The 60,948-nt window shown below is 35.7% G+C and overlaps 4 protein-coding genes across 4 annotated transcripts; 1 reads left to right on the top strand and 3 right to left on the bottom strand.

Annotated features, from left to right (window-relative positions):
* Positions 1-19,978: 19,978 nt before the first annotated feature.
* On the top strand, positions 19,979-23,297 carry LOC101895477 (WD repeat-containing protein 6). The gene is made up of 3 exons (XM_005182289.4): positions 19,979-20,168; positions 20,224-20,964; positions 21,025-23,297. The coding sequence occupies exons 1-3, from the start codon at positions 20,093-20,095 to the stop codon at positions 23,229-23,231; spliced, it is 3,024 nt and encodes a 1,007-aa protein (XP_005182346.2). The 5' UTR covers positions 19,979-20,092; the 3' UTR covers positions 23,232-23,297.
* A 2,492-nt stretch (positions 23,298-25,789) lies between these two features.
* Positions 25,790-26,471, bottom strand: LOC101895659 (ADP-ribosylation factor-like protein 2-binding protein). Its single transcript, XM_005182290.3, has 2 exons — positions 26,093-26,471; positions 25,790-26,027 (listed from the first exon to the last, which is right to left on the bottom strand). The coding sequence occupies exons 1-2, from the start codon at positions 26,389-26,391 to the stop codon at positions 25,850-25,852; spliced, it is 477 nt and encodes a 158-aa protein (XP_005182347.2). The 5' UTR covers positions 26,392-26,471; the 3' UTR covers positions 25,790-25,849.
* Positions 26,472-28,434: 1,963 nt separating this feature from the next.
* Positions 28,435-32,543, bottom strand: LOC101893526 (uncharacterized protein C18orf19 homolog A). The gene is made up of 3 exons (XM_005182276.4): positions 31,884-32,543; positions 29,392-29,537; positions 28,435-29,316 (listed from the first exon to the last, which is right to left on the bottom strand). Exons 1-3 carry the CDS (start codon positions 32,405-32,407, stop codon positions 29,159-29,161), a joined length of 828 nt encoding a protein of 275 aa, XP_005182333.2. The 5' UTR covers positions 32,408-32,543; the 3' UTR covers positions 28,435-29,158.
* Positions 32,544-44,951: 12,408 nt separating this feature from the next.
* LOC101901554 (uncharacterized) lies at positions 44,952-59,987 on the bottom strand. Its single transcript, XM_059121491.1, has 3 exons — positions 59,730-59,987; positions 48,530-48,724; positions 44,952-45,833 (listed from the first exon to the last, which is right to left on the bottom strand). The coding sequence occupies exons 1-3, from the start codon at positions 59,913-59,915 to the stop codon at positions 45,243-45,245; spliced, it is 972 nt and encodes a 323-aa protein (XP_058977474.1). The 5' UTR covers positions 59,916-59,987; the 3' UTR covers positions 44,952-45,242.
* Positions 59,988-60,948: the final 961 nt, after the last annotated feature.

Here is a 60,948-nt window from a genome sequence, read left to right on the forward strand (position 1 = left end):
TGATGAATGACTTGTACAAATTTTGGCAAAGTTCAGGGACGGTCAAAATGCATATTTTATGGCGATGCTATTTGGGGAAATAATTTTATTTCTTTACGTGAAAAGATCTCCTGCAAATATAAGACTATTTGAGGATCTCCTTGAAGAGATCCCCTATGGTAATAGGGAAAGAAAGGAAGGCTTCTTTTTAGTTATTGGTTTTTAAAATGCTTGTTACAACAAGAAATTTTCGAAAATTCGCCCAAATTCATTTTATTTTAAAGCAACAGCAGATTTGGTAAACCAATTGAATTTTAACCGCCATATACAGGGTGAGATAAAATAACTGCAACAAAGTCAAACGCCAAATTTTTGGATTTTTTTTAATTTTATTGAATGAAAGCAAAAAATGTCGGAAATAGCATCAAATTTTAGAATAAATTTAGATTTGTTCGAATTGGTCACCTTTGGCACGAATTATGGCCTGCAAACGTCCAATGAAACCGTCACACGTTGCCCGAATGTTGCTCTGCGGTATTTTGGCTCATTTCCGGCGAAGCGCTTGCTTGAGGTGATCGACACTTTGGTATTTGTTAATGCCAACCTTGCCACTTAGAACTTGGTGTCACATGTTGGGCGCCAGTTTCTTATCAAAGGAAAAATCGGTTATGCAGGGTGAGATGAAAAAAAACTGCAACCAACTTAAGACTGCTGTCATTTCTAAGCCGACAGATCTTAAAATTATTCCAGTTCCAGAAAAAAGTTATTCGTGATGAAATTCAAGCGTGATAGTGTGATTTCTTTATATTTGGCTGGAAACCACAAATGGCTATCGTTAGAGCACTTCAGCATTTAAATGTCAATAAAAGTTTTGTGTCTCGTACCATCTGGTAGCGTATGAAGTGGACGGAAGAAAACAGCAACATCAGCAGAAATGGTTCGAAAGAAAAAGCGACCTGATCGAAACCCGACTTGATCGCAGGGGCCGAAAAAATGGTTCGTGAGCTGAACATATCGCAATATTTCATTCGGCAAATATTGAAAAATGAGCTCGGGGTAAAGCCATTGAAATTCCAAAAAAAAGTGAAAGAACTTACACCGCAACAGAAAGAAAATAGACTCAAAAGAGCTAATGAGCTGCTTCGCTTGGCCGAAAGTGGTGAACTGCCGAATTCTGTTTGATTTGGTTCTCCGATGAGAAAACATTCGTTGTCCAGCAGTTTGTAAACAAACAAAATGAGGTCAGCTGAAAATGTGCATCTTCGGTTGGCCACCAGAACTCAAGCGCAGGCCATGGTGATGGTGTGGGCCGCCATAACAGTCGATGGTCGCTCTTCGCTCGTATTAATCGACCGTGGCATCAGAATATATGCCGATTATTATTCTGAAGGGTGTATTAAAGCCTCGGGCACGCAAACATTTTGGCCGCAGATCTTGCACTCAGCACGCGCCACCCAAGAATGGTTACAAAATGAGGTTCCTCGCTTCATTTTCAGCGCACAATGGCAACCAAAATCTTCGGATACCAATCCGTTGGACTATAGTGTCTGGTGTAATTTGAAAAGCAAGGTTGGCACTAAAAAATTCTAAAGTATCGATCACCTCAAGCAAGCTCTTTGCCGCGAATGGGCCAAAATACCGTAGAGCAACATTCGGGCAGCGTTCGAACAAATCTAAACTAATTCTGAAATTTTTTGCTTTCATTCAATAAAACTAAAAAAAAGTAAAAATTATGGCGTTTGATTTTGTTGCAGTTTTTTTTTATCCCACCCTGTATTTATACCCTACACCACAAGGTGGTCAGGGTATTATGTCTTTGTGCATTTGTTTGTAACAGGCAAAAGGAAACGAGATAGAACCATAGTTCCTTTTGATGATCTGCATAGAATCACATTCTGAGTCGATTTATGCATGTCCGTCCGTCTGTCCATGTATTCTTGTGAACAAAATGCAGGTCGCATTTATTATCCGATTGAGATGAAATTTTGCAAACAACATTTGTTTGGCCCAAGGACGAACCCTATTGAAATTGGAGATAATCGGTCAAAATTTAGATATAGCTCCCATATATATCTTCGTCCGATTTGCCTTTTAGTGTGTACCAAACGTGTAAAATCAGTCCGAATAGTATGGAATTTTGCACGTACGATCAGATTGGACCTGAAAATAAGTATGCCAAATCGGTTCAGATATAGCTCCCATATATATTGTTCATCCGATTTGTTATTTTTGTCCTCCGCAGCCGTAATATGCACTCTGTAACAACAATATTTGGGAAAATATATCAAATACAGCTCAGAAATACATTTGCAAAATTTTATCGAGATCGGTTCAGATTTGGATATAGCTGCCATATATAACTTCGTCCGATTTACCTTTGATTGTGCACCAAACGTCTAATATTTGCCCAAATGGGATGAAATTTGGCACTTACGACCGAATTGAGTCTAGAAGTTAGTATGTTAAATTTGGTGAAGATCGGTTCAGATATAGCTATAGCTCCCATATAATATAGTGTTCATCCGATCCGATCCGAACCATAAATAAAGATATTTACTTTTTAATTAACAGCCATAAAAAAAAAATAAACGCCAATTTAAAAGTGAATAGAACAAACAACAACAACAAGAGACACGCCGCCGACAGAGTGAGAAATGAGCAGAGAACAACATTGTCTCTGTTATGTTTATTTAGAGCAGAACAACAAAAAAGTGTCTTACATTGTTGTTATTTATTTGGAATTCATTTTACGAGATAAATTGAATTTTGTTGTGCGTTTTTTTTTTTTCAATCCGGTTGATTTGAGATATCAAGATATTAGTTTTTTTTTGTGCCAGTTGAATGTTGAAAAGAGATAACTAACAAATGCCGTCTTTAAGTATAACTACGACGACGGTGAAACTAGTAAAAGAGCGAATTGTCAAAGTCGCTCTGAGATAAGTACTTAACATAAAAGGTATGAAGATGGGAAACGGGTAAAAATGTCAAAATTTTAATAAAGTCAAACTAGTGAATAAGCAATTGGCTACGTCCAAGGACAATAAGCTTCCACAGGAAGCGAATTCAGGCTTTAGTTTTCTGTTGCTACCATATATTTATTAATATTATCATAAATAAATCATATTTCCATATTAATCTCAGGTTTCTGGTTGAGAGAAATACTTAGATAGTATATCAAGTTGTAAAGAATAGCTGACTTGTTTCGTAATTTATGGCAAATAAGAGAATTGAAAATTGTGACCCATTGTGAGTAAGGTACCAGAAGGGGTTCGCAGATAAATATCTTCACAACAGATTTTTATTAGAAAAAATGTATGTGTTAAATTTGAAGAAAGGTGGTTGTTTATTTCGCTTTCTTTGTGCGTTTTGGTTTTCAAAATCTTGAACCTTATGTGGGGGGAGGTTCCAGAAGAAATGGTCCGATCTCTACCATCTTTATAACAGATTTTGTGTTGATGGAAATATTGGGATGTAGCAAGTCTGAATGGAATTGGATGTTAATTTCGCGTTTCATAGCTTCATGGATATTCAAAATTTTAACCCTTTGTGGGGAAGGTAGCAGAAGCGGTGGACCGATGTATCCCATCTTCACAAGATATCTTGTGTTAGTAGAAATAATGGGATGTGTGAAAATATAAAGAGAATCTAATGCTTGTTTCGCGTTTTATGACCTTCAGGGATATTCAAAATGTTGACAATTTTCAGGGGAGGTACCAGAAGGAATGGTCCGATCCCTACCGTTTTTTTTTTTTTGAACAGATCCGGTGTTGATGGAAACATTCAGATGTTCCAAGTCTAAATAGAATCGGATGTTAATTTCGAGTTTTATGAGGTTAATGGATATTCAAAATTTCGACATTTTATGGGGGAGGTACCAGAAGAAGTGGACCGACACATTCCACGTTCACACCACACCTTGGGTTAATAAAAATATTGTGATGTGTGTAATTTGAAGAAAATCGGTCTCTCACATCACATTTTGTAAGAGTTGTAATTTTTTTTAAATTTTTACCCAATTTTCACATCGGTTCACTGATGCAAATATGAGAATTTGCAAAGTTGGAGTCAAATCGGATTTTACTTTCTCTTTCTGTGCAGTAAAATATTTTCTTTTTTTTTTTTTTGAAAATTTTGACCTTTTGTCGGAGAGGTTCCAGAAGCAGTGGGCCGATATTGCCCACATCTGAACTCTATCTAATATTATTATCAAATATCAGGATGTACCAAGTTTGAACCAAATTGAGTACTCCCTTCGAGAATTATGCAGGCGCACCAGGCAACCAGACATACAGACAGACAGACAGACGGACATCGCTAGATCGACTCCAAAGGTCCGGAAACGGATTTGGTGCAAAGAAACCCCTTATTTCGTTGAGATGTGTTTTGACCCTCTGTAGTCATATGGCTGAGGATTTAAAAAATTGTAATCGTATGATTGTCTGAGATTACCTTGGTAATTGTATCATGAGCAGAACTCTTCCAAAAAATGTTTTATATCTTCGATTTGCAACCTTTTTAGTCTCTGAAGACTAAAAAAATTGTATAATCAACCCTTGACAGGAGACTAACAACACATACTATAACCTCCTAACAGATGAAGTGATGTGGTGCCACATGTTGGGCGCCAGTTTCTTCTGTTCATAGTCATAAGCATAAAATTTAATTAAAAATAGGAAATTAAAAATATTATGAAATTATTTCTGTTAAAGAAACTCCGTTTCCAACCTTTTCGAGTAGCTTAAGAACGTGCAATAAAGCTCTAAAGGTGAGATAAAAGAAAACTGCAACAAAGTCAAACGACATAATTTTTCCATATTTTTTTAAATTTTATTGAATGAAAGCAAAAAATGTCGGAAATATCATCAAATTTAAGAATAAGTTTAGATTTGTTCGAATTAGTCACCTTTGGCACGAATTATGGCCTTCAAACGGCCAATGAAACCGTCACACGCTGTCCGAATGTTGCTCTGCGGTATTTTGGCCATTCCCGACGAAGCGTTTGCTTGAGGTGATCGAAACTTTGGTATTTTTTAATTGCACTTGCCACTTACAACTTGGTTTCACATGTTGGGCGCCAGTTTCTTATGTTCATAAGTCATAAGCAAAAAAATATATAAAAATCTAATTAAATGAAACCATAACTCCTTTGTTCCTCTACGAAGAAACCAGCCAATGACAAAAGCCACTCAAAAAAGCGTTTTATGTATTCTCACCTTAATCAGTACCATTTTCTTCGAAATAAAACCAAAAGGAATAAATCGGTTATATTTGTAGATTCTCGTAGGTTCTGAAACAGAGCATATTTTTTTGAATCTAAAGACATAGAAATTTTTTCAATTCATCTGCCTAAAATATAAATTGTTGTCATTGTTGTGGATCCAATAACTTAACCCCATTTAACTTTTCATAAAATAGATATCTAAAAAATTTCCACTTCCCTCTAAAATTTGTTTTTAATTCAATCAATTCCAATATCGAAAATGTCTCAATTTTTTTCAAATATTCCCCCAATTCATACGCATCGAACGTAAAGTCTGGCTTTTTTTTTTAAGTAACTCTTAGTTTTGTTATAAACAAAAACACCAACAAACATACATGGCTCGCACACATGAATAACTGAATAAAAAATTTCGAAGCCAAAACTATACATGGCAACAGCATAAATTTCGGCATATTTGGGCGTTGATGTGGCTCGCGATGGCGATGGCGTTGCCGATGATGTGAAAGAAAGCACGTGTTGCCGTGAAGTGAATTGAATTGAGTTTCGTGACCTTAAGAAAGGAACGGACAAAAATATTCCAGACAAACTGATAGAGTCATAAATAGTGCGATAGTCGAAAATGAGGCAACTGGTAACAGTCGAACATTTCAATACAAAAAAAAAACACACACACACTCTCGCAAAAAAAGAGGGGCTCGTTCTTTTCGTTTTGATAATTTGCCAAATATGACAGAGGTTTATTTTTAAATTTCATTGTTGAAATAATTGAAAAAAGAAATTGGGGAGGTTTAAAATAATTTTTCGATGCACATGAGGAGGAAGGGCGGCTTGGGGTTTTTTTTTCCAAAAGTCGTTGAGTTGAGGACCCCGTGTGATTTTTATACCCTACACCACAAGGTGGTCAGGGTATTATGTCTTTGTGCATTTGTTTGTAACAGGCAAAAGGAAACGAGATAGACCCATAGTTCCTTTTGACGATCTGCATAGAATCACATTCTGAGTCGATTTATGCATGTCCGTCCGTCCGTCTGTCCATGTATTTTTAGCCCTATCCAGATGAAAATTTGCACAAATTATTTGTTTTGCCCAAGGACGAACCCTATTGAAATTGGAGATAATCGGTCAAAATTTAGATATAGCTCCCATATATATCTTCGTCCGATTTGTCCTTTTTTGTGCACCAAACGTCTAATATTTGCCCAAATAGTATTAAATTTTGCACATACAACCAAATTGGGCCTGAAAATAAGTATGCCAAATTTGATCGAAATCGGTTCAGATATAGCTATAGCTCCCATATATATTGTTCATCCGATTTCTTATTTTTGTCCTCCGCAGCCGTAATATGCACTCTGTAACAACAATATTTGGGGAAATATATCAAATGCATATCAGAAATACCCTTGTTAAATTTTATCGAGATCGGTTCAGATTTGGATATGGCTCCCATATATAACATCGTCCGATTTACCTTTGATTGTGCACCAAACCTCTAATATTTGCCCAAATTGGATGAAATTTGGCACTTACGACCGAATTGAGTCTAGAAGCTAGTATGTCAAATTTGGTGAACATCGGTTCAGATATAGCTATAGCTCCCATATATACTGTTCATCCGATTTGTTATATTTGTTACCCACAACCGTACTATGCACTCCGTAACGACGATTTTCAGGGAAATACATCAAAAACAGCTCAGAAATAACTTTGCCAAATTTTATCGAGATCGGTTCCGATTTGGATATAGCTCCCATATATATTTTTATCCGATTTGAAATTAATTGTGCACCAAATGGGCAAGTCCGAATTTAAAAGATACAAATGCTTCGGCATATTTAGTCCTTTGAACTTTAAATTGTAATTATAATCATAGCGTGTATGATTGAATTCTCCCATAAAAACCTTTAATTTTTATGCGGAGCTCTACTAAATTTGCAAAGTGGTGTAGGGTATCATAAAATCGGTCCCGCCCGACTTTAGGACTTTCTTTACTGGTTTACATTTAAAACAACAACTTGATATGATAATTTAAACACAAGTCATCGGGCTAGTCGGGCTTCACCCAACATTTACGTCAAAATATTGACGTCTGTCCGCTACCGCTACTTTTTGCTCCCGCTGTTGTTGTTATTATTGTACGTCAGCCGATCGCTAATCGCAAATCACGTTCTGAGCTCATTTGCGATAGGTTTTCAAGTCGTGTGACTTGGCCACGGCTCGCATCGATCGCCTCGTCTAGGTATTTCTAAAAAGCGATTCGTTTGTTATTGGATTTGGTTGTCTCTCAGGTGGTAATTTTTTTCATTGTTGTTGTTGTATTCATTATTTAAATATGGAACAGGTTATTTTGCATTCTTTACTTCGTTCGGTTTGGTTTTGGTTTTTTGTCTTCTTTGCCTTTTTTGGTTTCTTCTAAACGGAAATACCTCTAAGGTGATAATTTTTTTTTTTTTTCATATAGCTAGGTATTTGGTTTTTTTTTATTTCAAAACCGGTTAAAGTAGTTTTTCAAAAAAAAATTGTAGTTTCATGGTTCACTTGCAAGATTCGGCCATAAATATTGGAATTGCCGTTTTTCATTCATATTTCATAGCTTATAGCTTGAAAACTTGTTTATATATATATATATATATATATATATATATATATATATATATATATATATATATATATATATATATATATATATATATATATATATATTCTTGATGTCGATTTAGCAATGTCCGCCCGTCTATCCGTCTGTGGAAATCACTCTAGCTTCCGAATGAAATGAAGTAGGTTGATAAAATTTTACTCAAATGTGTACTATATCTGCAGGACTTTTGGTATTGAAAATGGGCCATGTAGGTCCACGTCTTCGTATAGCCTCCATATAACGGTACCCCCCGATATTCGGTATTTTGATGATTTTAGCGACATTATTTACCGGAATTGTTTCAAATTTCGCATTTGAAGTTCGTAATAAATACTACAGCCTATGACAGAAAATGGGCCATGTAGGTCCACGTATTCGTATAGCCCCCATGTAGCGGTACCCCCCGATATTCGGTATTTTGATGATTTTAGCGACATTATTTACCGGAACTATTTCAAATTTGGTATTTGAAATTCGTAATGAATGCTAAAGCCTATGACAGAAAATTGTCTGTGCAGGTCCACGTCTTCGTATAGCCCCCATATAACGGTACCTCCCGATATGCGGTATTTTGATGATTCTAGTGATATTTTTTTCCGGAACTATTTTAAATTTGGTATTTGAAGTTCGTAATGAATACTATAGCCTATGACAGAAAATGGGCCATGTAGGTCCACGTCTTCGCATAGCCCCCATGTAACAGTACCCCCCAATATTGGGTATTTTCATGATTTTAGCGACATTTTTTTCCGGAACTATTTTAAATTTGGTATTTGAAGTTCGTAATGAATACTATAGCCTATGACAGAAAATGGGCCATGTAGGTCCACGTCTTCGCATAGCCCCCATGTAACAGTACCCCCCGATATTGGGTATTTTCATGATTTTAGCGACATTTTTTTCCGGAACTATTTTAAATTTGGTATTTGAAGTTCGTAATGAATACTATAGCCTATGACAGAAAATGGGCCATGTAGGTCCACGTCTTCGTATAGCCCCCATATAACGGTACCCCCCGATATTCGGTATTTTCATGATTTTAGCGACATTATTTACCGGAATTGTTTCAAATTTGGCATTTGAAGTTCGTAATGAATATTATAGCCTATGACAGCAAATTGTCTGTGCAGGTCTACATCTTCGTATAGCCCCCATGTAACTGTACCCCCGATATTCGGTATTTTGATAATTTTAGCGGCATTATTTACCGGAACTATTTCAAATTTCGCATTTGAAGTTCGTAATGAATACTACAGCCTTTGACAGAAAATTGTCTGTGCAGGTCCACGCCTTCGTATAGCCCCCATATAACAGTACCCCCCGATATTCGGTATTTTAATAATTTTAGCGACATTATTTACCGGAATTATTTCAAATTTCGCATTTGAAGTTCGTAATGAATACTACAGCCTATGACAGAAAATTGTCTGTGCAGATCCACGTTTTATAACCACCACGGTACCTCCCTATATTCGGTATTTTGATAATTTTAGCTCAATTATAAACAGATTTTTTTCTTTCAAGTTTCGCATTTGAATATTGTAATAGCTTGTGACAAAAGTTGCCTATGCAGGTCCACATCGTCGTATAGACTCTAATATACGGCTACATTAGGTATTTTCAAGATATTAACAAAATTTTTAACAGATTTTATTTTTTTGAAAATTGTTAAATTTGTACCAAATGGTGGCCCGGCCGGACTTACAGCTTTTTGAATTGTTTTTTTTTTTTTTTTTTTTTTTTTGAAATTAACGAATTTGGGGGATGTGAGAATACCGGTAATATTTGAAAGATTTCGATAAAATATAATAAAGCTTCTAATTTTTTTGGGCGCGTTTCCATGCATTTTTGTTAAATTGAATTAAATTTAGTTAAATAGTATCAGTCGATTTTGCCGACAGATATATACCCTCCAGTCTTGAGTTAGGATTTTTCTAACTGTTGACCCTTTATGGGGGAGGTCCCGAAGCAGTTGACCAACTCGTATCTGAATCTGAAGTCTGGTATAAATATTACAACGTGTCATATTTGGACTATATCGTCTACCTCCTATACTTTATATGAGATATGTGCAAATTTTTGGAAAATGTTCCACCAACTTCAGATTGCTGTCATTTCTCGTCCACTCGTCCGACAGCTGTTAAAATTATTCCAGTGACAGCTCATTATATTGTTTACAAGTGTACCAAAGCATTTTGCTGAGATTTTTCCAGAAGAAAAAAGTTATTCGTAATGGAATTCAAGCGTGATAGTGTGATTTCTTTATATTTGGTTGGAAAACCACAGGTGGCTATCGTATCGAGCACTCCAGCATTTAAATGTGAATACATCTTTTATGACTCGTACCATCGTTCGTTATCGAGATGCTGGTAGCGTAGCCCGACGTCAGGGAAGTGGACGAAAGAAAACAGCAACATCAGCAGAAATGGTTCGAAAAATAAAGAAGCGACTTGATCGAAACCCGCGTCGCAGTGGCCGAAAAATAGCTCGTGAGCTGAACATAACGCAAAATTCCATTCGGCAAATATTGAAAAATGAGCATCGGGGTAAAGCCATTGAAATTGCAAAAAGTGCAAGAACATACACCGCAACAGAAAGAAAATAGACTCAAAAGAGCTAAAGAAGAGTTGCTTCGCTTGGTCGAAAGTGGTGAACTGCCGAATTTGGTTTTCTCCGTCTCCGATGAGAAAACATTCGTTGTCCAGCTGTTTGTAAACAAACAAAATGATCGTGTTTAATTGCCAAAGAGGTCAGCTGAAAATGTGCACCTTCGGTTGGCCACCAGAACTCAAGCGCCGGCCATGGTTATGGTGTTGGTCGCCATAACAGCCGATGGTCGTTCTCCACTCGTATTAATCGACCGTGGCATCAGAATAAATGTCGAATATTATCGCGAACATATTCTGGAGGGTGTATTAAAGCCTTGGGCACGCAAACATTTTGGCCGCAGACCTTGGACATTCCAACGGGACACCAACGAGCACTATCGCACTCACCAAAGAATGGTTACAAAATGAGGTTACTCGCTTCATTTTCAATATTGTGGAGGGTGTATTTAAGTCTTGGGCACGCAAGCATTTTGAACGCAGACCAACAGGACTCAGCACCATCGTACTCAACACGAGCCACCCAATAATATTTACAAAATGAGGTTCCTTGCTTCTTTCCAGCTACACAATGGCCACCAAAATCTCCGGATTCCAATCCATTGGACTATTGTGCCTGGAGTATTTTGGAAAGGAAAGTTGGCACTAAAATATACCAAAGTGTCGATTTCCCCAAGTAAGCGCTTTGCCGGGAATGGGCCAAAATACCACAGAGCAACATTCGGGCAGCGTGTGACGGCTTCGAAGGCCATAATTCCTGCCAAAGTTGGCCAATTTGAACAAATCGAAACTTATTCTAAAATTGGATGCTATTTCCGACATTTTTTGCTTTCATTCATTAAAAAAAATAAAACAAAAATTATGGCGTTTGACTTTTTTGCAGTTTTTTTATCTCACCCTGTATGTTTCAAATCAAAGATACAATTTTTTGTTTTTTTTTTTTTAATATTAAATAATTAAAACGTCGTTTAAAAAGGGGAGTGCGTAATTAAAAATATTAAAAATCTGAAAAAAAATTTAAAAAATAAAACTACAAAAGATGGCGCCCAACATGTGGCACCATAACTTATCACTTGAAAAGACGTACAGTACGACTATTTTCCTATATAATTGAGAATTTATTGGAATATAGTTGGCATATGCGGGCGCTGATATCTCGATTGGCAAATTAAAGGGTGATTTTTTAGAACGATATATTCTTCAAAAAACACAAAAATCCGAAAAAAATTATGAAATCTTCATTTGTATTGACAGAAGGAACCATATAATGTTTGAAAATATTTTATGCAAAAATTGACGGGGACTGCGTCTCAATGGTCCGCTTAGTCAAATTTCAGTTTTCTCTTTCCAAAATTTTGGCCGGTATTTCACAAATGAATGCTTAAATGTTGTCTTACAATACGTGAATGGAAGCGGTCTTAAGCTGGGAATACATAAAGCGCTTATTTGGCTGGCTTAAGTCATCGGCTGGCTTTTTCGGAAATGAACAAAGGAGCCTAGGGCCAAAATCGAACTAGGTCAACCTAAAACTCCTTTGTTCATCTACGAAGAAGCCAGCCGATGACTTAAGCCAGCCAAATATACGCTTTATGTATTTCCAGCCTTAGGTCTGTACAGACATGATTTTGTATGGTAAATTTTCTGTGAAAGAAGGAACTGAACGCCCACAATAAAACTCGTTCCTCAGCCGTCTCTTCTGAAAACTCACGTTTCTTTCCCGCTAACTTTACACGTGTGAATTGGGATTAAACAAGTTTTAGCTTTGTTTTTACGTCGTAATTTAGGTTAAATGGCTACATTTTGCCTAATTAACATATGTGTGTACACCTAAGGCTATGGATTTTTTTTTTGTAAATAATGATTAATGTTGATATTTATCTGCGTTCAATATTTTTGCAAAATTGTTTACGGGAACTTGACCCTTTAAACATATCTGAGTAATTCGTTGCCAGGGGCGAAAATTCTGGCGCCAAGTTATTAATAATGTTCGACTGTAAACAAAATTTTCCAACTTTTTTTTAAAAGACATTATAGAAATTAGGACATTATCGTGATTAAGTCAATTTAAAATACGAATTAAAAAAAAATATTAAATTAAAAAGGGAAGATTGTGTTATGGCAAATATTCCTTAAGAAATCCTCGTTGGTCGTATCGGCGGTGCCGTTTTTATTTGTTTAACCCCAAGAAAAGTTAATAAAAACGCCTAAGATATGAAACATATAATTGTTTTCGCGTAACATGGAACGCCAAAAATAAGTGAGATGCCACTCGCCATACGTACATATTTTAGGCATAAGAATAGTTTTAATTTAAAACCAGTAATGAAAGTCTTAAAGCCGGGCGGGGCCGACTTTATGATACCCTACACCACTTTGCTAATTTAGTAGAGCTCCGCATAACAATTAAACGTTTTAATGGGAGAATTCAATCATACACGCTATGATTATAATTATAATTTAAAGTTCTAAGGACAAAATATGCCGAAGCATTTGTATCTTTTAAATTCGGACTTGTATTGCCCATTTGGTGTGCAATTCCCTTGAAATAGGATAAAGATATATATGGGAGCTATATCCAAATCTGAACTGATCTCAATAAAATTTGGCAAAGATATTTCTGAGCTGTATTTGATACATTTCCCTGAATAACGTTGTTACGGAGTGCATATTACGGCTGCGGAGGACAAAAATAACAAATCAGATGAACAATATATATGGGAGCTATAGCTATATCTGAACCGATCTTCAAATTTGGCATACTAGCTTCTAGACTCAATTCGGTCGTCAGTGCCAAATTTCATTCCATTTGGTCAAATATTAGACGTTTGGTGCACAATCAAAAGTAAATCGGACGAAGTTATATATGGGAGCTATATCCAAATCTGAACCGATCTCGGTAAAATTTAGCAAATGTATTTCTGAGCTGTATTTGATATATTTCCCCAAATATTGTTGTTATAGAGTACATACTACGGCTGCGGAGGACAATAATAACAAATCAGTTGAACAATATATATGGGAGCTATAGTTATATCTGAACCGATTTCGATTAAATTTGACATACTTATTTTCAGGTCCAATCTGATCGTACGTGCAAAATGCCATACTATTCGGACTGATATTAGACGTTTGGTGGACAATCAAAGGTAAATCGGACGAAGATTTATATGGGAGCTATATCTAAATTTTGACCGATTATCTCCAATTTCAATAGGGTTCGTCCTTGGACCAAACAAATGTTGTTTGCAAAATTTCATCTGGATAGGGCAATAAATGCGATCTGTACTTTGTTTACAAAAATACATGAACAGGCGGACGGATGGACATGCATAAATCGACTCAGAATGTGATTCTATGCAGATCATCAAAAGGAACTATGGGCCGAACTCGTTTCCTTTTGCCTGTTACAAACAAATGCACAAAGACATAATACCAAAATTTCAAACCTAAAATCATCAAAATATCGCATATCGGGGGGAACCGTTGTATGTGGGCTACACGATATCGTGGATCTATATAGACATTTCTTTTTCAGGGGGTAAAGTGCTTAAAAAGAACTTCAAGAATGGATTTACAGACAATTCCATTGAAAAATTTAGCTTTAATCATGAAAATATCGAATATAGGGAGGTAGCGTTATAAGGGGGCTATACGATATAGACAATACGCTTCCAGGGGGTAAAGTACTCAGAAGAAACTCCTTTTGTATATTTTCAGACAATTTCTAAGTTTATTGTCAAATTGTTATCGCAAGTTGTCTTCTTGTCCGACCCTATGTAGGCCTTGGTCGAGTTCAATTTCACAAGTTAGACTACCTCTATTATTTTGCCATGTTTGTTGCAACCTTCAAGGTGAGAATACATAAAACGCTTTTTTGACTGGCTTTAGCCATCGGCTAGCTTCTTCGAGAAAGAACAAAATCGGACTAAGTCAACCTAAAACTCGTTTATTCCTCTACGAAAAAGCGTTTTAAGTATTCTCGACTTAAAACCTTTTTTGAATGGCTTCTTTGAAAAAAAAAACATAGGAACGTATGTTGAACAAGTGTAGATTAAGGACTGAACTTAGGCTGGCTCATCGGCTCGCTTGATCACTTAATCCAGTCAAAAAAAAGCCTTTTATGTACTCTCACTTTAACGGTCTTTTAATATTACTTTCTCCTTGTTTCCTTGTTGCAATGGTCCTTGAATAATATTGCTTAAAAGTCCATGTTAAACCTTAAGCAACCTCCTTTAAAAACCACGTTAACCACCCATGTTTGCCATGGGTCATAAAAAATATTCCCTAGAAAATCCACGTTTGTTGTGTGAATGGTCCATCAAAATTACGTTTGTGCTTGTGATGGTCCATACATAAAAAGCTTTTTTGACTGGCTTAAGTCATCGGCTGGGCTATTCGTAAAAATAAACAAAGGAGGGTAAAGTCAAAATCGAACTAAGTCAACCTGAAACTCCTTTGTTCTTTTACGCAGAAGCCAGCCGAAAACTTACTCTCTCTCACCTTTAGAATATGCCTCTCACCTTTAGAATATACTCTCTCTCACCTTTAGAATGTACTTAAATCTACTTTGTAGTCTTGAAGATCCTGAAAATATTTCTTAAGAAAATCACTTTGTTATTATGATGGTCCTTGGGAAATAATTTCCTAGTCAAAGTTCGCCTGTAAGGACTAAATAATATGATCATCTTCCCGCTCTTGTGTAAATCATGACTTTCATCACACATTTTTCAAGAACCACACCGTCCAAAACACCTTTAAACCAGTTTATACTCAACTCATACTGTCGTTCACTCTCTCTCTCTCACTCTCCCTCTCTGTATCTCTCCAACATAGAGACACCATTCATCCAATCGTCAACATCATTAACGGTTTTATTGTTGTGTCTGCTCGTCAACCAAAAAAAAAAGTCGCTTATCAGCCGATTAAAGTCATTAGACCCTCTATTCATGGTGCAAATCAAGAAAATAACTATAAACCAATAACAACAACAAAATCTGATCCGTCAGAAGCGACATTACGCTACGTTTTTGTTTTTTATTCATTTACGAGCGCGCTATTGACATTTCAATACAAACAATGCTTTCGGAATAGATTGGTTCAATGCGTTTAGTGTTTTTAATGCCGGTTCTATGAAATAATTGCCATGCCCCTGTCTTCTTATCAGTCAGTCAGTCAGTTAGTCAGTCAATCGGCCAGTTGATTGTTTTTTTTCTGTTTTCTCGTTGGTAATTCTCAAGAAAAATGTTAAACTTAAAAAAACTGATGGACCATGTTTAATTGTCAATTGCCCAGGGGACGGACGAACAGACAGACGTATGAGAGGCAGACTTCCAAAGCCATAGCAAAAACAACATTGTCTTCCATGTATAGGAAATTTTTTGAACGTGATAAGCATATTTTTGTTTTTGGTCTTCGTCTAAGTGAGTCTAGGTGGCCTTTCTTTTTTTTTTGAAATAGTTGCTGGTTCGTCGTTGGTCATTGCCGGGTTGTCATGTGGGTAAATATTTGTCTTCGCCAAGTGTTATAAATCATGAGCGTCGTTTTTGTCGGAACATGTGGAACTGTTTATTTATTATGTGCCAACAACAAAAAAACGGGGGTGTGTATTTCGAAAAGGGCCATCAACGAAACGTGACTTTTCAAAAAAAAAAAAAAAAAAAACAGTAAAGAAAGTCTTAAAGTCAGGCGGGGCCGATTTTATGATACCCTACACCACTTTGCTAATTTAGTAGAGCTGCGCATAATAATTGAAAGTTTTTATGGGAGAATCCAATCATACACGCTATGATTATAATTATAATTTAAAGTTTAAAGAACTAAATATGCCGAAGCATTTGTATCTTTTAAATTCGGACTTGTATTGCCCATTTGGTGCACAATTAATTTGAAATCGGATAAAAATATATATGGGAGCTATATCCAAATCTGAACCGATTTCGATAAAATTTGGCAAAGATATTTCTGAGCAGTATTTGATACATTTCCCTGAATATCGTTGTTACGGAGTGCATATTACGGCTGTGGGTAACAAATACAACAAATCGGATGAACATTATATATGGGAGCTATAGCTATATCTGAACCGATCTTCACCAAATTTGACATACTAGCTTCTAGTCAACTCAATTCGGTCGTAAGTGTCAAATTTCATCCCATTTGGGCAAATAATAGACGTTTGGTGCACAATCCAAGGTAAATCGGACGAAGGTATATATGGCAGCTATATCCAAATCTGAACCGATCTCGATAAAATTTAGCAAATGTATTTCTGAGCTGTATTTGATATATTTCCCCAAATATTGTTGTTACAGAGTGCATATTACGGCTGCGGAGGACAAAATTGACAAATCGGATGAACAATATATATGAGAGCTATAGCTATATCTGAACCGATTTCGATCAAATTTGGCATACTTATTTTCAGGTCTAATCTGATCGTACGTGCGAAATTCCATAATATTCGGACTAATATTACACGTTTGGTGCACAATAAAAGCAAATCGGACGAAGATATGTATGGGAGTTATATCTAAATTTTGACCGATTATCTCCAATTTCAATAGGGTTCGTCCTTGTGCCAAACAAATGATTTGTGCTAAATTTCATCTGGATAGGGCAATAAATGCGAACTGTACTCTGTTTACAAAAATACATGGACACACGGACGGACGGATGGACGGACGGACATGCATAAATCGACTCAGAATGTGATTCTATTCAGATCATCAAAAGGAACTATGGGTCTATCTCGTTTCCTTTTGCCTGTTACAAACAAATGCACAAAGACATAATACTCTGACCACCTTGTGGTGTAGGGTATACAAATAAATAGGAAGAGGAGTAAAGAACTGGAACACTCAGGTATATATATAAACATAGTACTGGAATATATTTTAAGGATCGTGAAAAATATGAGCTTTGATTTTTTTAAAGAATATTTTTCATGGCCCACTAATACTACAAACTTGGATTTTTCAAAGAAATTTTTTTAATTTCGATATCAGTAGCGGAATTGTCTAAAGGTGAAAATAAATAAAAAATATCAAATTATAAGAATTTTAATTTTACCAATTTTTGTCGGTAACTATAAAAAAATTGTTAGGGTGAGAATTCATAAAATGCGTTTTTTAACTGTCTTAAGCCAACGGCTGGCTGGCTTTTCGGTAAGTTAGCGACGAAATTAAAGTAGTTGTTAAGATCTACCGATAGATACCAATGTTTTCCAATTTAACTTCCTTTTTTATACCCTCAAAAGGCCAAAACGTGCCGCATCGAAATAAGGGTTCTAGACCCTAAGTCTCTTTGGACCAAATCCGTTTCAGGACATTTGGAGTCGATCTAGCGATGTCCGTCCGTCTGTCTATCTGGCTGATACGCACGATAACTCTCGAAGGGAGTATCCGATTTGATCCAAACTTGGTATATCATAATATTATTTTCAAACTTAGATCGAGTTCGGAGATGGGTAATATCGGTCCACTCCCTCTGGTACCTCCTCCACAAAATGTCAACATCTTCAAAGAAATTTTTTTTTCTGCACAGAAAGAGAAAATATAATCCGATTTTGCTCCAACTTTGCAAATGCTATTATTTCCATCAGTGCTAGGTCAGGTGCGATAATGGACAATATCGGTCCACTCCATCAAGTACCTCCCCCACAAAGGGTCAAAATTTTGAATAATTACAACTCTTATAAAATGTGATGTAAGAGTACGATTATCTTCAAATTACACACATCACAATATTTTTATTAACCTAAGTTCTGGGAAGAATATGGAATACGTCGGTCAACTCCTTCTGGTACCTCCCCCATACAAAAGGTCGAAATTTTCAAAAAATATTTTTTGCAAAGAAACGGACACGATAATCCGATTTTGCTCCAACTTTGCAAGTATAAATATTTGCGTTAGTGCTAGGTCAGGTGCGAAAATGCAGAATAACGGTCCACTCCATCAAGTACCTCCCCCACAAAGGGTCAAAATTTTGAATAATTACAACTTTTAAAAAAATGTGATGTTAGTGTCCGATTGTCTTCAAATTACACACATCACAATATTTTTATTAACCCAAGTTCTGGGAAGAAGATGGAATACGTCGGTTAACTCCTTCTGGTACCTCCCCCAAAAAGGAACAACATATTGATTATTCCTGAAGCTCATAAAATACGAAATTAACATCCGATTCCATTCTGACTTGCCACATTCAAATATTTCCATCAACACAAGATCTGTGATAATGATGGTAGAGATCGGAACATTCCTTCTGGTACCTCCCCCACAAAGAGTCAACATTTTCGATAACAAAGACGATTATAAAATCCAAAATAAGCATCCCATTATTTCTACTAACACAAGATCTGCTTTAAAGATGGGATATGTCGGTCCACTCCTTCTGGTACTTACCCCACAGAGGGTCAGAATTTGGAATAACCATAAATCTCGTAAAACGAGAAATAAGCATCCGGATCTCTTCATATTTTACACATCCCATTATTTCTACTAACACAAGATCTGCTCTGAAAATAGAACATATCGGCCCACTCCTTCTAGTACCTACCCCACAATGGGTCAACATTTTGAATAACCATGACGCGAAATTAACAGCCGATTCCACTCAGATTTGGTACATCGCAATATTGCCATCAATACAAGATCTGTTATAAATATGTCAGAGATCGGACCATTTCTTCTGGTACCCTCCCCTCCCCCACGTAGGGTTCAAGATTTTTTAGAAACAAAATGCTCAAGGAAAGCGAAATAAGCATCCAACTCTCTTCAAATTTCACAAATCAAATATTTTTGCTGACGCAAGATCTGTTGTGAAGATGATGATGATACATCTGCCAACCCCTTCTGGTTATCCCGTCCACAAAGGGTCACAATTTCCTCTCAACCAGAAATCTGTGATGAATATGGAATTTGTGATTTCGCATAAAATTTGAGATAAATGTTTGATGTTCTGGTAATTTTGCCCATTCCAATATTTTTATCTATATTAAATGAAGTATGAAAATACTTCGGTCCGCTATATCTGTTACCTCACGCATAATTACACATTTTTTCAAAAATTTGCACATGTCTCATATAAAGTATAGGAAGAAGTCGATATAGTCCAAAATCTGGCAAGTTTTAATATTTATGTCAGTCTTAGGACAGATATGAATTGGTCAATATTGGCCAAATGCTGCGGAGCCTCCCCCCATAAAGACTCAACAGTTTGAATAATTATAACTCATGGCTGGGGGTATGCATCTGTCGGCAAAACCGACTGTTACTATTTTACTTGTTTTATTCCTCTTTTCTTAGTTCCCCTTGTGTAAAATTCAAACTAGTGCACCCTATTTTTTCTCTGTGTCTCCCTCTCAATGTGTGATCTACAGGTTCTCTCTCTCTTATTATCCTTTTATTATAAGAAATAGATAACTTATTTAAAATCATTTCTACAATTCTCCCAGCCCCTTTGATTAAGAAAGTAGTAATTTTTAAACTTTAAAAAATTAACGGACTCCCATCAACATCAGCTGTTTTACTCATGATAACAAATAGCCAGTGTTGTAAACAAGTGTAGTAGATGTAGTCCCCATACATGGGGTGCGCAATGTGTTGATATGATAACAACAACAACAAAACACCATACAAAACACACGTTATGGGTGGTAAAGTCATTGAAACATTGGACGATGCAATTGCAATTGAAATTCTGAATGAAAATGCCATAATTACCGGTGAGTGGAAACCAATACCTGGCAAATGAAAAGTTTTAATCCAAATGTCACATAGGAAAGGGGAATGAGCTGCATTTATACACAAAGGGCACAAAAAATGACAAAGATGACGAGCTGTGGCAGGAACATGTCTTGGATATAACATTGACGAATAAAATTCATGGAATCCATAAAAACGGCGATGGTTCGCTGCTGGTCTATGGAGAAAAGGAATTTGTGCTACTTTCTTCCTGTTCCGGGCATGACATTCCACACTTCCATGAATTCTTTAGAGCCACTCTCAGCGATTGGATAAGTTGTGGTAGTTTTCTCTCAGACCCCGTTGAAGTCATACTACTTACAGCTCATAGCATCGTCTTACGTTTTGCCTATGACATTGAGAAACAATCATGTGTCCTCAAGGAACGCATATCGTGTAGTGATAAATCCACCCTATATTGTGCCCATTTATATGGGTCGACATGGAAGGATTTAGTGGTATTTTCGGGTAATGCTTTTGGGGAGCTGCTAATTTGGCAACCTTCGGAAAATACAGAAAATCATGAAGCAGCTTCCAAACCTAGGGCCTCCATTTTATTACATCGTATACCAGCCCATAATGGAGTCATATTTTCCATTGACTACGATGAGAAGACCAAACAATTGATAACCACAAGTGATGACCGGGCAGTTAAGTGGTGGAAAGTGAAATTATGTGATACTAGTGAGGGAGGATGGTCCAATTCCACTCTTCAAGCTGTGGCAAGTGGTTATGGTCATGTTGCCAGGGTCTTTAAGGGCAGGATTATTAAGAATGGTGGGTATCGAAAGGCATTTTGGATGCCAAAGAAAACTTGGTTATAAATTTTTATTTTAGATGCCCATACCTATGCCCTCAGTGTGGGCGAAGACTCCTATTTCTGTTTGTGGAGTAGCAATGGGGAGATGCTATTCAAACGCCGTCAACAATTTGGTGCCACAATTTGGAATTTCATATACAACACACACAACAAGACCATTTACACCTTGAGCTCCATTGGCAATATGGTGGCCTATGATTTGACACATGAATTGCAGAGAATACATAACTCCACAGAAGCCATGCATTTACTGCCAGAAGTACGAAAAGAGAATCCTTCCGAATATATAGCCAAGGTTAAATTTCTTAAAGAAAATTATCTTCTGGGCATAACAAATGAAAATCGTTTGATGAGAATGAAATATCAACGTGATTTAAAGGAAATCAATGGCCTATGGGAGGAGCTGAATGTGGGTCTCAATTTCAAATGCACCGTTATGGAGGTATATGAGAATCGCATTGCCATTTGTGGTTTTAAACGCTTGCTACTGCTAGAATGGCAAGTGGAAGAAGATAAATTTGAGATTCTTTTGGACCAACAACTTTTGGAAGGTGTTATAAGGGCCTTTGTCTTTTTTAGCTTTACAAGTTATTTGATATGCGATGACAAAGGAAATTGCATTTTACAATTAGATAAGAATGTCAGCCCACGTAGTTTGACATTGGCAAAATGTAAAGAACCTTGGCTTACCACTGCTTTACTGCTTTCCCATGGCGACTACATGCTCATTAGCAATCGTTTGGGCAATCTTTTGTTGTATAAATTAAGTGACAATGGAGAAAGCTATGATTTAAGGGATACTTTGAAACATCCCCATGAAAATTTGGGAGCCACACAATTACAAATTGTCAAAGAAAATGAGGATTCGGTAATGGTTCGTTCTTGTGGCCATGATGGGGCCATAAAGTTATATAAAATAAGCTACAAAGAGGATAATATTATTAGCTGCTCTCGCGAAATTGTCCAGGTGGCGTGGATAGAAAACATAATACCAAAATGGCATGGAGAACAAGATCTATTTTTGGGTTTCAATGATAACCACTTTACGGTGTGGACCAGAGAATATGATTTCCTTTTACAATTGGCCTGTGGAGGTGGTCATCGTTGTTGGCATTATCTCATTAATTCCAAAGAACAAAAGATTTCTTTGGCCTTTATTAAAAATAAAAGGGTGAGATTTTACCATTTGCCTTTATTGAATAAGGGACTGACATCTCTGCCGCCAGCCAAGAAATGGCACATAGCACCATGTAATATAATGGAAATCCTTAAGACGAAAGAAAGAACAATTGCCGTCTCGGCAGGAGATGATAATTTAATAAAATTACACAAAGTAACAGAGCAAGGTTTAGAGCAATGTCAGGAATCACACTGCCACATATCAAATATACGTGCCCTTAAACTACATGCCATCAATGAGCAGGAGTTCCTTATCTTCTCGGGAGGTGGTCGAGCTCAATTGTGTATCAATAAAATAAATGTAGCAAATAATTTCCACATACAAGAATTGCTGAACTATACTGTGAAACCGGAGGATCAAACCAACCCAACGAATAATAAAACAAACTACAATTTTGATCCCGAAACCCGCCTAATGTCCTTGGATATTAAACCCCTCAACAATGGAGAATATCAAATATTCATTGGCTGTTCCGATGGCTATGTGAGATGTCTGCATTTCCAATTCTCTCCCCTGAAAATACAACTAACCTCTCAATATTTCTATAAGAAATGTTTATTACACATTAAATATGTCAAGGAATATGATTATTTGCTAGCTGCCGGAACCGATGGATATCTCCGATTCTTTGATGCCGCCCTAACACATTGTCTCCAAGAAATAAAACATCATTCTAGTGGGGTTAATGGGCTTTGCCTAAGATTTAATGGCTCCCATAAAGCTTTGCAAATCCTTTCTGGAGGTGATGACCAATCCGTAACTTTTAGTTCCTTGGATTTATCGCAGGATTTTAAATGTCAACACAATTTCACAAATCCCTCACTGCATACGGCCCAAGTATGTGCTGCTGCGATATGCTCGAATGGCCAGTATGGTTATACCAGTGGTGTGGATCAAATGCTTTATAAAATCGATTTATTATCTGGAGAAATTGTCGAGAAATTTCATTCCTGCGTTGCTGACATTAAAGGCGTCTGCCTGTTGGGTGATGACTTATGTCTGCTCTATGGCTGTGGCATGCAATTAATTAAGCTAAGGAATTGATTACCTTTTTTGTGTGAATATTTGATAAAAATTTGTTAAAAAAAAATAAATGTTTTGTAGAAAATATTCACGTTTTTTGGTCTCTTGGTGGACGGGATATGGAAATTTTGATGGTAAAAAAATTATTTTTTAAAAATTCACGATCCACGGAATTTTTAAAATTTTTATTTTTGCATGTTGTTGTAAAATGGTCAGGCTTAATTCCATTATTGTTGTTTTTATAAAAACAACGTTTGTTTATTAATGGAGAACGATGAAATCAAAATAAATACAAGGTGAGATGAAACCAGTAAAGAAAGTCCTAAAGTCGGGCGGGGCCGATTTTATGATACCCTACACCACTTTGCTAATTTAGTTGAGCTCCAAATAACAATTAAAAGTTTTTATGGGAGAATTCAATCATACACCCTATGATTATAATTATAATTTAAAATTCAAAGGGCTAAATATCGGATGAACAATATATATGGGAGCTATAGCTATATCTGAACCGATCTTCACCAAATTTGACATACTAGCTTCTGGGCTCAATTCGGTCGTAAGTGCCAAATTCCATCCCATCTGGACAAATATTAGTCGTTTCGTGCACAATAAAAGGTAAATCGGACGAAGTTATATATGGGAGCTATATCCAAATCTGAACCGACCTCGATAAAATTTAGCAAAGGTATTTCTGAGCTGCATTTGATATATTTCCCCAAATATTTTTGTTACAGAGTGCATATTACGGCTACGGAGAACAAAAATAACCAATCGAATGAACAATATATATGGGAGCTATAGCTATATCTGAACCGATTTCGATCAAATTTGGCATACTTATTTTCAGGCCTAATTTGGTTGTATGTCCAAAATTCCATACTATTCGGACTGATATTACACGTTTGGTGCACAATAAAAGGCAAATCGGACGAAGATATATATGGGAGCTATATCTAAATTTTTACCGATTATCTCCAATTTCAATAGGGTTCGTCCTTGGGCCAAACAAATGTTGTTTGGAAAATTTCATCTCAATCGGATAATAAATGCGACCTGCATTTTGTTCACAAGAATACATGGACAGACGGACGGACTGACATGCATAAATCAACTCAGAAAGTGATTCTATGCAGATCATCAAAAGGAAAAGAATATAGACTCAAAAGAGTTTAGCTAAAGTGTTAATTCGCATGGCCGAAAGTGCTGAACTGCCGAATTTGCTTTTCTCCGACGACATTCAAAAACATTCGTTGTCCAGCAGTTTATAAACAAACAAAATGATCGCGTTTACTTGCCAAAGAGGTCAGCTGAAAATGTGGAACTTCGGTTGGCCACCAGAACTCTAGCGCCGGCCATAGTGATGGTGTGGGCCGCCATAACAGCCGATGGTCGCTCTCCGCTCGTATTAATCGACTGCGGCATCAGAATAAATGCCGAATATTATGGCGAAAATATTCTTGAGGGTGTATTAAAGCCTTGGGCACACAAACATTTTGGCCGCAGACCTTGGACATTCCAACAGGACTCAGCACCATCGCACTCAGCACGCGCCACCCAAGAAGTGTTACAAACTGAGGTTCCTCGCTTCATTTTCAGCGCACAATGGCCATCAAAATCTCCGGATACCAATCCGTTGGATTATTGGTCTGGAGTATTTTGGAAAACAAGGTTGACACTAAAAAATACCAAAGTGTCGATCATCTCAAGCAAGCGCTTCGCCGGGAATGAGCCAAAATACCACAGAGCAACATTTGGGCAGCGTGTGATGGTTTCAATGGCCGTTTGAAGGCCATAATTCGTGCCAAAGGTGACCAATTCGAAAAAATCTAAACTTATTCTAAAATTTGATGCTATTTCCGACATTTTTTGCTTTCACATTCAATAAAATTAAAAAAAAAATAAATAAATAAAAATTATGGCGTTTAACTTTCCAGTTTTTTTTATCTCACCCTGTATTCTCAAGGATTTTTTTTTACCAGATTTTCTGTCGTATAAAACACTCTATCTTTTAACCATTTTCAAAAAGTTTTACTTATTCTTATTAAACAATATTGTTTTTGAAGTAACCCTGCTTAAATGTTGTCTACCACAAAGAGAGCCTTTTCACTCCAATCAGAAATAACAATTTCGAGAGAAATTGTTTCTTTTCCATTTTTTGGTATCATTAACATATGTCTAGGGAAAAAATTCCGGCGTAGGAAAAGTATTTTCCTCTAGAAAAATTCCCCTTGCAAAAATAAAGAAAGTTTGCAATGAAAAATGAGGATTAACTCTAGTAAAAACAGGCGGATTTTTTTTTAATTTTGTCCTGAATTAGATATTCTTATCTTGATTACGAGATATTCGGATATTTGACCCAAAGGACCGAGTCCCAAGACCCGATATAGATCCGGATCTAATAAACGAAATATTGAACCAACATAGGTTACACAAGGTGCGAAAAAGACCCATTCCCGTTGCCACGATTGGAGGAATTGTCTCTCGAGGAAAATACCCCATTAGGAATTTCCGAGAAGAATTCTATACGTCCGGTTATTCATGATTGGGCTGAGCATAAATAAACAAAACAAATCGTATTTAAAATGAAATATATACATGTTTTAAATTTATTTTAATACTGCACTCCTCTTCCTTTATCATCTCAGCGGTGTTGTTATCAATATATCAAACTCCAAATTTGGCACATGTCCTTCCTTTCTACTGCGATAATCCAACATTAGATCTTTAAAAGTTTGAAAATCACTAAATGACTGCAACAATTCGAATATTTCGGAGTCACCAAAGCCATAGGGATCCTGGTGCGAATCATATGAGCTGTCAAATAATTGCAATACATTTATTTCTCTTTCTTCTATAGAAAACGTAAAAATGTTTCGTACCTTAATTCCTCCACAAATTTCTCCATATTGAAATCGTCCATTCTATGCTGCAATTCCTGCATAATGTGACTCTCAAATTTGTTACTATATTCCTCAAATATATCCATATATTCTAATTTGTTTTCTTCGCCGGTCTCAAAACAATTCCAATGTTGTTCTAAAAATTCCTCTTGCATTTGTTGAAATTCCTCGCTGAGCACAATGTCTTCGATGTGTCCAATAACTTCATCGAAAAATTCACTACCCCGTGTAATGCCAACAATTTCAATATTTGTGGCATGTTCTGTGGGAGAATCCATTTAATTTTTTGTTTTTTTTTTTTTTTTTTAATTAAATTTCTATTAAAAACTTGACGTGTGGCAGTATTGATTATTTTTATAAAAAAAAATGACAGTTGGTTCGTTTGGGGTTGCCTTGGCAACGGCTTGTGGAGTTGATACACCCTACACCGTAATGTGGTAAAAGGGTATTATGCCTTCGGGCAGTTGTTTCTAACATTCAAAATACAAAAAGAAAATTGACCCATTGTTACCTTTTTTTTAATTGTTTAATTTTTAAGGCATTTTTTCTCCGACTAAGTCGTGGATATTTTAAAGAATATTTTTCAACCACCAACAAAACCAAATTTGTTAATCTTTAAAAGAGTATTTTCCAACGACTAACAGACCCAAAGGGTGGGAACATTTCTCAATGACCACCAGTCGAAAAATCGCGAATTTTAGAATAGTTTCTACAAAATACAGGGTGAGATAAAAAAACTGCAACAAAGTCAAACGCCATAATTGTTACATTTTTTAATTTTATTGAATGAATTTCGGAAATAGCATCAAATTTTAGAATAACTTTAGATTTGTTTGAATTGGTCACTTTCGGCACGAATTATGGCCTTCAAACGGCCAATGAAACCGTCACACGCTGCCTGAATATTGCTCTACGGTACTTTGACCCAATTCCGGCGAAGCGCTTGCTTGAGGTGATCAACACTTTGGTATTTTTTAGTGCCAACCTTATTTTCCAAAACACTCAAGACAAAATAGTCCAACGGATTGGTATCCGGAGATTTTGGTGGCCATTGTGCGCTGGAAATGAAGCGAGGAACCTCATTTGTAACCATTCTTGGGTGGCGCGTGTTGAGTGCAATGGTTCTGGGTCCTATTGGAATGTCCAAGGTCTGCGGCCAAAATGTTTGCGTGCCCAAGGCTTTAATACACCCTCCAGAGTATTTTCGCGATAATATTTGGAATTTATTCTGATGCCACGGTCAATTAATACGAGCGAAGAGCGACCATCGGCTGTTATGGCGGGCCACACCATCACCATGGCCGGCGCTTGAGTTCTGATGGCCAACCGAAGGTGCACATTTTCAGCTGACCTCTTTGGCAAGTAAACACGATCATTTTGTTTGTTAGCAAACTGCTGGATAACGAACGTTTTCTCAAATTCGGCCACTTTCGGCCAAGCGTCGCTTCGCTTCATTAACTCTTCTGAGTCTATTTTTTTTTCTGTTGCGGTGTAAGTTCTTGCACTTTTTGGAATTTCAATGGCTTTACCCAGAGCCCATTTTTCAATATTTGCCGAATGGAATATTGTGATATGTTCAGCTCGTCGGCCACTGCGATGTGGGTTTCGATCAAGTCGCTTCTTTACTTTTCGAACTATTTCTGCTGATGTTGCTGTTTTCCCTCGTCCACTTCCTTGACGTCGGCCCTCGCAACCAATATCACGGTATCGAGCCAAATATAAAGAAATCACCCTATCACGCCTGAATTACATCACGAATAACTTTTTTTCTGGAAAATTCTCACCAGAATGCTTTTGTACGCTTTTTAACCAATATGGTGTCGGATGAATGACTTAGAAATGACATCAGTCTGAAATTGGTTGCAGTTTTTTCATCTCACCCTGTATGTTGAACATGAATTGGTTCCAAATTTATCCTGTTGTGGTAATCCACATTTAAGCAGTGTTACTTCAGAAACAAATATCCTTGAAGAAGGATAAGTAAAAGTTTTTGAAGATCGTCAAATCATAGAGAGATTTATACGAAGGAAAATCTGCTAAAAAAAGATCCTTAAGAATATATTCAAAAGATGTAAGACATACCTTTATAGGGTAGTGGCATTTCAAAGGTATTTTGACATCTTTTAGACAGGGTTTTTTTATGGCTATGAAACCTTTCAAATGGTCCACAGAAAGAAAATCATTCAAATAGCCTTTTACAGATAGAATACCTTTAAAAGGATCCTTCACATATGGAAGTTACTTCCTCATACCTTACTTTTTACTAACATTCTAAAAATTATAACAATGTCGATCATAAATAAATTAAAAAACAACTTGAATTAGTGCTTGAAGATAATAATATTTAATATTATTTCTTTTTTTATTATTATTATCGTGGACATCATTTCCAATGACAAATATATTTATATTCCAATTAAAAGTTAACTTAAAACATATCTAAGATTATGTTGCTAAATTTCTTTGTTGTTTATAAAACATTAACAAGGCTAAATATAGATTTTGGTAGTTTGTTTTTCTTTTTTTTTTCTGTTATAAACTTTCATTTCTCAAAAAAAAACATTCAAACATAGAATCTCTGTTTGTATGCAAAGCTTTAAAAACAATATAAAAATAAAAGCTATACAATAAATTCTATGTCCGAGAATCATCGTGGTAAGTGTTCGTTCATATAGGAAAATTAGAACATCACAAGCACAAGAAGAAAGTAAATGAAAGGTGCAGGACATAACAAAAAAATACATGATTTCCAAAGAATATTAATTAGAAACTAAAATAATAGCTTCATCAAAAAACACAAAGACAGGCCATAGAAATAGGAAGGAAGGTGTCTAACATTCCTTGGAAATATAAAAGTAATTTTTCTTTTAAATATAGATGGGTATAAAAAACAAAAACTATTCGGTTTGTCGGTTATGCTCGTCATCAACATCATCGCTTTACATTTTCCTCTCAATCTCTTTAGTCTGATTTTCTTTTAGACACCACAAACGTTGGCAATTTGTCTCCAGCATTGCCTTTCAATTTGCAGTGTTGCGTTAAAAATCATTTTTTGTCATGCGTTTCATCTTGCTCAGCTGTGGCCTTATCTGCAGCACGTTGAGCTTTCTTGTCTTCATACATTTGAATAATCTCAGCTTTGGTTGGCATTGGTTTAATATAACCAGCCTGTACAAGATATTTAATGGAGACAGTGGTACCACCTGTAAAATAGATTGGAAGTTTATTGAAATGCTGTTAAGCTGGGGGTGTGTGTGTGTGTGTTACAGTAAACTTACCAAGCGTGACGGCATAGCGCAATGGTGTTGCTACCTTATAGCATAGATATGCCACAGCCCAATGACCCAAACTTGAGCCTTGCACCTTTTCGATTATTGTTTCGCTCAAATGTAAATATTGTAGAATGGCGGGAACATCAACGCCACTGAAAAATGGAAGGAAAAAGAGTTATTTAATATTTTTTTTAATAAAAATAATAGCAGCCTGTTTAAGGACAGATCAAAGGATCTAATTTCTGTTGAATTATTGAAGAAAAGTAAAGAAGTTAGATCGAAAGTCAAATATGAGAAAGAAATTGGGAAAAATATTGCAAGGGATGAGATGAAAAAACTGCAACCAATTTCAGACTGCTGTCATTTCTAAGCCACTCGTCCGACAGCTGTTAAAATTATTCAAATGACAGCTCATTATATTGTTTACAAGCGTACAAAAGCATTCAGGTGAGAATTTTCCAGAAAAAAAGTTATTCGTGATGGAATTCAAGCGTGATAGTGTGATTTCTTTATATTTGGCTGGAAAACCGCAAGTAGCTATCGTTAGAGCACTCCATCATTTAAATGTGAATAAATCTTTTGAGTCTCGTACCATCGCTCGTTACCGTGATACTGGAGCGTAGCCCGACGTCAAGGAAGTGAACGGAAGAAAACAGCAACATCAGCAGAAATGGTTCGAAAAGTAAAGAAGCGACTTGATCGAAACCCGCGTCGCAGTGGCCGAAAAATGGGTCGTGAGCTGAATATATCGCAATATTCCATGCGGCAAATGTTGAAAAAATTAGCTCGGGGTAGGTAAAGCCATTGAAATTCCAAAAAGTGCAAGAACTTACACCGCAACATAAAGAAAATAGACTCAAAAGAGCTAACGAGTTGCTTCATTTGGCCGAAAGTGGTGAACTGCCAAATTTGGTTTTCTCCGATGAGAAAACATTCGTCGTCCAGCAGTTTGTAAACAAACAAAATGATCGTGTTTACTTGCCAAAGAGGTCAGCTGAAAATGTGCACCTTCGGTTGGCAACCAGGACTCAAGCGCTGGCCATGGTGATGGTGTGGGCCGCCATAACAGCCGATGTTCGCTATCCGGTCGTATTAATCGAACGTGGCATCAGAATAAATGCCGAATATTATCGGGAAAATATACTGGAGGTTGTATTAAAACCTTGGACATTCCAACAGGACTCAGCAGCATCGCAATAAGCACGCGCCACCCAAGAATGGTTACAAAATGAGATTCCTCGCTTAATTTCCAGCGCAATAATGGCCACCAAAATCTCCGGATACCAATCCTTTGGACTGTTGTGTCTGGAGTATTTTGGAAAGTGTCGATCACCTCAAGCAAGCGCTTCGCCGGGAATGGGCTAAAATACCGCAGAGCAACATTTGGGCAGCGTGTGACGGTTTCATTGGCCGTTTGAAGGCCATAATTCGTGCCAAAGGTGACCAATTCGAACAAAACTAAACGTATTCTAAAATTTGATGTTATTTTGCTTTCGTTCAATAAAATTTAAAAAAAAATGTTAAAATTAAGGGGTTTGACTTTGTTGTAGGTTTTTATCTCACCCTGTAATGTATTCCCCTGAAGCAGTCTTGACAAAAATTATAGGCACAATTTAACGTCAGGGAATACTTAGTAGAGCCATGGACAATATTGACTACACACCACCAATCATGTATTTTTCTCAGCCTTATGTTCTTTTTACCCATACTTAAGTTCTGAATCGGGAATAATTTTACCCGGGAAATGCTTTCTGATGTCTAAAATAATTTATGTTCAATTATTGAGCAAAATTTAAATTTGGTCTTAAACTTGGCTGCATTTTGGATTTGGTGGTTCCAAAAATTGTTGAAAATGCGGACGAACACCTTGTAGTGGTCATGTCAAAAATGATAGGTTAATATATACGCCTTGGAAAACACCTTCTATCAGCCTTATGTACTTTACCCATGCTTAAGTTCTGAATTGGCAATAATTTCAAACTGAAAATCTACCATCGTCAAAATCAAACCTATCCACAATGTATATTGCCTTCCTGATTAGTTTAGGACATTTTTTAGATATTGGATTTGGTGAGGAGCTAAGAGATTCCTTAAATAAATCTCTTTCCATATTCCTTTAGGGTATGATACGTTCGTTGTCTGCCCATCGAAATACTGTGTTGTTGCATTCTTTTCATTTTCATAACTTTGTTTACATTTTCACTTCCTATCATATTCGTCGTTATTGTTGTTGTTCGCCACACTTAGATATTGATATTTATAGATCAAAACAATGCAATACTGGTATTTTCGAGAACTTCAATGAGAATACAATTTATGGTCAACGACATACGATAAGCTATGCAACAACAAAACAAAACCTACGCCTGTACTATTGCGCATTAAACCAAACTGAGCTGCAACGATTTTGAAATTTAAATAGGCCTAAGAAATTGTTGGGTAACTCAAATTTGACCCCAATTGCTTGGGTAAACAAATGTGACAAAGTACAAACTTACCTTTGTGACAGATAATAGAAACCTCCCAACCAACCAGCTGATGTAACAACATGCACCGGAATCAAGACATACCAATATTTTTTATACATCAATTTGAATTTGGCAAACAAACCCAATTTAGATGCTTCACCGAAGAGTACATCATTGACATCGGCCGATGCTACAGCTGATTTGGTGTCGGATTTATTGGTTTGATCTGGTGTCTGTTTTGTGCTAAATAGCCGCCTAGTTGGAGTTGTGCTCCACAATTGATATTGTGATGACAACAAAAGACCACAATTTAGTTGTTGTTTCTGCTGCTGCTGCTGCTCCCAACGTTGACTGCTGCCGGTTAATGTTACCGCTGATGTTGTTGTTGTTATTGTTCTTGTTGCGTCGTTACGTATAAATACAGCTGCCGCGGAACCGTGATGAAATGCACGTTTTAGATGGCACATTTGTTCTTGTTTTAAGGGATTCTGTACGATATTGATGCTGCTATTTGTTGCCTTGAAGGCATTGCTCAATAACCGTATAGTATTCATATTTTCTGTGATCTTACTGCAGCCGATACCTTCTTATTTGAAATTCTTGTGGGTCGTCGTATTTTTCTTGCTTGCTATTACATTATTTTTCTCTTTGGCTAGGAGTACGTGCTAGACAGTGTAGAGGGACATGTAGGTCGACTATCGGCTTATTCGATTTAAAGCGCCAGAAATCGATAAGTTGGCAAAATATTTTATAGAAATTACTTAAAATATAATGTTCTTTTTTTATTAAATGTTATTTTCAAAAGGGTTAAAAAATTATAAACTAAGTTACCTCGTTGCTATGAAAGTCCGTGTAGACTTGTTGCTTTCCATAAATTCATTTATTTTTTTTTGCAACTACATGTCCCTACTCCAAAAACGCACAGTGCTGGGCCTCAATTCTTGTTCTATGAAAATGTGAAATGAAAACTTTTATAAAGGAAGGAAATGTCAAATGAAAAATTTTATAAAGGAAATATATTTCATTTCATATTTTCATAGAACAAGAATCCAGCCCCTGTTCATAGAATTTCTAATAAAAACGATACTTTGTCTATGAAAATCGATAGAACCGCCATAAAAATAGTACTGTACAAACATAACAAGTTATTTGTTGCAATTAAGGGTGGCCGTTACCAAAATTTATTGTTTTGAAAATAAAAACAAGAACTTTTAAAATATATGATTGGGAGAAATGTACGAGCCATCCATTAAAGATTTTAACTAGTTTGTCATTAAATTTATATATTGAAAATTTTGGATCACATATTGATTGAATTTTGATCCTAGGAACAGATTTTGTTTCATCTTCTGCGATTTTTTTTTCATTTTATAATTGAGATAAAATTTCAAATACATGAATCTTGCAGGTTCTGGAACAGAGCAAATATTGTTAGGGGTTTGAAATTTTCGGCATTTGTACATTATGAAATCAAATTGTAACAGAAGAACGCGGGTCGTAGTATAGTAAAAATAATAGAAAAATAGGAATTGATTTTAAAAATATTTGAAAATTATACATAAGTTTCAAGATAAAAATGGGTTGCCATTAGTGATTTGCAAATAAGATGACTTCGACTTTTATGGGTAATACATTTTACAATTTCGAGATAAAACAATATTGTACTTCTATATTGTATTCAACTTTGCGGGATAACCCCATGTTTAGTGGTTGTTTCGCAATAAAATAATTTTGAGGAAAAGTGTAAAATAAACGAAACTAAACCGCTTTTTTGACTGGCTTCTTCGAAATAGAACAAAGGAGCGTAGGGCCAAAATCGAACTAAAGGTGGGAATACATAAGCGCTTATCTTGCTGGCATAAGTCATCGGCTGGCTTCTTCGGAAATTAACAAAGGAGCTTAGGGCCAAAATCGAACTAAGTCAACCTAAAACTCCTTTGTTCATCTACGAAGAAGCGATGACTTAAGACAGCCAAATATACCCTTTATGTATTTCCACCCTTAGTCTATCTAAAACTCCTTTGCTCCTCCCCGAAGAAGTCAGCCAAAAGACGTTTTATGTAACCTTGGTAGAAGAATACAGGTAGTCGAATCCACCCAGCCGTTGGGACAATGAACTGTCAAACCGATTTTGGAAATGTTAAAAGTGCTGAATGAAAATTTAAATTAAATTTAAAAATTATTGAAAATTTCGTATCGTAACAAAATCCGATTTGGGTTGTATAAGAAAGCATATAAAAATATACTTATTTTTGTCCAGACATTTGACATATCAATGTTCCCAAACGTTGATGCCTCTACCTGTATTCTTCTACCATGCCTTAATTATTGCATGTTGCTAAAGACTCCAGTATAGGGTCGCATTTTTTCTAGTGCCATTGAAGTTGAAGCGAATTTCTGCTAGTTTCAAGCGATTAAGCAAATCAGCTGCGGCAATACTTCTTTCGCCAATTGTCTTGTAATCTTAAAGTTTTTTATCTTTATTGGATTTTCCCCATACAATCTGTACAATCTTCCATAAACCACTGTAATTCTCTAGCATTGAAGAATTCCAATAAATATCATGTAAATAATCATTTTTCATCTCTTTTCGTGACTGCAATTACAATTCTGATATAAAACACATGTTTTGTTTTTGCAAAGACGCTGAGTAGGCAACCATTTTCCGGATGTGTACAAATTATATTTCAAAAAAAAAAAAAGAGAAAAAACAACGAAATACTTACAAGTTCTTTATGCGTTGTTTTTAGGATAGTTTTCTTTTCCCAGAATTGTGTGGTAAATCTTAAGTTTCATTATGTGTAAATATAATGTGTGTAAGTGTGTATGTAAATACTGTAACAACGTGTCGATGCACTTTTGAGTATTAATATTTAAGTCATATACCAGAAGATGAAATGTTTCACAAGATGTTTTTTTTTTTTTTTTTTTTTTTTGTAGGAGAGAGCTGGAGTGAAATGAATTTATTCTTCAACCTTTTTATTCATACATTACATACATTAAATATTGCCGTGTCTATCAAAAGACTAAAGGTGAGAGTACATAATTTTTTTTTTTTACTGGCTAAAGTCATCGGCTGTCTTCTTCGGAAAAAGAACAAAGGAGTTTTATGTTTTGCATCAGACAATAATGGTTTTGCATATGTGCTGTCACATTTGTTATTCATGTGTATTTCCGTTTATATGTCAAAATTGCCATTTTACATATAACTTATAATTCTTTCTATCACACGCTTGCATATGTTTTTTTTATTCCCTTTGGTTATATCGTGATTATATGTATTTTCTAAAAAAATTATACTTTATGGATCACTTTTTATCGCAAATTTAATTTTATATATTTTCACATAACAAACAAACGATAATTTTCATTGAATTATATTTTTCAAATGAAAATAGGGCTCTCTGTGATCGAAAAAGTACAAAAATGAGATGAAAAAACTGCAACCAACTTCAGACTGCTGTCATTTCTAAGCCACTCGTCAGACAACTGTTAAAATTGTTCCAGTGACAGCTGATTATATTGTTTACAAGCGTACAAAAGTATTTTGGTGAGCATTATCCAGAAAAAAAGTTATTCGTGATGGAATTCAAGCGTGATAGTGTGATTTCTTGATATTTGGCTGGAAAACCACTCCAGCATTTAAATGCGAATAAATCTTTTGTGTTACGTGTCTCCACCGCTCGTTACCGTGATACTGGTAGCGTAGCCCGACGTCAAGGAAGTGGACGGAAGAAAACAGCAACATCAGCAGAAATGGTTCGAAAATTAAAAAAGCGACTTGATCAAAACCGGCGTCGCAGTGGCCGAAGAATTGCTCGTGAGCTGAACATATCCAATATTCCATTCGGCAAATATTGAAAAATGAGTGCAAGAACTTACACCGCAACAGAAAGAAAAATAGACTCAAAAGAGCTAAAGAGTTGCTTCGCTTGGCCGAAAGTGGTGGACTGCCGAATTTGGTTTTCTCCGATGAGAAAACATTCGTTGTCCGGCAGTTTGTAAACAAACAAAATGATCGTGTTTACTTGCCAAAGAGATCAGCTGAAAATATGCACCCTCGGTTGGCCACCAGAACTCAAGCGCCGGCCATGGTGATGGTGTGGTGTGGTGTTAGTCCACCGTGGCATCAGAACAAATGCCGAATATTATCGCAAAAATATTCTGGAGGCCACAGACCTTGGGCATTCCAACAGGACTCAGCACGCGCCACCCTAGAATGGTTACAAAATGAGGTTCCTCCTTTCATTTGCAGCTTACAATGGCCAGTATTTTGGAAAGCAACATTGGCACGAAAAAATACCAAAGTGTCGATCACCTCAAGCAAGCGCTTCGCCGGGAATTGGCCAAAATACAGCAGAGCAATATTCGGGCAGAGTGTGATGGTTTCATTGGCCGTTTGAAGGCCATAATTTGTGCCAAAGATGACCAATTCGAACAAATCTAAACTTATTCTAAAATTTGATGCTATTTCCGACATTTTTTTCTTTCATTCAATTAAATTTACAAATTATGGCGTTTGACTTTGTTGCAGTTTTTATCTCACCCTGTATGCCTTTTTTTTATTTCCAAAAATACATTATATTTTATAAACGATTATAGATTGTGTAACAGTGAATTTGAAAATATACATTTTGACAGATGTTGTCAAATGTATAATTAAAAAAAATGTAAACATATGGTTGCACGTGTTTTGTGGTTACCTTTTTAATTCTACCATGCTTTTAGGGTCTAAGGCTGGAAATACATAAAGAGCATATTTCGTTGGCTTAAGCCACAGGCTGGCTTCTTCGTAGATGATCAAAAGAGTTTTAGTTGACTTAGTTCGATTTTGGGCCTAGGCTCCTTTGTTCATTTCCGAAGAAGCCAGCCGATGACTTAAGCCAGCCAGATAAGCGCTTTATGTATTTCCAGCTTAAGTACATAAGAAGCTTGAAGTCATGGCTAGGCATATTTTGTGACATTTCATAAAGGGATTACAGAGCCGCACTAAAATCCTGCCGTCGTTTTCCATTATAATTTGACATTAATATGCCTAGCCATGACTTCAAGCTTGTTATGTACTTGCACCTTTACTATTAAAAAAAGTGCAATATCACAGCAATAATTTGTAATTTTGTTAGAACAATGCACAGACCGTAAAAATTACGAACCTTTAACGGGTTTTAAATTTCGAACCTTTAACGGGTTTTAAATTTCGAATAACATAGACAGCCTACTACTACTACTTTTGCAGAAATACTAGATGTGGTACCACTTTGAGTGATGCAATGCACCCCCCAAATTTTAATCTTCCGACTGGCATTTCTTTGCAAATAATATCTGTTTAATAACAACAAAAAATAATTTTATTCCTTCAACAAAATACAATGAAACACTGCCGACAGCTTTTGGGGTACATTGAAATTTCACTTGTTCTAGGTTCACACAAAGTGGAAATTCTAAATGAAAATGTTTAATAAAACAAAATTCAAAACAAATACCTAAACGAAAGCTAACCTTAAGAAAAAAACACCGGACATTTGCCATTAACCCATTTGTGTATGCATTGTAAAACAAACAAACAAACAAAAACAAGATACATTTTATTTTTGCCATATTCATTTTTTTCCTATGTTTCCGTACATAAATTTTCCCAATTTAAAAATATACAAAACAAATAGATTGCCGATTTTATTTAGAATAGGTCTGTGATTTCACACTCCATCCAAAAGACCATTTGCCGCTGGATGTTTATTTTCGAAAATATAATTTCCCTGATACCATTTATTTACTTAAACATTTCGCTGGGTCGTTTCATCGTCTCTGTTGGTGTGTTGATGCTGATGATGATGGTATTTTTGAGTGGTTTTTTTTTTGTGTGTTTCTTTTTGTTTATAATTTCGTTTGAGGAACCAGAAAAAAAACGGCAGTTGGACAGGTTCAGGTGTGATTGTTTTTGTTATTTTAGTCTTATCAAATCAGTCAATCAATTAAATTACAATTGGTAGGTCATAAATAAGATGTCCAATATACTCTGTTTAGAGGAGAATAGAAATGATAGTTGTTGTAAGACTACAAGTGGGAACAAATTTATCATGTCTCATACCGACGGCTGATAATATATTGGGTTATAAAGGACAATTTACTATTTACCATTGAGCCGTGAAATTAACCATTCACAGTGAATGAATTACATCGATAGCAAACGATTGCAATTTAATAAGTAAGTAAGTAAGTAATCGATTTATTGAGACTAATTTCATTTCGATAACAAGATATGTACAGAGAATGATTAGCTTAATTTAGAACTATTATTGTCTTATTCTAACACGTATGTATTGTGAGATGCTACTTGCAAAAGAGACATGTTAAAGTTATATATGTATAGAAACATGTACGAAAATGATTAAAGGCTTGCTCCCGGCCTGAACATTTGCTGACAGCGCTTCTGACGGCTGTCAAATAAATATTCTCTTAAAACTAAATAACAAAAACAATTCGAATGTGTCTGCTTTGCAATGGTAAACAGAGCGTTTACAATTATAAACATAAACAATAGTAAATAAATATAATAAATGAGTGATTAAAGTGTATATAGTAAAATAAGATAAATCACAGCGAATTCCAATTAAGCATAATTTGGATATTATAAAATATAAAAATTAATTTATCACAGTTATAACGAATTCTCACATGTGGAGACAACTCTAAGTTTTAAAAAAATATTTTTTTTGATTGTTAACCCCTATGGGTACCTGGTGTAGCTTTTATATAAAAATGTGGTGTTGTATTGCCTGGAACGGGCTCTATGTTTTCATTCAAGATTCCAATTGTTGACAGATACTGCGACGATGACCAAGAAATGTTTTTATCTCTGTCATAGATTTCATTCATCAATACGTTGTCGTGGTTGGGGAGTTTCTCAACGAATCTCTTTTGGATGTTTAGGGCGTATAGACAGATTGGTTCTATTCCTGAATTGCTATATATGTAAGTATTGGATAACATTTTCGTGGGATTTTTATATTTCTTATTTATGCATTTCCGTAGGATTTTTCGTTCGAAGATCTCCAATTCCTTCATGACCGATGGCGAGATGGAAAACCAAATTGGAAATCCATACAGCAGAATTGGACGAATGGCTGCCTTGTATAGTAGGAGTTTAGTCTTTTGTGGTAAGTACTTATTGTTAAATAAAAATGAAAATTGTCCAACTACTTTATTCGCTCTTTCTATGGTAGAACGAACGTGTGAATTAAATTTAAGCAGCATACTAAATGTTACTCCAAGGTACTGCATGTTTGCTTTAAAAGGGATTTCCACACCTTCTAACGCCGTTCGTAGCAGCTTACTTTCCGGTACCACATGTTTTGGACATTTTCCCGATGCGTTCCTTATGCAGATAGCTTGAGACTTGGCAGCATTAATGCATATACCCCATTTTTTATAATATTGGTGTATTATAAATAAGTGCTCCTCTACGTGACGTAGTGCATACTCCGGTGAAGCATTATGTGCATAAATTAGACAATCGTCAGCATAGAGAATTGCTTTTGAATGAGATGTTGAGTGAGGAAAGTCATTTAGAAATGTGTTGAACAGAAAAGGTGCTAAGACACTCCCTTGAGGAACCCCACTGTTAACTGAACCTTGGATTGACTTGTCGTTTCTTATTTGTACAAAGAATTTACGATCGGAAAGGTAATTTTGTATTATTTTGATTAAAAATGGGTCCACACCCAGTTCAATGAGTTTATATACAATTGCTTTGTGGCACACGGAGTCAAAGGCTTTTTCTATGTCCAAGGATATGGCTACAGTACTGATACGGTTTTTCAAATTTGCTGTAGTGTCGTTGTGGAACTTTAAAAGCGCGTGCTGTGTTGAATGCTTTCGTTGGAAACCAAATTGAAAGTTAGATATATGATTTGTAATGAACTCATTTTCTATTTTTTCTTTTAGGACATGTTCAAAGATTTTACCGAGATTTGATAAGAGAGAGATCGGACGATAATCAGCAACACTTTCGCTATTGGCCTTTTTTTGGACTGGAACAATTTTTGCTAGCTTCCACATTTTGGGAAAGTAGCCATTATTGATGGAGTTATTACAAATGCATGTTATAATTCGCAGAGCAGTTTCAGGAAATTTGCGCATAACAAAGTTTGAGATTCCATCAACTCCACTTGACTTTTTATTATTGGCCTTTTGCATAATTTCTTTGATTTTTTCAGGATTGGCGAAATGGTAATTATCTGTATTTGATATTGAGTTGAACTGTCTGTCGAATGAATATATACTTGGAGATATGGATGTGAGACAAGAAGAAATTCTAGATTGAAGAATATCCGTTGGAAGTCCAGTTATAGTTTCTTGAAAGGAAGACGTATAGTACTGGTGGAAATGATTTGCAATTTCAGAATTATTAAAAACAGTGGTGTTATTGACCTGCAATTGCTGGCAGAACGGGGATTTCTTTCTGCCGCTGAACTTATAAATCTCTTTAAAAGCAGATGGGCCAGGTTTAATATCTTGAAGACGATTGTTGAATGTGTCAGCTTGTTCGATGCTTATTGATTCTTTTATTACTACTTTCAGAAGCTGAATTTGTTTGGATAATATGCGGTAATCGCTGCTCATTCTATTTCCTGTTCTATGAAATATCTTTTTTAATTCTTTCTGCCATTGATGTTTTACTTTGTAAAGCCGTTTGGATCTCTCAGAGAGAGGAAAGAGGCCGTTGTTGATTGTGATTATCTGTGAGTGGGCATCGTGGATTGAGTTGAAACAGCTGTTGAAGGAGTCAACTAATCCATCAATATCTTCATTACTAAGATTAGTTTCTGCTGAAGGTAAGATGTGTTGAGAAGCGTTTTCAAGATCCCTACGGAAGTTCTCCCAATTTGTATTTTTGTAGGAAATATATGAAGGAGGAGCATTTAAAATCAAGTCGGTACAATCCATTTTTATTGACATTTTTAACGGGAAATGGTCCGAAAATGATGGTAATGAGGAAATTACGAAGTTTGGTGTTATGTTGTCCAGCAGATTGGAGCTGACAAGAAAATGATCCAAATAGGAAGGGCCATTCGGATATGACGGTGACACATCGCATACTCGAACTACGTCTAATATGTTTGTTTGCAGCCAAGCTTTCAAAGATTTTCCGTTGGTATTCTCTGCAGAGTCACCCCAGTCTGGGTTTCTTGAATTTAAATCCCCACCAAAAATAAAGCCGTCATAACTTGCACACACTTGCATGAGTTTATCTAGATCAGTTTCCAGCTGCTGAGCAGGATAATTGCAAGGGACGTATAATGATCCCAACGCGATTTTTTTTCGAACTGAATTTTGTAGACATTCAATTTGAATCATGCATGTTTTTACGCCGACATCACTGATAACAATTTTTGTGTGCAATATGGACTTTTTTATTAAAACGGCTACGCCAATGGGTGAGTTATCATTAACAATATCATATCCATCTATTCTAACTTTCCTGCTTCTTCGTAGGTGGCACTCTTGGATAAATCCCACATCGATGTTATTGGCCGAAAGCGTTCTTTGCAGGTCTATTTGTCTACTTTTGTCATTAATAGATCTAACATTGAATGTCAATAAATTAAACATTCTATGGATCATATTGCTGCTTGACTTTTTTAAGAATTCTAAGGAATTCTACTCTGGCTTTTGATTTTTCCATGTTTTTAAAATCTTTTAAAAATATAGAAATTTCTTGTTCAAGTGACATTTGTTCAGGTTCCAAAAAGTAATCAGCAAGTTTTAAGAAATCTGTCACTATTGGTGGTTTCTGAATGGTTGAGTTGTTTTCATTCTGTCTAAAATGACTAGCAAACGGTTTGTGTGGCGATGTATATGCCATACTAACGGCTTTAACATTTCTGATAGCTGTGGCTTTTTCTTCCTGCATTTTACTTATTTGAGTCTTTTTAGATGTAATATATTTTTTGTAAATTGGGCAACCCTTAAAATTCGCCGGGTGTCCAAAAGCTTGGCAATTTACGCAATATGGATCTGAAGATTCAGATCGTACTCTCTGGCAATTACCAGGCTCGTGGAGTTTGTCGCATTTAACGCATTTGAATTCAGAGTTGCAGTTACGCGAGATATGACCCCACCTCTGGCACCTGTGGCATTGGGTCTCGCTGTCTTTTCTGTTGGGTTTTTCCCAGTATACGTCCTGGTACCAAATGCTTTCAATGTGATTAACATCTCCAGGTTTCTTTCCTGGCAACAATGACACTAAGAATAAACCTGTGTCAACTCCCTTTTTAACCGAAAGGGGAGTGGTGAAGTTTGTGACTGATGCCACAGTGTTTGGGACAAGTAAGTCTAACTCGGCTTTAATTTCATTTCCGTCCTTGTAACAATAAAGGCCCCTCAAAATTAAGCCAACCTGTTTTAATTCCTTTGGAGTAAATGAATACGAGTGAATACCTTTCTCTCTCAAGAGGGACATCATTGAAGTGTGCACCTTGTGGTCAGCAAAGTACAACTTGCTTTTGTTTTTGTTGACATTTTTCACTTTAAACCCAGATTCTGGGACAGATTCTTTGAGAGTATCAACTAGTGTTTTAATGTTGACGTTAAATACAAAAATGGGGGGACACCATTTTGTTTTTGGTTGTGGCTGTGGTTTTCCTTTTGGCGGGTTTGGTTTGATTTGTGTTTCATTGACAGTAGAGGAACCTTGTATATTGACATCAGCTAATACACTAAGGATGCCAAATCTGTTTTGGTCTAGAGGTTCGTGGTTAGTCAATTTTTCTTTCAGTTCAGAAATGTCGATGTTTAATGGTGAAATCTCGTTGTCAATTCGCATTCGTTTGCGTTCTTTTGCATTGACTAGGTTTGTTGTTGTTTTACCTGGCTGTGCCAAAAAATCAGTGTTGTTGGAAGTTGACGCCACCTCTTCCACCACGTCAAACTCCATATCTGGTAAAGATGTAGGCATCATTCATGCACAGGAGATGCAATTCTGATGCCCTAATGTTGAAATTTCAAAAAATTAATTTAATTTAAAATTTGATTTATTTTCCGCTTTAAAACAATGCGTCTGATTTGTTTAAGGGTTACCAGCTCTGCAATTTAATAATAAAAACAAGTATATCCCCAAACAATGTTCGATTATTTAAATATATTTTGACTTCTAGATATGTGATAATTTTTAAAAAATGTTAAAATATGCGAGGGATGCCAGATATAGTCGTCCGAAGTATTCCACGTTGTTACTTCATCTAATACAGATAAAAATATTGGCATGGGAAAAATTACAAGAAAATCGAACATTTATATCCAATTTTATGCGAAATCATAAACTTCATATTCATCGCAGGTTTCCGGTTGTGAGAAATATTTGAAAATAGCAAACAGATAAAAGTATTTAAAATTGGGACCCTTGGGGATTCGGAGACATATATCATCTTCACACAAGATCTTGTGTTAGGAAAAATGTTTGTATGTGTGAAATTTGAAGAGAATTGAATGCTCTCTTCGCTTTCTTTAAGCGTTTTGTTTTTTAAAATCTTGAATCCTATGTGGGGGAGGGATCAGAACAAATGATCCGATCTCTACCATCTTTATAACAGATCTTGTGTTGATGGAAATATTGAGATGTGCCAAGTCTGAATGGGATCGGATGTTAATTTCACGTTTTATAAGCTTCATGGATATTCAAAATTATGACCGTTTGGGGGGAATTCCCAGAAAGAGTGGAGCGATATATCACATCTTCACAGCAGATCTTGTGTTAGTAGAAAAAATGGGATGTGTGAAATATGAAGAGTACCAAATGCTTATTTCGGATTTTATGATCGTTTTGCTTATTCAAAACTTTGACCCTTTGGGGGGAGGTACAATAAGGAATGGTCCGATCTCCACCATCTTTACAGCAGACCTTGTGTAGATAGAAATATTGAGATGTGCCAAGTCTGAATGAAAGCGGGCGTTAATTTCGCTTCATGGATACTCTAAATGTTGACCCATTGTGGGGGATGTACCAGAAGGAATGGACCGATATATTGCATCTTCACACCAGACCTAGGTTTAACAAACGTGGAGTAATCCAACACAATTGGACACTTACATCGCATTTTATAAGAGTTATAATTATTCAAAATTTTGACCCTTTGTGAGGGAGGTACTCGATTGAGTGGACCGATATTGTCCATTTTCGCAGCTGACGTAGCATTGATGCAAATATTAGGATTTGCAAAGTTGAAGCCAAATCGGATTATTCTATCTCGTTCTGTTTTTTTTTTAATTTCGTCGTTTTGTGAGGGTGGTACGAGAAGGAGTGAACCAATATTGAAAGGAGTGAACCATGTATCAAGTTTGAACCAAATCGGACGGACAACGCAAGGTCAACTCCAAATCTCCTGAAGCGGATTTAGTCCAAATTGACCTAGGGTCTGAAACCGATATTTCTAGCCGTATAGCTGAGGATATAAAAACATTTTCATTATTTAATTGTTACACTAATATGATTGTAATGTCAACAATTGTTTACTGTCTTTGTGATAGTAAGGAAAACAAAAGGTAGTAAAATACAACTCTGATTCAAGACAATTTGTCTTGTGTAAACGCCTGGCAGCAGAATACAGGTAGATGCATCAACTCATGGGAACATTGATATGTCAATTTTTTTAAATGAAATAAATTTTTAAATTTTTTAATCAAATACATTTTTAATTCTAAAATTTGTTCATTGTCCCAGCAGCTGCGTCGATGCCACTACCTGTATTCTTCTTCCATGTGTAAACGTCAGAATAACATTGAGTAGTATGTTTAACCATTTACAGTGAATGAATTAAACCCCTTCGAAAAAACAATTAAAAGTCATTAAAAATGAATCACTTTCTTCACTTTTCTTTCTTTCTCAAAAATAACGGGTTTTTAACTGTTAGACAATAGGGAGAACAATGGGCCCATGTTTGTGTGTGGTAGTAAAATACAAACCGGATTCACGATAATTTGTCTTGTGTAAAAGTCTCGTTATCATTGGACCATTTGACTAATCATTCACAGTGAATGAATTAAATGCCTTTGCAAAAGCAATTAAAATTAAAAAAAACACTTCTTTAACTTTTGTTGGACTTAAACATTTATTTTCTTCAAAATGCAAACATTGCTGATTTATTTATCTTACATTTAGATTCTAATTTTAGATTTCATTATACAAAAATACATTTAATATACAAATTGCAATTTAAGACAATCATTAAACAATTTATAACTTCTACATTGTTGTTTGTTTGGGTTTTTCCTATTTATGTACATGTGGTGGACCTTGGAGCGTATTAGTATTTATAGGACGTAAATTCCACCCCCAGTGTCCCTTCACCATTTCGACCATGACGTGACGTATAAGTAATACAACGAAATGCATTATGGCTCTGAACCCATACGCACCATGGTCGGTTCTTGGATCGTTTTTAGACGTTGCATTTGTTGTTTGCGCTTATTTTCCAAAGCAATTGGTGTAGGATTAACTGCCGTCGTTGTGGGCACCATTACAACAGCATCACCTATATGTGCGATCGGCTGCACCGGTGTACCACTGCTATTGATGACAGCCTGTACCAGTGTGCGTGTACTATTCGCTGCTACTGCCGATGCTGCTGACATATGATAGAGACCAGTTTGTCGAAAAAGTTTCTGTCGTATGCTAGGTCTTTTCGTGCGCAAATCTTTGTGTGCTGGATAACGCGATGGCAATGGTATTGCCGATGAGTCCAACAGACCATCTATATTTCTATATTTTCGATGTTTACGATGATCCTTACTCCGTACCGCCCGGGTGGTATTTAAAACCTCTTTGGAGCCGGAATTCGCAGGACCCTTATGGATTTCGTTGACAAATTCTAAGACAGTCTCATTTGAAGATTTCCGTTCGTTGGGTTTCCGATGTTTGTGATTGTTCTTCTTCGCCTCCAGTTCTTCTTTGTTCTTTTGGGCAATTTCTTCCATATATTTATCCTGAAAGAGAGTGAAGGTGGGGTTTTTATTAGGGGAAAGCAATTTTTTATTTTTAAGGGCCAAATAGGGCGAAATGTTTACTCAGTTTAACCGCAATAATTAATCAATCAAAATAAATTGTAGTTATGCCTTACAGAGCTAAATTTATTGTAAATAATTATCAGGGTTAGCCGGGATAAATATTTGTATGTAAACATAATTTAATAGCGTGTTTACACAAATGCGTGATAATTGACAAATCACACTAGATTTAACGTATGTTTACTATAAAGGCTCTATCAGACGATATGTTTTTTACACATGTAGTGTAAAATTGTCCATTTGTAAATTTGCACAAATCGTGTGATACATGGGCGACATTTCAGTTGTGAATACATGAGTAAAGACATTTGTACTTTTTCGATCACAGCGAGCCCTATTTTCATGGGAAAATATAATTTCATCAAAAATGTTGATTGTTTGTCGTGCAAAAATAAATAAAATTAAGTTTGCGGTAAAACCCTTATCGTCTGATAGCAGCTTAATCAAATTTATTATAATTAAGGTGAGAATACATAATCGCTTTTTTGATTGGCTTAAGTCATCCGCTGTCTTCAATAAAGCTGGCTGTTCAATTAAAGAATTCAATTTGTCCTACTTTAATTTGGATAACAAATTGAACTAGGTATCCCTATCTTTCTTTATTCTTGTATTCACATAGAAATATTTAACTGGATTTACCGTGATCAACATGGTCATGGTTTAATTTATTGTGTTTGGCATGGTAGAAGAATAAAGGTAGACGCATCCATGCTTGGGAACTTTGATATGTCGAAAATTTTAAAATATATATTTTGTTTTTTTTCAAATATATGCCGATTTTTATATGTTTTCTTATACGACATCAATCAGAGATTGTTATGATATGCATTTTTCAACAATTTTTACAAATTTAAATAATTTTTCATAAAAAAAATTTTCAATTCCAAAATTGATTTAACAGTTCATTTGTCCCAGCAGCGGTGTTGATGCGTCTACCAGTATTCTTCTACCATGGTGTTTGGTCACTTGCATGGTTTAAAGGTGCAAGTACATAAAAAGCTTGAAATCATGGTTAGGCATATTAATGTCAAATTATAACGGAAAACGACGGCAGGATTTTAGATCGGCTCTGTAATCCCTTTATGAAATGTCACAAAATATGCCTAGCCATGACTTCAAGCTTCTTATGTACTTGCACCCTTAAGAATGCAGGTTGTCGCATCAACACAGCTGCTGGGACAATGAACTGTCAAACCAAATTTGAAATTGAACATTTTTAATGGAGAAATATTAAAATTTGTAAAAATTCTTAAAAAAAATGCATATGATTGCCACCTTGGATTGGTGTTGTATAAGAAAACTTATGAAAATCCACTAATTTTTGAAAAAAAAAAACACGTAATACCTAACATTTTAAATTTGGACCATAATCAAAGACATAAAATGGTAGAGACTAGACAAAATGTATTTTGAACAAATGGTTTGTGTCTACAATACATAGAGTCACAGATCATGGCAGAGACCACAATTACAGAAACAAAAAAATTGAAAAATCTAAAATTTTGGTTACAAAATTCTATTCCACAGACCATTCCAAAAATTTGCATATTGCCTTAGCGGTTTAAATAAGTTAACATTGGTAACCATGTTGTTATGATAATCGTAACAATAAAGGTATTTTCACAGGGTTGCCATATTTTGACTATATCTTGTCCCATCTTTATACCATAATCAAAGACTTAAATGGTAAAGACTAGACAAAATGCATTCTGAGCAAATGGTTTGTGGCTATACTACCTTGAATAACAGCTCATGACAGAGGCATGTTAATATAAAAAAACACAATTATAGGAAAGAATGACAAATAAAAGTTTGTATAATCCAAAATATTGGTTTCAAAATTCTATTCCATATACCTTCCCAAATAATTGGATACTGCCTTAGCGGTTTAAGTTGCTTAACATTGGTAACTATGTTGTTACGATATCATAACAACAGAGGTATTTTTCACAGGGTTGCCATATTTTACTTTGTCTTGTCCTATCTTTATACTTCTATGTCTTTGCCATAATTTGATATAGGTTACCCTAGCTCAAAAATGGCCTGAATTTGAACAAAAGAAAAATTATATTCCTTTGTTTTTTTTTTTTACATGAAACAAAGGAATATAATTATGAATTTTAAGGTGAGAATACATAAATCGTTTTTTTTTTATTTTTTTGTTGGCTTAATACAAGACCTAAAATTATAAGACTAGACAAAATGCATTTTGAGCAAATTGTTTTTGTCTACAATACATTGAGTAATAGCTCATGACAAAGACAAACCCACGATTACAGAAACGAATGACAAATAAAAATTGAAAAATCAAAAAATGTGGTTTCAAATATCTCTTCCGTACACCTTCCTTAAAATGTGTATTATGTCTTAGCGGTTTAAATCAGTGAAAATTTGTAACTATGTTTTTATGATATCATAACAACAGAGACACTTTCACAGGGTTGCCATATTTTGACTCTGTCTTGTCATATCTTTATACTTCTCTATCTTTGAACAAAAGAGTTTCAGGTTGACTTAGTTCGATTTTGACCTTACGCTCCTTTTTTCCAAAGAAGCCAGTCGATGACTTTAGCCAGGCAAAAAGGCGTCTACAAACATCTACAAACAATACTTACAAAAAGTGCCCTCTTGGCTTTGTCACGTTTTGACAAAATCACAACCCAACCGGCAAATGAGAGCATTATAAGTGCCGGCACCAGTACACCGGCTAAATGTACGGATTTCTTTATCCACGCCTGATAAACGGCACAAAATATCACAAGTGAGGCTATAATGACGGCCACCATACGACCATTGGCCTTTCGTTCTTCCTAGAAAGAGAAACAAAACAAATAATAAAAAAAATCAAGGTTTAATTTTTGTTTTTCTATCGCTCATATGGAAACAATAAAAATTCCAATGCAAAAAAAAAAAGAAAACAACTATCAATAATGGGAAATTTTAGAATTTTTTAGTAAGTTCTTAAAAATTCCAATATTTACAGGTAAAAAAGGCCATAAACGACAAGGTCGAATATTTCATTGAAAAGAAAATCATCTTCGAGTATTTAAAGCTCTCATTATTGTTTAAAAAAATATATGATTTATTTAAAGTTAGTGGGGATTGTTAGACAATTCAAATTCATTAAATTTACTAAAAAAATATAATGCTATGTTCACGTTAGAACTTTTTGCAGAGTTAACCTACTTCAAGAGGATTTATTTGAAGTGTAAGTAATGGATATGACAATACAGTGTGAGATGAAAAAACTGCAACCAACTTCAGACTGCTGTCATTTCTAAGCCACTTCCCCGACAGCTGTTAAAATTATACCAGTGTCAGCTCATTATATTGTCTACATGCGTCCAAAATCATTTTAGTGAGAATTTTCCAGACAAAAAATTATTCCTGATGGAATTCAAGCGTGACAGTGTGATTTCTTTATATTTGGCTGGAAAACTACAAGTGGCTTTCGTTAGAGAACTCCAGCATTTAAATGTGAATAAATCTTTTGTGTCTCGTAGCATCGCTTGTTACCGTGATACTGGTAGCGTAGCATGGCGTCAAGGAAGTGGACGGAAGAAAGCAACAACATCAGCAGAAATGGTTCCAAAAGTAAAATAAAGCGACTTGATCAAAACCCGCGTCGCAGTGGCCGAAAAATGGCTCGTGAGCTGAACATATCGCAATATTCCATTCGGCAAATATTGAAAAATGAGCTCGGGGTAAAGCCATTGAAATTCCAAAAAGTGCAAGAACTTACACCGCAACAGAAAGAAAATAGGCTCAGAAGAGCTAAAGACTTGCTTCGCTTGGCCGAAAGTGTTGAACTGCCGATTTTGGTTTTCTCCGATGAGAAAACATTCGTTGTCCAGCATTTTGTAAACAAACAAAATGATCGTGTTTACTTGCCAAAGAGGTCAGCTGAAAATGATCACCTTCGGTTGGCCACCAGAACTCAAGGACTGTGCCGCCATAACAGCCGATGGTCGCACTCCGATTATATTAATCGAACTTGGCATCAGAATAAATGCCGAATATTATAGCGAAAATATTCTGGAGGGTGTATTAAAGCCTTGGATACGCAAACAGTTTCGGCCGCAGACCTTGGACATTCCAACAGGACTCAGCACCACCATCACACTCAGCACGCGCCACCCAAGAATGGTTACAAAACGCGGTTACTCGCTTCATTTCCAGCGCACAATGCCCACCAAAATCTCCGGATACTAATCCGTTGGACTATTGTGTCTGGGGTATTTTGGAAAGCAAGGTTGGCACTAAAAAATACCAAAGTGTCGATCACCTCAAGCAATGGGCCAAAATACCGCAGAGCAACATTCGGGCAGCGTGTGACGGTTTCATTGGCCGATTGAAGACCATAATTCGTGCCAAAAGTGACCAATTCGAACAAATCTAAACGTATTCTAAAATTTGATGCTATTTCCGACATTTCTTGCTTTCATTCAATAAAATTGAAAAATTTTGGCGTTTGACTTTGTTCCAGTTTTTTTATCTCACCCTGTACTGGATAAATAAAAGCTGTAGAGAAGAATTCTTCCGTGAAGATTTAAATATGTATGGTAAGTCAAGATCTACTTCACAAATTTGACAAACACAGCTTTAAAATTATGTTACAAAGAGTGAAACGATAGAAAAATGAGTGTATTGACGAAAAAATTCAAAAAACGCCGCATTCGAGTCACTCAAAACAAACAACTTAAAGTGAGAGTACATAAAAGGCTTTTTTGACTAGTTTAAGCCATCTGCTGGACTCTTCGTAGAAGAACAAAGGTTGTCTTAGTTCGATTTTGGCCCGAAGACAATTTTTGGGATTATATAAACAATATTTTGAACATTTTTTATTTATTGGCGTTCGAAAATAAGCAACCCAGTGAGAGCTTTTCTTGACCTATACCTATATATATTTATCTATGGCCAAACTTGCTAATTTAATGTTTTACAGACATAAGCTGCTCGGTATTATGACGAATCCTACCATCGCCTTCTTTTATAATTTGACATTAGTGTGGCATGCTACGATGCCAATCTGCTTATGCATCATATTCTTAATAATTATAAACATAATAATAAAATTCTTGGTGCAATTTTCACTGGCGCCCAAATAAATCATAAATACAGCCTCCTTGAAAAAAAAATAGGAAATAACTGCACACATTATTTTTAGCTTGGAATATTTTTTCACGTAAAAATGATTGTTATTGTTATTATTTTGAGTTTTTGATTGAAAATATGTTTCGAATTTACTCTGCTGATGGACTGAATATTTGCTGGCGGACTGTCTGTCTATCCATTCTTGTATTCAGTTGTTCTGGAGGAAATGATGTTTTAAAAATAAATGGTAACGCAAAGCTAAAGGCATGAAAGCAAATGACTAACAACAACAACAACAGCAGAAAAATTAAAAAAAAATTATAGCAAATCTATAAATCTTAAATCCAACACCATCAGTTTATTAACTGTTGCACACACACACACCCACATACAATGAACACAAAAGATAAATATAATTAATGTAAACAGAATTGTTTTCCAAAACATCAGAAAAGAAAAAAAGAGAAACAAAAGAATGCGTAGATATATATGGAAAACTTTTACTAAAAAAATATTGCTCCAGATTTTGGAAATCCACATTAAAAGTGATAAGGCCTGTTTGGTCCTGTGTTTTGCAGGCAAAAGGGTTGAGACGTTATCCTTTTTTTAGGCAAAGTCTTCACTCATTTGTCTCTTAAGGTGAGAATACATAAAACGCTTTTTTGGCTGGCTTAAGTCATCGGCTGGCTTCTTTGGAAAATAACAAAAGAGAGTAGGGCTAAAATCGAACTAAGTCAACCTTAAACGCCTTTGTTCAAAGACATAGAAGTATAAAGATGGGACAAGACAGAGTCAAAATATGGCAACCCTGTAAAAATACCTCTGTTGTTATGATATCGTAACAACATAGTTAGCAATGTTAACTGATTTAAACCGTCTACGAAATATGTAAATAATTGGGAAAGTCTATGGAATAGAATTTTGAAATCCTATTTTTGAATTTTTCAAATTATTATTTGTCAATTTCTTTTTTAAAAATATGGTTTTTATATTAACATGGTCCTGTCATGAGCTGTTATCTAGACAGTATAGACACAAACCATTTGCTCAGAATGCATTTTGTCTAGTCATTACCATTTTAGGTCTTTGCTTTGTTTCTCTAAGAAACAAGGCCCAAGTCGGAGGCCAGCCTCCGACTTGGGCCAGCCAAATCTCATCTTTAATTTCACGCACGTGGCGTCTTTAATTTCACGCACGTGGCGTCTCCTGTACTAAATAATTGCGGAAAGAATGGAGACTTGAAAAATATACATTGCAATTATAAACCCGCAATTAAAATATTCAATTAAAAAAAATGTTTGCAAAAAGCTAAAGGAATGAATAGGGTGGTCCAACAAATCTGAAAGACAATTACTCGAATCCACGAGGTTGAAATCAATTCTATAAAAAAGTAAAATGAAATTATTTCCTGTATAAAATTGAGCAAGTAAAAAAAAAACAAAACTTCGGCCGGGTCGAACTTTTAATACCCAACACACCTTTAGGCATGACAGAAGAATACAGGTAGATGCATCAACGCTTGGGAGCATTGATATGTCAAAAAATTTAAATGTTTTTCAAATATAAGTAGATTTTTATATTTTTTCTTAAACTACGTCAATCGGAGGCTATTATAATTCGCGTCTTTCAACAATTTTTACAAATTTAAAAAAATTTCATTCAACATTTTCAATTCCAAAATTGGTTTGACAGTTCATTGTCCCAGCAGCTGTGTCGACGCGTCTACCTATATTCTTCTACCATGCCTTTAGGTAAAGAAAACCTTTTGATATAAAAGTCTGTGAATTCAAACGTGTTCTACTTTAAACTACAAATAGCAATGAGACCGTTTGGATAATACTGTTAACTTTCTCAAAAAACCATAAAGTGGGTGAGGCCGTTATATACCTCAAGGATTGTTATGTACGAAATCTTCTTAAATACCAAATTTGAAACAATTTCGTGGGTAAATGTGACTAGAATTATCAAAATACCGAATATGAATGGCTATCGTTATACAGGGTGAGATTTTACATTGTTTTTAAATTTTATTGAATGAAAGCAAAAAATGTCGAAAATAGCTTCAAATTTTCGAATAAGTTTAGATTTGTTCGAATTGGTCACATTTGGCTTGAATTATGGCTTTCAAACGGCCAATGAGACCGTCACACGCTGCCCGAATGTTGCTCTGCGGTATTTTGGCCCATTACCGGCGAAGCGCTTGCTTGAGGTGATCGACACTTTGGTATTTTGTTAGTGCCAACCTTGCTTTCCAAACTACTCCAGACACAATAGCCCAACGAATTGGTATCCGGAGCATTTTATGTACTATCACCTCACGTTGTTTGTTTTGAGTGACTCGAATGCGGTGTTTTTTGATTGTTTCTTCGTCAATACAATAATTTGTCTATCGTTTCACTCTTTATAACAGAATTTTAAAGCTATGTTGCCAACCCTTGTGAAGTAGATCTTGATTTTCCATACAAATTTAAATCTCCTAAACAGAATTCTTCTTGGCAGAATTGATTTATCCAGTATAGAATTTAGATACTGCCATTGCCTGCCAATCATTGTCTTTTGTCAATCATTTGTGTTTAATCTTGACCTAAAATAATGTAAAATATTTGTTGCTGTTTTTTTTTCTCGTTTTCAATACTTTTCCAAAAGTAAACATTTTAGTATACATTAATGCATTCCGATTTGCATGCGCGCGTATCGAACAATATTATTATGACGCAATTTTTACAAATGCACAAAATGTGTGTGCTGTTTATGTAAAATACTCATATTTTTCAGGACGTCATTGATATTTAGCCTTCCAAAATCGTTGACGTTCTGATAGTTTTTTTGTTTTTAACTGAAGGTGAAGTTGGATGAAAATGAGTATTTTTTTAAATATATTTTAATGAAAATGTTTACAAACGTTGTGAGGATTTTTAAATTTGAATTCCTTGCATAAATTGCCTCTAACCTAATGTACCCACGCCTCAGTTGTATTTTTTTGGAGAACAATGTGAACAATGACAAAAACGCTTGGCATTAACTCCCAATTTATATGACACAATACTATGTAACAATAAGTTAAAAAGCAGTAAGTTCGGCCGGGCCAAACTTTGAATACCCTCCACCATTTGCAACGAATTTTAAAAGTTTAAAAAAATAAAATCCTTAAAAAATTCTGTTAAATTTTAAAAATACCGAATATTGCCGTTATATTGAGGTCTATACCACGTGGACCTACATAGGCATTGTTTGCCATTAGCCATTACCATATTCAAATTCGAAACTTGAAATAAACGGTGAATAATGTAGCTAAAATCATCAAAATATCGTATATAGGGAGGTACCATTATCATATCATAGACAATTTTCTGTCACAGGCTATAGCATCTATTACTAACGTCAAATACGATATCTCAAACAATTTCGGTGGGTATTGTACCTAAACTCGTCAAAATACCGAATATAAGAAGTTACTGATATATGGGGCTTATACGAAGACCTGGACCTGCACAGACAATTTTTTGTCTTACGCTGTAGTATCCATTACGAACTTCAAGTACAGAATTTGAAAAAAATTCCGGTGAATAATGGCGCTAAAATCATCAAAATACCCAATATCGGGAGGTACCGTTATATGGGGGCTATACGAAGACCTGTACCTGCATAGACAATTTTCTGTCATAGGCTGTAGCATCCATTACAAATCTCAAATACCAAATTTGAAACAATTCCGGTGAATAATGTCGCTTAAATCATCAAAATACCGAATATCGGGAGGTACCGTTATATGGGGGCTATACGAAGACGTGGACCTGCCCAGATAATTTTATGTCATAGGCTGTAGTTTCCATTTCGTACTTCAAATACCAAAGTTGAAACAATTCCGATGAATAATGTCGCTAAAATCATCAAAATACCGAATATCGGGAGATACTTATATATGGGGGCTATAACGAACTTAACCATTAACGAACTTAACCTGCCTACTGGAAAAATAAACATGGGTGCAAAATTTTAGCCTTCTATCTCAATTCGTTCGAAAGATAGCGTGATTACAACAGACAGACAATCGACTTAGAATTTTACGCTGATCAAGAATATATATACTTTGTTGGGTCTGACATGAGTATTTCGAGGAATTACAAACGGAATGACAAAGTTATGGTGGAGGGTATAAAAGCCCAATCTTTAGTTCAGGGCTTCAGTAAACCCTTGGTAGAAGAATACAGGTAGATGCATCAAAGCTGGGAGAATTGATGTGTCAACCATTTTAATATGTTTTGTAAATTTTTAAGATAAGTAGATTTTAATATGTTTTCTTATACGACGCCAATCGGAGGTTGTTATGATATGCAATTTTAACGAATTTAAATAAATTTTCATTCAAAATTTTCAATTTCAAATTTGGTTTTACAGTTCTTTGTCCAACTTTGTCCCAGCACCTGTCAAAGACCTAAAATGGTTAAAATGCATTTTGAGCAAATGGTTTGTGTCTACAATACATAGAGTAACAGCTCATGTCAGAGACGTGTTAATATAAAAGCCGCAATTACAGAAACGAATAACAAATAAAAATTTGAAAAACAGAAAATTTTGGTTTTAAAATTTTATTCCATAGACCTTTCCAAAAATTTGCACGCTGCCTTACACTGCCTTTACACGGTGACATTTTTTAACCATGCCATTTTTTTTTTGTTGGTAAAAGGTGTAGAGAGACAAGGATAGAACAAAAAAATGGCACGATAAGCCACCGCACAGGGTTACATGCCATTTTCTTTGCATTTCTCTTTTTGCTTCTTCCGAATTTTTTATGATTTTGACATTTTCTTTATTGTAATTTTTGATGCGTTTCTTTTATTGTGATGTGATGTTTTTAGTGATTTAATTGTATAGTGAATTATATGGAAATTAATTGGAAGTATTAAAAAGTAAAAAAAGAAAGTTAAAATAAAAGTTAATAATGCAATATTTAACACCTCAATAACTTTTTCCATAATTTCTTCTTTAGATTCACACATTTAATTTTAAATCACTTCTTTATAAATATCTGTTACAAACAATTAGCTCTATACGAAATACTTATTTCATGTACAGGGTAAGATGAAAAAACCGCAACCAACTTTAGACTGCTGTCATTTCCAAGCCACTGGCCTGACAGCTGTTAAAATTGTTCCAGTGACAGCTGATTGTATTTTTTACAAGCGTACAAAAGCATTTTGGTGAGAATTTTTCAGAAAAAAGTTATTCATAATTATTCAAATTCAAGCGTGATGGTGTGATTTCTTTATATTTAGCTGGAAAGCCACAAGTGGCTATCGTTAGAGCACTCCAGCATTTAAATGTGAATAACTCTTTTGTGTCTCGTACCATCGCTCGTTACCGTGATACTAGTAGCGTAGCCCAACATCAAGGAAGTGGACGGAAGGAAACAGCAACATTAGCAGAAATGGTTCGAAAACTAAAGAAGCGACTTGATCGAAACCTGCGTCACAGTGGCCGAAAAATGACTCCTAAGCTGAACATATCGCAATATTCCATTCGGCAAATATTTAAAAATGAGCTCGGGGTAAAGCCATTGAAATTCGAAAAAGTGCAAGAGCTTACACCGCAACAGAGAGAAAAGAGACTCAAAACAGCTAAAGAGTTGCTTTGCATGGCCGAAAGTGGTGAAATGCCGAATATGATTTTCTCCGATGAGAAAACTTTTGTTGTTCAGCAGTTTGTAGACAAACAAAATGATCGAGTTTACTTGCCAAAGGGGTCAGCTGACAATGTGCAACTTCGGTTGCCCACCACAACTCAAGCGCCGGCCATGGTGATGGTGTGGGCCGCCATAACAGCCGATGGTCGCTCTCCGCTCGTATTAATCGAGGGGGGAGGAGGGTGTATTAAAGCCTTGGCACGCAAACATTTTGGCCGCAGACCTTGGACTCAGCACCATCGCACTCAGCATGCGCCACCCAAGAATGGTTACAAAATGAGGTTCCTCGCTTCATTTCCAGCGCACAATGGCCACCAAAATCTCCGTATACCAATCCGTTGTATTATTGTGTCTGGAGTATTTTGGAAAGCAAGGTTGGTACTAAAAAATACCAAAGTGTCGATCACCTCAAGCCAGCGCTTCGCTGGGAATGGGGCAAAAAACCGCAGAGCAATATTCGGTGACGGTTTCATTGGCCGTTTGAAGTTCATAATTCGTGCCAAAGCTGACCAATTCGAACAAATCTAAACTTATTCTAAAATTTGATGCTATTTTCGACATTTTTTGCTTTCATTCAAAAAAATTAAAAAAAATATATAAAAATTATGGCGTTTTAAAAATTATGTGGCTGTTAAATGCAACTCTGATTAAAGACAATTTGCCCTGTGTAAACAGCAGTTTAGGTTGCGGAAATAATTTTGGTCTAAAAAATCCAAGAAGGGCAAACGATCTGGCAACATCATTTAATAATGTAAACCAAAAAAAAAAAAAAAACACTAGGAAAATGACCGAATTGAAATGTCTTAAACATTTGTTTATCGACTTTAGTTAATTTATGATCAATAACAAAATATACACTCTCGTGATTTGATTTGATTTTGTTGCAATTTTTTTTTATCTCACCCTGTATGTTATATATTTATTCACAAATTTCACTTCACTTAATCCATGCTTGGATGATCGGTAAAGATGATTCGCTGTCTTGGTGGCGCCCAATATTTTGTGGCGCGTGTAAACGAGTGTATTCTAATTCTAAAATTTGATACTATTTCCGACATTAAAAAAAATGTAAAAATTATGGCGTTTGACTTTGTTGCAGTTTTTTTTCCTTCCCTGTACTGTAGCTCTGTTCCTTTGCATGCAACAAAAGTTGATGTTTGGAACATTTTACTCGCCACAAACTAGTATGGCACTAAAAGCAGATTCGTGTTTACACTCTTCCGTTTTTTGCAATTTTTGCCATTAAGAAAAATTAGAAAGGACAGTGCATGATAGAAGAATACGGGTAAATGCATTAATGCTTGGGAACATTGATATGTCAAAAAATTTTAAATGTTCTTTCAAATATAAGTAGATTTTTACACGCTTTCTTATACGACGTAATTCGGAGGTTATTATAATTCGCGTTTTCAACAACTTTTACAAATTGAAATAAATTTTAATTCAACATTTTTATACCCTCCACCATACTATGGAGGGTATATTAACTTTGTCATTCCGTTTGTAACTCCTCGAAATACTCATGTCAGACCCAACAAAGTATATATATTCTTGATCAGCGTAAAATTCTAAGTCGATTTAGCGATGCCCGTCTGTCTATTTGTCCGCCTGTCTGTCTGTTGTAATCACGCTATCTTTCGAATGAATTGAGATAGATGGCTAAAATTTTGCACACATGTTTATTTTTCCAGTAGGCAGGTTAAGTTCGTAAATGGGCCATGTAGGTCCACGTTTTCATATAGCCCCCATATAACGGTACCCCCCTATATTCGATATTTTGATGATTTTAGCGACATTATTCACGGGAATTGTTTCAAATTTGGTATTTGAAGTTCCAAATGGATACTACACCCTAAGACAGAAAATTGTGTTTGCAGGTCCACGTCTTCGTATAGCCCTAATATAATGGTACCTCCCCATATTCGGTATTTTAATGATTTTAGCGACATTATTCACCGGAATTGTTTCAACTTTGGTATTTGAAGTTCGAATTGGATACTACAGCCTACGACAGAAAATTATCTGTGCAGGTTCACGTCTTCGTATAGCCCCCCATACAACGGAACCTCCCGATATTGGGTATTTTGATGATTTTAGCGACATTATTCACGGGAATTGTTTCAAATTTGGTATTTGAAGTTCGTTATGGGAACTACAGTCTGTGACAGAAAATTGTCGGTGCGGGTCCAGGTCTTCGTATAGGCCTCATATATCAGTGCCTCCCTATATTCGGTATTTTGACGATTTTAGTTACAAAACCCACCGAAATTGTTTGAGATGTGGTATTTGAAGTTCGTATAGGATGCTACAGCCTGTGACAGAAAATTGTCTATGCTGGTCCAGGTCTTCGCACAGCTCCAATTTAACGGCACCTCCTTATATACGATATTTTGATGATTTTAGCTACCGTTTATTTCATGTTTCGAATTTGAATATGGTAATGGCTTATGACAAACAATACATATGTAGGTCCACGTCGTATAGACCCCAATATAACGGCTATATTCGGTATTTTTAAAATTTTAACAGAATTTTTTATGGATTTTATTTTTTGAAAATTTCCAAATTCGTTGCAAATGGTGGAGGGTATTAAAAGTTAAGGGCTAAGTACATAAGAAGCTTGAAGTCATGGCTAGGCATATTTTGTGACATTTCACAAAGGGATTACAGAGCCGAACTAAAATCCTGGCGCCGTTTTCCATTATAATTTGACATTAATATGCCTAGCCATGACTTCAAGCTTTTTATGTACTTAGCCCTTAACTTTTAATACCCTCCACCATTTGCAACGAATTTGGAAATTTTCAAAAAATAAAATCCTTAAAAATATATTCTTCTACCATGGGACAGTGCAAATGGTTTTCTGGTTTAAGTTCTTCTAAAGGCCGATAAACTTTGTATCGATCATGATTACTTTGAATGCTGTAATTAGTCATGCTGAGGCATTCTTTTAAATTCCCTCCACCTTTTGTTTACTTCGCCATCGCACTTTTGGTATTACCCTTAATTTTCCCATTTCTTAACCTTGGATCACTTACTCGATTCTTTTTATCCATTAATTCCTTTAAATTCTTTTGAATAATTTCATCATCGACCAGTGAGTCCATGCGTTTGGTGGTGGACGTTGCCGTTGACGAGGATATTGAGGGAGTTTTTGAATGCGTTGGAGAATCACTGCCATGGTGTGTGACTTTAGGTGGGGACGCTTTGGTTTCACTGGGCATTTTTTTCAAATGGTAAGAATATAATATTTTGTTTTTTTTTTTAGATTTAAGCTGCAGGGGAAATTTATATATATATTTTTTTAATTTTTTTCTTTTTTTCACAATTTTCTTTTATCCAACATCTTCAAATTATTTCAAAAACTATGATTTTTACGCAATTTATTTTTTTTTTTTTTTGATTTTTTCCCGTTATTTTCGCAACTTTTTACAGCACATTCGAAGAGGAGACTAATCGAACTAACCGCACACTTCCACTACTTTGTCCGTAGTCTCAAGAGTCTCCCGTCGCGTTATAGAGCAAAGGCTCCAACTAACAGTGTATTTTTCATACTAAACCGATTAAATGAAAATCGTTTTTTTTTTTCTTTGGGAAAAATGCTCGTGAATTTCCGAAAACACAAGATCACCGTCTGCACTGCTCGCATTTCATCGGAAAAACCAGTCAATTTTGGGTGGACAGACAAACGGTCAACGGAATAAATGATCAAGTAAACAATGCCCCCTCAGAAATCGTTTGTCTGTTTGCTTGTTGCCTGTCTACCCTGTGAGGATGGGAAGAAGGTGATTCGCTATTAATTCCCCTTGCAATTGTTGTGTGTGAGTGTGTGTGTGTATTCGTGTACACGAGAGTGTATATTTTGTTATTGATCATAAATTAACTAAAGTCGATAAACAAATGTTTAAGACATTTCAATTCGGTCATTTTCCTAGTGTTTTTTGTTTTGGGTTTACATTATTAAATGATGTTGCCAGATCGATTGCCCTTCTTGGATTTTTTAGACCAAAAATATTTCCCATGGTAGAAGAATACAGGTAGTCGCATTGGCACAGCTGCTACGACAATGAACTGTCAAACCAATTTTGGAATTGAAAATGTTGAATGAAAATTTTTTAAATTTGTAAAAATTGTTGTAAAGCATGAAGTATAATAACCTCTGAATGTCATCGTATAATAAAACATATAAAAATCTACTTATATTTAAAAACACATTTAAACACACATTTTTTGGCACAACAAAGTTCCCAAGCATTG

The sequence above is a fragment of the Musca domestica genome, unplaced genomic scaffold (genome assembly GCF_030504385.1).
Source record: "Musca domestica strain aabys unplaced genomic scaffold, Musca_domestica.polishedcontigs.V.1.1 2, whole genome shotgun sequence".
Classification (NCBI taxonomy): Eukaryota; Metazoa; Arthropoda; class Insecta; order Diptera; family Muscidae; genus Musca; species Musca domestica.

Coding starts and splice junctions, on each gene's coding strand:
- LOC101895477 (XM_005182289.4), top strand. CDS start 20,093: ATGGGTGGTAAAGTCATTGAAACATTGGACGATGCAATTGCAATTGAA. Junction 20,169..20,223: donor TGAAAATGCCATAATTACCG/GTGAGTGGAAAC, acceptor AATGTCACATAG/GAAAGGGGAATGAGCTGCAT. Junction 20,965..21,024: donor GGGCAGGATTATTAAGAATG/GTGGGTATCGAA, acceptor TTTTTATTTTAG/ATGCCCATACCTATGCCCTC.
- LOC101893526 (XM_005182276.4), bottom strand. CDS start 32,407: ATGAATACTATACGGTTATTGAGCAATGCCTTCAAGGCAACAAATAGC. Junction 29,538..31,883: donor TTCTATTATCTGTCACAAAG/GTAAGTTTGTAC, acceptor TCCATTTTTCAG/TGGCGTTGATGTTCCCGCCA. Junction 29,317..29,391: donor GCGCTATGCCGTCACGCTTG/GTAAGTTTACTG, acceptor TCTATTTTACAG/GTGGTACCACTGTCTCCATT.
- LOC101901554 (XM_059121491.1), bottom strand. CDS start 59,915: ATGCCCAGTGAAACCAAAGCGTCCCCACCTAAAGTCACACACCATGGC. Junction 48,725..59,729: donor TAATGGATAAAAAGAATCGA/GTAAGTGATCCA, acceptor TTCTCTTTCTAG/GAAGAACGAAAGGCCAATGG. Junction 45,834..48,529: donor AAGCCAAGAGGGCACTTTTT/GTAAGTATTGTT, acceptor ACTCTCTTTCAG/GATAAATATATGGAAGAAAT.
- LOC101895659 (XM_005182290.3), bottom strand. CDS start 26,391: ATGGATTCTCCCACAGAACATGCCACAAATATTGAAATTGTTGGCATT. Junction 26,028..26,092: donor AAATTTGTGGAGGAATTAAG/GTACGAAACATT, acceptor ATTATTTGACAG/CTCATATGATTCGCACCAGG.